General features: G+C 41.1%; 2 protein-coding genes across 2 annotated transcripts; one reads left to right on the top strand and one right to left on the bottom strand.

Annotated features, from left to right (window-relative positions):
• The first annotated feature begins 14,116 nt into the window (after positions 1-14,116).
• Positions 14,117-33,041, top strand: LOC128687930 (putative RNA polymerase II subunit B1 CTD phosphatase rpap2). The gene is made up of 11 exons (XM_053775549.2): positions 14,117-14,254; positions 15,337-15,414; positions 16,019-16,133; positions 16,595-16,756; positions 17,434-17,599; positions 19,274-19,728; positions 22,281-22,404; positions 27,465-27,649; positions 29,692-29,882; positions 30,361-30,510; positions 32,184-33,041. Exons 2-11 carry the CDS (start codon positions 15,344-15,346, stop codon positions 32,698-32,700), a joined length of 2,136 nt encoding a protein of 711 aa, XP_053631524.2. The 5' UTR covers positions 14,117-14,254; positions 15,337-15,343; the 3' UTR covers positions 32,701-33,041.
• Positions 33,042-34,345: 1,304 nt separating this feature from the next.
• On the bottom strand, positions 34,346-66,763 carry LOC128687929 (cystinosin homolog). The gene is made up of 8 exons (XM_070083578.1): positions 66,341-66,763; positions 58,403-58,543; positions 54,306-54,405; positions 43,297-43,416; positions 37,844-38,017; positions 37,281-37,398; positions 36,196-36,301; positions 34,346-34,734 (listed from the first exon to the last, which is right to left on the bottom strand). Exons 1-8 carry the CDS (start codon positions 66,649-66,651, stop codon positions 34,710-34,712), a joined length of 1,095 nt encoding a protein of 364 aa, XP_069939679.1. The 5' UTR covers positions 66,652-66,763; the 3' UTR covers positions 34,346-34,709.
• Positions 66,764-72,089: the final 5,326 nt, after the last annotated feature.

Below are 72,089 nucleotides of genomic sequence, written 5' to 3'. Positions count from 1 at the left end.
CAGGGTTCCCTCAGCAAACTTAAACCTGGGTTTTTATACTTGTCAGTTTTCTATTTTCTGAGGCATAAATTGCATAATTCTCAAAATCCATGTAAATTATATCGTGTTCCTTTATATATTATTATAAAAAAAACTGTTTCCTTTATGTAAAAAAACATATATTGAGCATATAATGCAGGTTTGATGCAATGCTCGTTACATAACAAAATACATATTTTAAAAGTTCAATTAATTGTTTAATTCTTATGTACAAAACAACCAAACAATTTGAGAAAACCTTCCTTTATACGTTGTTTAAGAGGAAGTCCTCTGGTATAATCTCTAACTACATCACTGTAAGAAACATGTCTCTCGGGAGAAATTTTATGCCGTTGTTTTGTAAAATTTATTACCTTCAGTTTCTTTAACACTGGGAGTCCAATGATTATAGGATGCATAAATTTTTTTACAACTTGAAAATCAACATTTATTATCTCTGAATCTATTTTTAATTTAACATTTAGAGCTAAATGTGTAACCGGTGCCACACCATATACAGTATTTATGGATAATGGACGTCGTAGTTTAGTTAATTTTAGGCCGAATTTCCGGGCCACTTCCTCTGTTATGATTGACATAGGACTTCCTGTGTCCAAATGGCATATTGCAGCTTGGCCCTCGATCTCCAGCTCTTGGAACATGTGCCGAGGAGTAAATGTCTTGAATAATAGTTTACGAGCTACAAGCTGTGGCTCATCATACATAAATTCCAGGGAACATTGATGGCCAACCAAGAAGTCCATGCCTAGAAGACCAAAATTCAAATTACCATCTATTATGGTAACAGGGAGGTCTATTCCATATCCTTGAAAACGTAAAACAATCCTACAGGTTTCAATTGTCCCGTAACTCTTTTTGTTCTTGATTTCACAACCATTCAGAAATGATCTTGAGACTAAAGAGTTTGGAGAACCGGTATCGATAATAAAATATACATCTTGGGTACCACTCCTTGCAGTGAAGCCAACATAATTTGCCCACTGGTAATCCAACTTTATGATCCGCATTTTGGTGGATGTCTTCGAAGATCCGATGAATACTTAAGTATTATCGCTGGAAGTACAACCTTTGCACATCCAAGACGAGAGATGTGAGGTTCTCACCAGAGACTGCTCACTTAAATATAGTTACCCTAGATCCGACGAATACTTAAGTATTATTGCTGGAAGTTCAACCTTTGTAAGTATATCCAAGACGAGAGATGTGAGGTTCTCGCCAGAGACTGCTCACTTAAAAATAGTTACCCTAGAATCCTATAAATTACTGAAGTAATATACTCTTCTTAGATCCGACGAATACTTAAGTATTATAGCTGGAAGTACAACCTTTGTATATCCAAGATGAGAGATGTGAGGTTCTCGCCAGAGACTGCTCACTTAAAAATAGTTACCCTAGAATCCTATAAATTACTGAAGTAATATAGTCTTCTTAGAAGCATATTAGTTGTGGTAGAATCCTGTAAATTACTGAATTAATAACGAGTATATAGACAGACTGGTTATAAATGACCATAATTTTTAAAGGGGTGGACCGGTAAGCCAGCGGAAGGCCTCGGTCAGATGACCAAAAGCTCCAAAGGCGGGTCATCATCTGACTAAGACCCGCGTCAGGAAACATTTGTCCTGTTTCCTGACGAACCTTACCTAACCTAACCTAATAACGAGTAGTCTTCTTAGGTATTAGTTATGTGTATTGTACAGCATTGTACGTATAGTGCAAAATAATGTCTAACATTGTAGTACTTGTGTAGTATATTATGTAATGTGTTGGATTATGTAGTGGTGTATTTGCTGTGTTGGATTATGTAGTGTATAGTGTAGTCTTGTTTAGTGTAGTGTAGTGTAGTGCTGTTTAGTGTAGTGTAGTGTTGTTTAGTGTAGTGTAGTGTTGTATAGTGTAGTGTAGTGTTGTTTAGTGTAGTGTAGTGTAGTGTTGTATAGTGTAGTGTAGTGTTGTTTAGTGTAGTGTAGTGTAGTGTTGTATAGTGTAGTGTAGTCTTGTTTAGTGTAGTGTAGTGTAGTGTTGTATAGTGTAGTGTAGTCTTGTTTAGTGTAGTGTAGTGTAGTGTTGTATAGCGTAGTGTAGTCTTGTTTAGTGTAGTGTAGTGTAGTGTTGTATAGTGTAGTGTAGTCTTGTTTAGTGTAGTGTAGTGTAGTGTTGTATAGTGTAGTGTAGTCTTGTTTAGTGTAGTGTAGTGTAGTGTTGTATAGTGTAGTGTAGTCTTGTTTAGTGTAGTGTAGTGTAGTGTTGTATAGTGTAGTGTAGTCTTGTTTAGTGTAGTGTAGTGTAGTGTTGTATAGTGTAGTGTAGTCTTGTTTAGTGTAGTGTAGTGTAGTGTTGTATAGTGTAGTGTAGTCTTGTTTAGTGTAGTGTAGTGTAGTGTTGTATAGTGTAGTGTAGTGTTGTTTAATGTAGTGTAGTGTTGTTTAGTGTAGTGTAGTGTTGTTTAGTGTAGTGATGCTTAGTGTAGTGTAGTGTAGTGTAGTGTAGTGTTGTATAGTGTAGTGTAATGTTGTTTAGTGTAGTGTAGTGTTGTTTAGTGTAGTGTAGTGTTGTTTAGTGTAGTGATGTTTAGTGTAGTGTAGTGTAGTGTTGTATAGTGTAGTGTAATGTTGTTTAGTGTAGTGTAGTGTAGTGTTGTATAGTGTAGTGTAATGTTGTTTAGTGTAGTGTAGTGTTGTTTAGTGTAGTGATGTTTAGTGTAGTGTAGTGTAGTGTAGTGTAGTGTTGTATAGTGTAGTGTAATGTTGTTTAGTGTAGTGTAGTGTTGTTTAGTGTAGTGATGTTTAGTGTAGTGTAGTGTAGTGTTGTATAGTGTAGTGTAGTGTTGTTTAGTGTAGTGTAGTGTAGTGTTGTATAGTGTAGTGTAGTCTTGTTTAGTGTAGTGTAGTGTAGTGTTGTTTAATGTAGTGTAATGTTGTATAGTGTAGTGTAGTGTAGTGTTGTTTAGTGTAGTGTAGTGTTGTATAGTGTAGTGTAGTGTTGTTTAGTGTAGTGTAGTGTAGTGTTGTATAGTGTAGTGTAATGTTGTATAGTGTAGTGTAGTCTTGTTTAGTGTAGTGTACTGTTGTTTAGTGTAGTGTAATGTTGTTTAGTGTAGTGTAGTCTTGTTTAGTGTAGTGTAATGTTGTTTAGTGTAGTGTAGTGTTGTATAGTGTAGTGTAGTGTTGTTTAGTGTAGTGTAGTGTAGTGTTGTATAGTGTAGTGTAATGTTGTATAGTGTAGTGTAGTCTTGTTTAGTGTAGTGTAGTGTTGTATAGTGTAGTGTAATGTTGTATAGTGTAGTGTAGTCTTGTTTAGTGTAGTGTAGTGTTGTATAGTGTAGTGTAATGTTGTATAGTGTAGTGTAGTCTTGTTTAGTGTAGTGTAGTGTAGTGTTGTTTAGTGTAGTGTAGTGTTGTATAGTGTAGTGTAATGTTGTATAGTGTAGTGTAGTCTTGTTTAGTGTAGTGTAGTGTTGTATAGTGTAGTGTAATGTTGTATAGTGTAGTGTAGTCTTGTTTAGTGTAGTGTAGTGTAGTGTTGTTTAGTGTAGTGTAGTGTTGTATAGTGTAGTGTAATGTTGTATAGTGTAGTGTAGTCTTGTTTAGTGTAGTGTAGTGTTGTATAGTGTAGTGTAATGTTGTATAGTGTAGTGTAGTCTTGTTTAGTGTAGTGTAGTGTTGTATAGTGTAGTGTAATGTTGTATAGTGTAGTGTAGTGTAGTCTTGTTTAGTGTAGTGTAGTGTAGTGTTGTTTAATGTAGTGTAATGTTGTTTAGTGTAGTGTAGTGTAGTCTTGTTTAGTGTAGTGTAGTGTAGTGTTGTTTAATGTAGTGTAATGTTGTTTAGTGTAGTGTAGTGTTGTTTAATGTAGTGTAATGTTGTTTAGTGTAGTGTAGTGTAGTCTTGTTTAGTGTAGTGTTGTTTAATGTAGTGTAATGTTGTTTAGTGTAGTGTAGTGTTGTTTAATGTAGTGTAATGTTGTTTAGTGTAGTGTAGTGTTGTTTAGTGTAGTGTAGTGTTGTTTAGTGTTGTTTAGTGTAGTGTAGTCTTGTTTAGTGTAGTGTAGTGTTGTATAGTGTAGTGTTGTTTAGTGTAGTGTAGTGTTGTATAGTGTAGTCTTGTTTAGTGTAGTGTAGTGTTGTTTAGTGTAGTGTAGTGTAGTGTTGTATAGTGTAGTGTAGTCTTGTTTAGTGTAGTGTAGTGTAGTGTTGTATAGTGTAGTGTAGTGTTGTTTAGTGTAGTGTAGTGTAGTGTTGTATAGTGTAGTGTAGTCTTGTTTAGTGTAGTGTAGTGTTGTATAGTGTAGTGTTGTTTAGTGTAGTTTAGTGTTGTTTAGTGTAGTGTAGTGTAGTGTTGTATAGTGTAGTGTAGTCTTGTTTAGTGTAGTGTAGTGTAGTGTTGTATAGTGTAGTGTAGTCTTGTTTAGTGTAGTGTAGTGTAGTGTTGTATAGTGTAGTGTAGTGTTGTTTAGTGTAGTGTAGTCTTGTTTAGTGTAGTGTAGTGTTGTATAGTGTAGTGTTGTTTAGTGTAGTGTAGTGTTGTTTAGTGTAGTGTAGTGTAGTGTTGTATAGTGTAGTGTAGTCTTGTTTAGTGTAGTGTAGTGTAGTGTTGTATAGTGTAGTGTAGTCTTGTTTAGTGTAGTGTAGTGTAGTGTTGTATAGTGTAGTGTAGTGTTGTTTAGTGTAGTGTAGTGTTGTTTAGTGTAGTGTAGTGTTGTTTAGTGTAGTGTAGTGTTGTTTAGTGTAGTGTAGTGTAGTGTTGTATAGTGTAGTGTAGTGTTGTTTAGTGTAGTGTAGTGTAGTGTTGTATAGTGTAGTGTAGTGTTGTTTAGTGTAGTGTAGTGTAGTGTTGTATAGTGTAGTGTAGTGTTGTTTAGTGTAGTGTAGTGTAGTGTTGTATAGTGTAGTGTTGTTTAGTGTAGTGTAGTGTAGTGTTGTATAGTGTAGTGTAGTGTAGTGTTGTTTAGTGTAGTGTAGTGTTGTATAGTGTAGTGTTGTTTAGTGTAGTGTAGTGTAGTGTTGTATAGTGTAGTGTTGTTTAGTGTAGTGTAGTGTTGTTTAGTGTAGTGTAGTGTAGTGTTGTATAGTGTAGTGTAGTGTTGTTTAGTGTAGTGTAGTGTAGTGTTGTATAGTGTAGTGTAGTGTTGTTTAGTGTAGTGTAGTGTAGTGTTGTATAGTGTAGTGTAGTGTTGTTTAGTGTAGTGTAGTGTAGTGTTGTATAGTGTAGTGTAGTGTTGTTTAGTGTAGTGTAGTGTTGTTTAGTGTAGTGTAGTGTTGTTTAGTGTAGTGTAGTGTAGTGTTGTATAGTGTAGTGTAGTCTTGTTTAGTGTAGTGTAGTGTTGTTTAGTGTAGTGTAGTGTAGTGTTGTATAGTGTAGTGTAGTGTTGTTTAGTGTAGTGTAGTGTTGTTTAGTGTAGTGTAGTGTAGTGTTGTATAGTGTAGTGTAGTGTTGTTTAGTGTAGTGTAGTGTTGTTTAGTGTAGTGTAGTGTAGTGTAGTATAGTGTTGTATAGTGTAGTGTAGTGTTGTTTAGTGTAGTGTAGTGTAGTGTTGTATAGTGTAGTGTAGTGTTGTATAGTGTAGTGTTGTATAGTGTAGTGTAGTGTTGTTTAGTGTAGTGTAGTGTTGTATAGTGTAGTGTAGTGTTGTTTAGTGTAGTGTTGTATAGTGTAGTGTAGTGTTGTTTAGTGTAGTGTAGTGTTGTTTAGTGTAGTGTTGTATAGTGTAGTGTAGTGTTGTATAGTGTAGTGTAGTGTTGTTTAGTGTAGTGTAGTGTTGTATAGTGTAGTGTAGTGTTGTTTAGTGTAGTGTAGTGTTGTTTAGTGTAGTATTGTTTAGTGTAGTGTAGTGTTGTTTAGTGTAGTGTTGTATAGTGTAGTGTAGTGTTGTTTAGTGTAGTGTTGTTTAGTGTAGTGTAGTGTTGTATAGTGTAGTGTAGTGTTGTTTAGTGTAGTGTTGTTTAGTGTAGTGTAGTGTTGTATAGTGTAGTGTAGTGTTGTTTAGTGTAGTGTTGTATAGTGTAGTGTAGTGTTGTTTAGTGTAGTGTAGTGTTGTTTAGTGTAGTGTTGTATAGTGTAGTGTAGTGTTGTATAGTGTAGTGTAGTGTTGTTTAGTGTAGTGTAGTGTTGTTTAGTGTAGTGTTGTATAGTGTAGTGTAGTGTTGTTTAGTGTAGTGTAGTGTTGTTTAGTGTAGTGTAGTGTTGTTTAGTGTAGTGTTGTTTAGTGTAGTGTAGTGTTGTTTAGTGTAGTGTAGTGTTGTTTAGTGTAGTGTAGTGTTGTTTAGTGTAGTGTAGTGTTGTTTAGTGTAGTGTAGTGTTGTTTAGTGTAGTGTAGTGTTGTTTAGTGTAGTGTAGTGTTGTTTAGTGTAGTGTAGTGTTGTTTAGTGTAGTGTAGTGTTGTTTAGTGTAGTGTAGTGTTGTTTAGTGTAGTGTAGTGTTGTTTAGTGTAGTGTAGTGTTGTTTAGTGTAGTGTAGTGTTGTTTAGTGTAGTGTTGTATAGTGTAGTGTAGTGTTGTTTAGTGTAGTGTAGTGTTGTTTAGTGTAGTGTAGTGTTGTATAGTGTAGTGTAGTGTTGTATAGTGTAGTGTAGTGTTGTATAGTGTAGTGTAGTGTTGTATAGTGTAGTGTAGTGTTGTTTAGTGTAGTGTAGTGTTGTTTAGTGTAGTGTAGTGTTGTTTAGTGTAGTGTAGTGTTGTTTAGTGTAGTGTAGTGTTGTTTAGTGTAGTGTTGTATAGTGTAGTGTAGTGTTGTTTAGTGTAGTGTAGTGTTGTTTAGTGTAGTGTAGTGTTGTATAGTGTAGTGTAGTGTTGTATAGTGTAGTGTAGTGTTGTATAGTGTAGTGTAGTGTTGTTTAGTGTAGTGTAGTGTTGTTTAGTGTAGTGTAGTGTTGTTTAGTGTAGTGTAGTGTTGTTTAGTGTAGTGTAGTGTTGTTTAGTGTAGTGTAGTGTTGTTTAGTGTAGTGTAGTGTTGTTTAGTGTAGTGTAGTGTTGTTTAGTGTAGTGTAGTGTTGTTTAGTGTAGTGTAGTGTTGTTTAGTGTAGTGTAGTGTTGTTTAGTGTAGTGTAGTGTTGTTTAGTGTAGTGTAGTGTTGTTTAGTGTAGTGTAGTGTTGTTTAGTGTAGTGTAGTGTTTACCTGGAGTTTACCTGGAGAGAGTTCCGGGGGTCAACGCCCCCGCGGCCCGGTCTGAGACCAGGCCTCCTGGTGGATCAGAGCCTGATCAACCAGGCTGTTGCTGCTGGCTGCACGCAAACCAACATACGAGCCACAGCCCGGCTGATCCGGAACTGACTTTAGGTGCTTGTCCAGTGCCAGCTTGAAGACTGCCAGGGGTCTGTTGGTAATCCCCCTTATGTGTGCTGGGAGGCAGTTGAACAGTCTCGGGCCCCTGACACTTATTGTATGGTCTCTTAACGTGCTAGTGACACCCCTGCTTTTCATTGGGGGGATGGTGCATCGTCTGCCAAGTCTTTTGCTTTCGTAGTGGGTGATTTTCGTGTGCAAGTTCGGTACTAGTCCCTCTAGGATTTTCCAGGTGTATATAATCATGTATCTCTCCCTCCTGCGTTCCAGGGAATACAGGTTTAGGAACCTCAAGCGCTCCCAATAATTGAGGTGTTTTATCTCCGTTATGCGCGCCGTGAAAGTTCTCTGTACATTTTCTAGGTCGGCAATTTCACCTGCCTTGAAAGGTGCTGTTAGTGTGCAGCAATATTCCAGCCTAGATAGAACAAGTGACCTGAAGAGTGTCATCATGGGCTTGGCCTCCCTAGTTTTGAAGGTTCTCATTATCCATCCTGTCATTTTTCTAGCAGATGCGATTGATACAATGTTATGGTCCTTGAAGGTGAGATCCTCCGACATGATCACTCCCAGGTCTTTGACGTTGGTGTTTCGCTCTATTTTGTGGCCAGAATTTGTTTTGTACTCTGATGAAGATTTAATTTCCTCATGTTTACCATATCTGAGTAATTGAAATTTCTCATCGTTGAACTTCATATTGTTTTCTGCAGTCCACTGAAAGATTTGGTTGATGTCTGCCTGGAGCTTTGCAGTGTCTGCAATGGAAGACACTGTCATGCAGATTCGGGTGTCATCTGCAAAGGAAGACACGGTGCTGTGGCTGACATCCTTGTCTATGTCGGATATAAGGATGAGGAACAAGATGGGAGCGAGTACTGTGCCTTGTGGAACAGAGCTTTTCACCGTAGCTGCCTCGGACTTTACTCTGTTGACGACTACTCTCTGTGTTCTGTTAGTGAGGAAATTATAGATCCATCGACCGACTTTTCCTGTTATTCCTTTAGCACGCATTTTGTGCGCTATTACTCCATGGTCACACTTGTCGAAGGCTTTTGCAAAGTCTGTATATATTACATCTGCATTCTTTTTGTCTTCTAGTGCATTTAGGACCTTGTCGTAGTGGTCCAATAGTTGAGACAGACAGGAGCGACCTGTTCTAAACCCATGTTGCCCTGGGTTGTGTAACTGATGGGTTTCTAGATGCGTGGTGATCTTGCTTCTTAGGACCCTTTCAAAGATTTTTATGATATGGGATGTTAGTGCTATTGGTCTGTAGTTCTTTGCTGTTGCTTTACTGCCCCCTTTGTGGAGTGGGGCTATGTCTGTTGTTTTTAGTAACTGTGGGACGACCCCCGTGTCCATGCTCCCTCTCCATAGGATGGAAAAGGCTCGTGATAGGGGCTTCTTGCAGTTCTTGATGAACACAGAGTTCCATGAGTCTGGCCCTGGGGCAGAGTGCATGGGCATGTCATTTATCGCCTGTTCGAAGTCATTTGGCGTCAGGATAACATCGGATAGGCTTGTGTTAATCAAATTTTGTGGCTCTCTCATAAAAAATTCATTTTGATCTTCGACTCTCAGTCTGGTTAGCGGCTTGCTAAAAACTGAGTCATATTGGGACTTGAGTAGCTCACTCATTTCCTTGTTGTCATCTGTGTAGGACCCATCTTGTTTAAGTAGGGGCCCAATACTGGACGTTGTTCTCGATTTTGATTTGGCATAGGAGAAGAAATACTTTGGGTTTCTTTCGATTTCATTTATGGCTTTTAGTTCTTCCCGCGATTCCTGACTCCTAAAGGATTCTTTTAGCTTAAGTTCGATGCTTGCTATTTCTCTGACCAGTGTCTCCCTACGCATTTCAGATATATTGACCTCTTTTAGCCGCTCTGTTATTCTTTTCCGTCGCCTGTAAAGGGAGCGCCTGTCTCTTTCTGTTTTACATCTACTCCTCCTTTTTCTTAGAGGAATAAGCCTTGTGCATACATCGAGTGCTACCGAGTTAATCTGTTCTAGGCATAAGTTGGGGTCTGTGTTGCTTAGTATATCTTCCCAGCTTATATCGGTTAGGACTTGGTTTACTTGGTCCCACTTTATGTTTTTGTTATTGAAGTTGAATTTGGTGAATGCTCCCTCGTGACTAATCTCATTATGTCGGTCTGGGGCTCCGCGCATACATGACTGAACCTCAATTATGTTGTGATCTGAGTATATTGTTTTTGATATGGTGATATTTCTTATCAGATCATCATTGTTAGTGAAGATGAGGTCTAGTGTATTCTCCAGTCTAGTAGGCTCTATTATTTGCTGGTTTAAATTGAATTTTGTGCAGAGATTTAAAAGCTCGCGTGAGTGTGAGTTTTCATCAGAGCTGCCTCCTGGTGTTATTACTGCAACAATATTATTTGCTATATTCCTCCATTTTAGGTGCCTTAAGTTGAAATCCCCCAGGAGCAAGATGTTGGGTGCAGGAGCTGGAAGGTTTTCCAGACAGTGGTCAATTTTTAACAGCTGTTCCTGGAATTGCTGGGATGTTGCATCCGGAGGCTTGTAGACTATCACAATGACTAGGTTTTGGTTCTCGACCTTTACTGCTAAAACTTCCACTACATCATTTGAGGCATTTAGCAGTTCTGTGCAAACAAGTGACTCTGCAATGTACAGGCCAACCCCCCCCTTTTGCCTGTTCACTCTGTCACATCTGTATAGGTTGTAACCTGGGATCCATATTTCGTTGTCTAAGTGATCCTTTATGTGGGTCTCAGTGAAAGCCGCGAACATTGCCTTTGCCTCTGCAAGCAGTCCACGGATGAAAGGTATTTTGTTGTTTGTTGCTGGCTTTAGACCCTGTATATTTGCAAAGAAGAATGTTATCGGACTGGTGGTATTGTTGGTACTGGGGGGGGATTTTTTTTCCGGCATTAGTATCTGTATCTGTTGGTTTGGAGTGGAGGCCATCGACTGTGGTTCCACTCCAGGAATGACTGGATTTGGTGTACGATTTCTGCCATTTCCTGCCAGTTTTTTTTCCTTCCTGGCACTAAAAAACCTCTCCCTCTTGAGTGGCTGTGGCTACCCAGGTTTTCCCATGGCCTGGATGTTTTGTATCTTTTTGTCCCCTTTAGATGGTATGCCTGGCAATTTAAGTTATAGCACAGTCTTTCCTGTACTGAAGAGGTACACAGTTCAGGGTGAAAAAGCTTACAGGAAGGGAGTTTGCATTTTCCTGTTGTCATATGGGCATGGCATTTCCTAGGGTGGTCATAGTTGCACGTCCCATCTGTTTTTCCAGATTTCCCATGCCAGCAGATACCGAGTGCATAGTATGTGCACAGGCTTGGTTTCCGTTTGCCTTGGGTTTCTGTGACTGTATTCCCTGTTGGTGCATGTTTCCCTGTCTTACTTCTATCCTCCCTAGCACCAACAATGGAGCTCCCACCATTTGTTTTTGGTAATATATCCTCACTATTGCTAGTGGAGTCCTCTTGTTTGCTATTTCCTGCGGTATTTCTAGTTTGCAATATTGGTTTTATCTTATCTTTGACTACACTTGTTTCCCTACTATGGCTCCTGTCCCCTATGCGGTCATTCATATGTATTCCTTCCTGCATATAGTTCCCGACTACCTGGACAAAATCTCCAGCTTCACCATTACTGTCTCCCAGGACAGCATCTCCAGCTTCCCCATTACTGTCTCCCAGGACAGCATCTCCAGCTTCACCATTACTGTCTCCCAGGACAGCACCTCCAGCTTCACCATTACTGTCTCCCAGGACAGCACCTCCAGCTTCCCCATTACTGTCTCCCAGGACAGCACTATCAGCCCCCCATTTACTGACTACCAGGACATCATCTCCAGCCTTACAGTTTCTGACTACATGGCCAGTATCAAGGGCAGTACCATTCAGCCCGGACTTTTTATGTTCCCATCTGTTGTAGAAAGCTTCCAGGTTTTCTATGAAAGCAGCTTTGATGTTGACCTCTTTTAATACCCTTGTGATTTTAGTCCACAGATTTATCTCATTTGGGCATACCCAAAAACACTTCCCTGTTTTAATACTGCTTGTAGCTAGTTCTTGGATATCTGCACAAGGGGCGTGACACCAATTTCCACAGAAATGACAATTTATGCATGTGGAAGCCCGTTTGTTTGACTGACCACAGACTACACACAGCTTCATAATGATTTGAATGGTTTATTTACTGCAATTCTACTAGCAACCTCTTGAATATTCTATTAATAACCTGCTAGGTGGTGCACAACGAAACCGTTTGAAACCAGTCCAGGGTTCGGACCAGTCAAGGGTTCGGACCAGTCTATCTGATCTGATCAGTGGGTCACTTATTTAAACCATACTGGTCGGTGATTTGAGCTAACACATGAAGGATCTACTGGAAATTATCTACCCGAGTAATATGTGATTTGATTGATACAAAAGTATAACTTGCGTGTTGAAGAGCCGGTGACTGCTGGCACTCCTACAATGACGAACGGTCGAGCCTCCACCTTTGTTTATCAATCGCTGTATCTAGCTTCTCTATTTTTTTTTTCCGTCTCCACCACAATAAATGCTATATTATCACTATAGTTGACTGGTGCAAATTTTGGAGGAAGGGCGCTTTTTCTGTAGTAATAATTGCTTCTCGTTGTGTATATTGCGACCGCTGGTAACTACAGGTTATATGAAATTCACAGTAACGTCTCGTATTTCAAGAAAAAGAAACTAATGAAAGTCACTCCACTTCACTAAGTACCATTATAATACTGGTTAGTTGCTACTACAACACTGTATTCTGCTATTCACTGGTATCACTAGATTATATGCGAGTACACTAGCAAGCCAGGAAGATTATTAAAAACAGCTGACCTGTGGTAAGTTTCTGGCGACTTCTGGCACCTGCCTCTATAGGCTTATCACTTCATTTACAAAATCACCTGTTTTCAAATGACACTTTAGCCTTTATCATCAATATACTAGGGAGCCACTGTAGTATACACTATACACTATGTATACTCAATGCTTTCAGGGAGACTTTCTTTCCTCTGACACAAAGTTCAATATTATTATTTTTCCACACGGGACAGGCCTATGATTCCCCTCTGGCAGTAAACTCTGCTAGGAAGTGCACACTAATTCTCCTTTTTTTACTCAGTATATAATGTTTTCCGCCCAAGATTGGTTCCAGGCGCTAGAGGGATGTATCGTATAGGATTGATGACACAAATTAAAGTTCTAGCACGTAAGAGCGACCGTGAAAACACCAGAAAAAACCGGGAGCACAACGAGCGTGAGCACGAGCGTGTTTATCGAGTTTATCAAGTGTTGTTTAGTGTAGTGTAGTGTTGTTTAGTGTAGTGTTGTATAGTGTAGTGTAGTGTTGTTTAGTGTAGTGTAGTGTTGTTTAGTGTAGTGTAGTGTTGTATAGTGTAGTGTAGTGTTGTATAGTGTAGTGTAGTGTTGTATAGTGTAGTGTAGTGTTGTTTAGTGTAGTGTAGTGTTGTTTAGTGTAGTGTAGTGTTGTATAGTGTAGTGTAGTGTTGTTTAGTGTAGTGTAGTGTTGTTTAGTGTAGTGTAGTGTTGTTTAGTGTAGTGTAGTGTTGTTTAGTGTAGTGTAGTGTTGTTTAGTGTAGTGTAGTGTTGTTTAGTGTAGTGTAGTGTTGTTTAGTGTAGTGTTGTGTAATGTAGTGTAGTTGTGTTTAGTGTAGTGTAGTGTTGTTTAGTGTAGTGTAATGTTGTTTAGTGTAGTGTTGTTTAGTGTAGTGTAGTGTTGTTTAGTGTAGTGTAGTGTTGTTTAGTGTAGTGTAATGTTGTTTAGTGTAGTGTTGTTTAAGATAAGATTTCGTTCGGATTTTTAACCCCGGAGGGTTAGCCACCCAGGATAACCCAAGAAAGTCAGTGCGTCATCAAGGACTATCTAACTTATTTCCATTGGGGTCCTTAATATGGAGAGTATAGAAGCAATGGAGAGGTAACGGTGATGTGATCGATCCATCAACCTTGAAGAAATATTGAAGGTGGTCAGTCTCTCTGGATGAGGGACTTAAAGCTTTGAGATCTGTACAGTTATATCTAATATACGGAGGGCTTAAAAAATTACATCATGAACCACTAATTTGGGTAGTTTATTTTTACGGATACCTGTGCATCTGTTAAACAAAAATTATAGGGCTTGTATTGTCACAGGTTCTTTGTCTATGATATAGAATGGTTGGCAGTTTAAAGAAAAGTTTAGTAAGTATTGGAATGGCATCAGCATAGATAACTGTGATATTTCTGTGAATATCTGGTATTAATTTTAGTGTGGCACTGAATATTAACACAATGCAGATCTTAATATACCGCTTTATAAAGTCCTGGGTCAGGTACCCGTCAGTATTCCTCACAGTGATTCTTTGAGGACTACTGAGGGTAGCTGAAGCACGGCATAGCCAGTGAGTGATTTGAAAGATGCAATTAACAAAAGATTTTTATTAGTACAAATTTCACCTATTCGAGGCTTTAGTAAGTCTTGATAAAGCCTCCTGTAAGTGAAACACGGTACTACTCAAGGATGTCTGCTGATGAACGTGTCTCTCTAACCAATTATCGGCCACCCCATAATTCATGTAGATGTTTCACTTACGTCAGGCTTCATCAAGACTTAATATTTTCACGTACGTGAAGCAAACGTACTAATAAAAGTCCCTCTTCTGTCTTTTTAACCCCTAATGTCGACAAGCAGTGGTCGGGGTGGTGGTCTGGGTCCGGTACCGAGAGTCGGGTTCATACGGCCCTAGTGCCGTCGCTGCCCTTTAATCCAATAACAACAACTCTCACGTAGAGTCCATCCGTTGCAACATACATTAACAGAGAATATCTCTTAATCACCGCAGTGCTGTACGAGCCATTCGGCTTTAGCGCTTACTTTGATTGTAGTAATAATAATCATACTAACCAGTAAGTTATCATCTACACCTAGTAATTACATTTGATTACATGACTCATGTAATTTATTTATTTTTTATTAGGACATGATACATAGGTGTACAAAGAAATATAGTGATTGGGTGTACATGCCAAAAGCCCCTTGTATGCAGAGCATTATGGGCAGGAGGAGAGTGATTTCTTGTATAGCTAGCATACATCTACTTAATATTGTCCCCTCAAGGAAGGTTCCTTGATGTTGGTGAGAGGCTCTTGATTTAGGGAATTGGATCTGTGCTCCAGTTCCTCGAATTAAGCCTGAATGCCTTCCACATCCCCCCCCCCCTCAGGCGCTGTATAATCCTCCGGGTTTAGCGCTTCCCCCTTGATTATAATAATAATAATACTTAATATTGTGATCTGATCCTATCTTTAATGTTAATGTAAATAATTCAAGTTTATCTTATTCCCTTATTCCTAGTTCATCTCCTTTTATTGTAACTGCTTTCCACATAGTTAAGTTACTTACTTGTTTTAACTTTTAAGGTTTAAATAATAAGTTATTACAAGGACCCCAATGAAAATAATTCACTTTGACTGTTTTGGGTTATCCTGGGTAATCTGCACATATGCTGCTATGTATAATATTTTATGTAACAGCATTTATGTGTACCTCTACCTGAATAAATTTAATATGTCTCTCTAATACAAGGACCCCAGTGGAAATAAGTCACCGTGATTTTTTTTTTGTGGGGGGAGAGGCAGGTTATCCTAGGTAATTTACACATATGTTACAGTGTATGATAATTTGTATAACACTTTATGTGTACCTATACCTAAGTAAACTTACAAATACAATTTTTATTTCTTTATGCGGTACACAGCTCTGTATGACCCTTGTGGGTTTAATGCTTACTTGTGATTGTAATAATAATTTAGGCGATACAAAATAATGTAGTTTACATGTAACGAAACATTGGTAGGCACAAGAATTAAGCCACTAGTATGCAGTGCATTGTGGGTTGCTTAATACAGGTGTTGCACTATACTAATGCTGATGCACCGTTTTTTTTTTTTTTTTTTTTAATTTTATTACCTAACTTTTGTTGTTTCAGGTGAAATATGTTGAGACAGGAGGAATTTTTGAAACCTCCAGACAATGTTGGATCCGGGACAAAAAAGACATCCAGAAGGTAAGTCATTATGTGGACATGATCTGATTAATGTTACTTACATGTATAGTAATTAATTTTTACAGTTTTGTGTGAAGTAGTGTATGTTTTTCTTTCAGTGTTAAAATTTTGGCAGTCCTAAACCAAAAGTGTACATTTATCCATAGGATGATTTTTAATTCAAAATAAAAACCAATATACTTGTATAAAATTATTTCTTTAAGAGTTCTTGTGTACTTACACAGTTTAAAAGATAAATACTGTATATAAAATATGTTTATCCCACTTTCTTCACCCTCCGTCCCCCACAGCTCCTCCTCTGAGGCAGATAATGGTCACATGTTAATCTGAAAAATTTGACTTCATTATATATATATATAGGTTCATCAGACATTTGACTCATGTATGAAGTGAGACCTTTGTCAGGCTATACAAATGACTGAGCCATGTATGCACTTCATTCACTTAGTATATTATTAGAGAGAGAATAGTAATGCTCTTCCCTTCTCTGATTTAGTAAATGTTAAATATCATATGAGAAAGGGAGTGCAGGTACTGTAATAGGTATACATCCATAATTTAAAGCTCTTTCCTTCTAATTTAGCAAATATTAAATATCTTATAGACAGGAAAGCATCATTGGCACTGCTGAGCTGATGAAGTTAAGCAAGGCCCGTGCCCAGAATATATTCCTCAGCATGATAGAAAAAGCTGTCACTCCTATCTATTTTGTTCAACAGGTATGTTTAATATATTTTTAACTTTAAGTTTTAATTAAATAATAAATATATTAACATATATTAGTAGTAGTATAGTATCTCTCAGTGCATGAAAGACAATTTGACTCAGCTCACTGAGGCAGAGACTGTAAAGTATTAAATGTGTGTTGCATTGGTGAACCAGTTAATGGAATACGATAATGATATTATAAGACTGTTAGAGAAGTGGGGAATCAAAGAATTACTATTGCATAATATATTTTTAAGTCTTCCGGAGCTGAAAAAATCATATAACAATATGTATATGCATGCACTGTATGTAGAAATATGTGACTTTTTACAGTTTAGACAGTGTGAAAATAAGCGATTTATAACCTGTCATAGTCTCACAGGTATCAGTCTAATGCTGTCAACAAAGACTAATATTTTCCATAGAAACCTATAGTGGGCATAATAAGTTTAATTACTGCATATCTCCTTAGGCTCGGTACATTGATCCAGCTATTTATGATGACATAGTCACTGAGAGAGCCTTAACTGGCTTGTGTGGTTATCCACTCTGCTCTAGACAATTCACAGACCAGTTCGGGAAGAGGACTTACATTATCCGCAACAACAAGGTCTATGATATCTCCGAAAGAAGAGTACGTACCATAATTTAAATTATTTTTACATTTGAATTAAATAAATGATCTTTTAGGAACAGGATTTAACATTTCTGGTTTCAGCCTACAGAAGAGGATATCCTCTGTAATGAAACTAGTCAAACTTGGTCTATAATACAAGTTTCTTTTCACGTTATGTGGGTTTTGGGGTTGGTAGTAGTAATGGTGGAAATGGTGGTGTTTGTTGATGGTGGTGTATAGTGGAGTGGAGCGGGTTGAGTGGGATGGAAAGGGCCTTGGGATAATGGTGGTGGAAGAAGAGAAGCTCATGGCTTCATGCTCACATACAGTGCAATCCCCAAAATTGTGGGAGTTATGTTTCCAGAGGTAGCATACCACCAAGTTCCTTTTAATTTTATTATGAAAGTAAAGGTATGGTACTTATTATATGTTGTGGACTTACTGTGCATCCTTCATAGACACATCACTGTAGAAGGCTTGTAAAGAATAACTACTCAGCATATGATAAAATGCACTAAGGTAGTTTTTCTATAAAAAATAGAGTAGGGTATCTGATGTGCCAGTCTCTTATTTGATTTAAAATATGGTAGATACTACATTTATTAAAAAAAAAAGCCAACATACTATTTGTATTCAAATTATTTACTCTTAATATTATTTTAAAATTTCTAATTGATTGTGGATTTTCATTACAGAACTTTTGCAGTGCTGTGTGCTATGAAGCTTCAGAAATTGTACGGAAACAGCTGGCGAGAGACCCTCTTTATCTGCGATATGATGAAAACAAGTTTATTACTGATGTTAAAATTCCTAAAATGAAACGGCTGCAAGGTCTCTCTGGAAAATTTATTGATGTTACAGGTAAGCTATTTTCTTAAAAAAAAAAAAAAAAAATCTTTACACTTGTACAGTATACAGTGGCCCCCTATAAAACAACCCTGAGAAAAAATTCTTAAGTGTGAAGAATATCTTAAATGAATTACATTTTCCCATAATATTCCATAACTAAATCCTATCACTTTTTTTCAATGAAATTTGGAAAGATAAGTACTGTATTCACCAGAGATGGATCCCTTGGTTAATAGAATCATAGTAGTGTTTTACTCTGTGTAAAACACTAAAAATGCAAAAAAAAAAAAAAAAAATAATCAAAATATTTTGTTCAGTCTAATGGATGTACGTATATTACATTCCAGACCTAACAGTTCTCACCCCTTGCACCCATTTTGTTTGATGAAATACATGTAATGTATACATTCTCAATCATACAGCAGCAAAATTAATACCATTGTGCAAGGCAGAGTTGCCAGACAGACAGCTAACTGTCAGATGACTCACAGCCTCGACATAGTGACACCACATTAATTCTGCTAGAGAGACATTATTACTATATTAAAATTTTTTCCCAGATATTTCAGTGTTAGACTAAACTTTCTGAAAAGGAAAGCAGTGGGTTGAATGAATACCATACAGTATCTTCCATTTTTTTTTTTTAATGGAAGTCATGGGATGCAGTTGATTTAGTTGGGTGACCAAAATACAACATGAACATCCCAGTGTAGTACATTTTTTTTTATTCCTTCAATATGAGTGCCTTCATGCTGGTGAAAGGCTCTTTATTTGAGCTATCTTCTCCTTACTCAGATGAAACCTGATTAACTTTCATTTTCCCAGTGCTGTGTAGCCCTTACAGGTTTAATGCTTATTCCATGATGATGATAATAATAATAATATTTACACCCAAGGTACAACACTTAAACACTTTATTTAGTGTTTACATCTTTTCTTTCTACCATCCCATCAAGTGGGGAGGGTGGGGGAACCTTGATGCTGGTGAAGATCTTTTGATCCAAGGAATTTAAACTACCCTCCACTTCTTCAGATCAAACCTGATTACCTCCCATTTCCGTAGGTGCTGTATGACTCTCCAGAGTTTATCACTCCCCCCTGAATAAACGATAATCATTCCTATCATTTGCTCTTACCACCTTGGTGAACCAATCAGGACTTTGACATTTATGCCTGTACAAGTGTCCATCTCTTCTTTAATTTATATTTTCATAGCTCATTTCATTAAACTCTCACAAACCTTTGATGAGGTCCAAAAGTCTACTCCCGGAGCCCAGCCATGGACCAGGCTCATCTGGTGCTAATCTGCTTAACCAGGCTGTTGCTGTTCAGAGCTGTCTATTCAGCTCATACAAATCTGTTCATATCCTAGTCTATCCATCTCGTAGAAATCTGTTCACATCCCAGCATATCCAACTCACAAATTTATTTGTATTCCAGTGTAACATAAATCTGCTCATACAACAGTCTATCCAGTTCACACAAATATGTTGTGACTGCTTTACTACAATGGTATTTACTGTATAAATTATTTTATTTATTAACACATCGGCCGATTCCCACCAAGGCAGGGTGGCCCGAAAAAGAGAAATTTCATCATCATTCACTCCATCACTGTCTTGCCAGAGGGGTGCTTTACACTACAGTTATAAAACTGTATAAATAATTTACTGTAATTTATTCTAGGAGGATTGCAAACCCTGGAGGAGGAAATGAAATCATTTACATCAGTTTCTCAGCTTGCTGAAGAGACCTTAGTCACATGTTCAGAAAATACAGTGATTGATGATGAAAGCAAGTTGGAGGGCAAGTCAGAAAACCAGTCAGAAAGCAAGCTAGAAAGCAACCCAGAAAGCAAATCAGAAAGAAAACTACAAAGCAAATCAGAAAGCAAGCCAGGAAGCAAACTAGAAAGCAACCCAGAAAGCAAACCGGAAAGCAGGCAAGAAAGCAAGCCAGAAAACAAATCAGAAAGCAGGCAAGAAAGCAAGCCAGAAAGCAGATCAGAATGCAAACCAGGAAGGAAGCCACAAAGTCATAAAAATGAAAAAGGGCACATAAATAAAGATCAACAAGAAGCTGGTATTGACATAAATGGAAATATGGAAGCCAAATTAGAGCCTCTTTCTTCTGTCCATGAAGTAAGTCACTTCAGTACATGTCTGTTCATCTCTTTTTGCTCTCATAGATCTTAATTTTTTAACCAAGAGAAAGTGATCCCAAGAAGTCAGCACATTTACGATCATTCATTCAATAGCTGTCTTTACAGAAATTCACAGAATCAGAAATCAAATGACCTTTTACTGTGTAGTAAATGCAACATCTGTGACTTGCAGGGAAGCAGCATAAATTACATAAATGCTGCAGTTATGGATTTATTATTAAAGATTATGCTTATGGCACATGAGTAAAGTAATGCTAAAGGGTAAAGATTAAAGTGTTCTTATAACTGTGTTAAGAAATGTAAAATATAAGACTGCAAATGAAGTATAATGCAGTCCTTTATTGATAACATTTTGCCCACTGTGTGGGTGAAACATTGTCAGCATAGGATTGCATTATACAGCATATATTTTTAGTGGTATTTGATGCCATTTCCCTCCATTGAGTGGAAAGAAAACAGTATTTGCTAGTTAAATAGACCAAATTTTAATGGCAGGTTGTTATTCTAGTAGCATTTCAGTGAACCCGAACATTGAAAGTAAGTTGTCATGCTTTAAGATGTAATTTTGGAACATGCCAGGAGTGTTTGTATTTTCAAGTCTTCCCACTGAATGTGTCCCACAGCTCTTATATTGCATTTCTTCTTTATACATTAAATCTTAATGAAATCCCATCCCTTATAATTACAGTGGTACCTCGGTATACGTCCGCTTTTGAATAAGTCCAACTTGGTATACGTCCTGTTTGGACGTGAAAATTTTTGCTTGGTGTATGATCTTTGTTTGGAATACGACATGCGTGCTATAACTTGTATGGGTCAGTAGGAGTCACAACACCACGCGCTACACTGCGGCCCAGAGCCATATTATTACCATCAACATATCTTGTTCACTGAATTTAATCGTTTCTAACAACTACCTTTAGATGCCATCATAAACGAAGGGAGAAGTAATGAATAATTCATGTTGAGAATTGTAAACAAAAACGGAGTGACTAGGCCAAACACAGATTCATGCACGTTTTCTTTGGTGCTGGACCAGAGACAACGTAATGTTTTCCCTCCGCCTGGCATATAAACATAGCGTGTTTATATGCTATGTAACGTGTTTCTTTATAATTTTGAAGAAAATATCATAGATGGATTAATGAAAATGTCTATATTAACGTAAAAGAAGACATTTAATGTGCCCAAGAGTGACTGTTATTATGTACTATTAGCAAAGTAAAGTCAGGTTAAATTTGCATTTATTTCATCTAATTCTTTTGTATTTATATAAGTATTTTAATATTAAGCAGTGTTTAAATTACATATTTTAGTATTAAGCAGTGTTTAAATTACATATTTTAGTATTAAGCAGTGTTTAAATTATTTTATACAACCCCATCAATGTATAATATGCCAGTAACAATAGGATTTTTTTCATGGGAACAGATTAATCATTTTCCCTATACAGTGGTCCCTCGCTTTTCGTAGTTCTCGGCAATCGTAAATATCGCCAATCATAGGGGTATTTTCGTATAAACATGGACTCGCTTTTCATAGGTTGACTCGCGAATAGTAGTTTGTCCAGGACACTTACGCACAGTGTGAGCCCGGGAGACCTCCCTACCCAGCCAGTGTGGCATTGTTTACCAGTGAGTGAAGGTCCCCTCAAGTGCTCCTACGAAATATTTCATAATATTCCACTCATTTTAGTGCTTGCAAGTACTAAATAAGCTACCATGGCTCCAAAGAAAGCTCCTAGTGCCAAGCCTGTGGTAAAGAAGGTGAGAAATATGTACAGTGACAAAGTCTTGTACCATTTTAGGGAAGTGTTAAAGAGACGCCAGAAACAGAGCTCTCTCCACAGTTACTTTGCAAGACAGGACTAGAGTGACTCTCAAGGTGGTCCTAGTGGCATTAAGAAACAGAGAAGAGAAGCAACCCCAGAGAAGCAATTGATACCTGAGGTGTTGCTGGAAGGGGATTCCCCTTCCAAACTGTTAACAATCCAATCTCTCTCCTCCTCCAGTCTCCCATACACTAAGAAGAATCTCCAATAAAGGTAAGTGTTATGCTGTTAATGTTTCATTCATCATTTGCCATTGTATTGTTTATGTACTACATGTATATTTCATGTAAAAAATTTTTTTGTTTTAATACTTCTGAGTGTCAGAAACGGATTAATTGTATTTACATTATTTCTTATGGGGAAAATTGATTCGCAAATCGTAAATTTCGTTTATAGTAGCTCCTCCAGGAACGGATTAATTACGAGAAATGAGGGACCACTGTATTTCTAATGGGAAAATTTGTTTGGTATATGTCCTGTTTGGTATAAGTCCAAGGTCCTGGAACGGATTAAGGACATATACCGAGGTACCACTGTACCTGATATGTAAAATGTAATTTTTATGAGTTTACAGTGTTTGTAAAGATTCCAATAATCACCATATACCATAATCACAGAAGTGATTATGGTATTTTCTCATGTTTACGTGCTGTATATTTATGATATTGTCTGATACTGACTGTTTTATGTTCACTCAGGTAGAGATGGCATTAAGAGAGTGGATGTCTTTCGACTCATTACGTGAGGTGTTAGGAGACCAGTATGTGCGAGGGATGTTGGAGCACATTGGTCGTAATTGGGAAAATTATGACACAACTTTAGGTTAGTAGCAATATTATATTATATTATCACACTGGCCAATTCCCACCAAGGCAGGGTGGCCCGAAAAAGAAAAACTTTCACCATCATTCACTCTATCACTGTCTTGCCAGAAGGGTGCTTTACACTACAGTTTTTAAACTGCAACATTAACACCCCTCCTTCAGAGTGCAGGCACTGTACTTCCCATCTCCAGGACTCAAGTCCGGCCTGCTGGTTTCCCTGAACCCCTTCATAAATGTTACTTTGTTCGTACTCCAACAGCACGTCAATGTATTTATTTATCAGTGTTAGTGCAATTTAAAGGAGGGGTCTGGGATAGTGGCTGTTTGGAGTGACATCTGAACTGTCGTATCTAGGCGCCTATGCAAAGACATTGATCATGTGTGAATGATGTAAAAGTGTTCTTTCTTTTTTTGGGCCACCCTGCCTTGGTGAGAGATGGCCAAAGTGTTGAAAAAATCAATATGCGTTGGTAACATATAAATCCTCTGGAGAGAGAGAGAGAGATATCTGAATGTAGATATAGAGGTCTCTATGTATAAATATATACACCTATCATCCGACTTACGACCAAGCTTGGTTCCGACCAACCGGTCATAAGTCGAACCTTTGAAAATTGCCGACATACAGTGGACCCCCGCATAACGATGGCATCGCATAGCGATTTTTCCGCATAACGATTACTTTTATCGCAAAATTTTTGCCCCGCATACCGATTAAAAACCCGCATACCGATTTTCGTCCGAGACGCGTCCAATGTGCCCTCAGCCAGCCTCACATGTGCCGCTCCGTCCCATTGTTTACCAGCCAGCCTCCGCGGTAACATCCAAGCATACACTCGGAATATTTCGTATTATTACAGTATTTTCGGTGCTGTTTCTGGAAAATAAGTGACCATGGGCCCCAAGAAAGCTTCTAGTGCCAACCCTGTGGTAAAAAGGGTGAGAATTAGTATGGAAATTAAGAAAGATTTTGAAGGGTTTGGGGCTAACCCTGAGAAGCCTATGCCAGTTGTGGAATCCATTGTGCCTACTTCAAAGATTAAGGAAATGTGTGCACAGTGGGTTGAACTGCAAACCTTTATAGATGAAAATCACCCTGACACAGCTGTTGCAAGCCGTGCTGGTGACTATTTCAATGACAATGTTGTGGCCCATTTTAGACAAATCGTAAAGGAACGGGAGGTACAGAGCTCTATGGACAGATTTGTTGTGCGACAGAGGTCCAGTGACTCTCAAGCTGGTCCTAGTGGCATTAAAAGAAGAAGGGAAGTAACCCCGGAAAAGGACTTGCTACCTCAAGTCCTAATGGAAGGGGATTCCCCTTCTAAACAGTAAGAAGATAATGCTCTCCCCTCCTCCCATCCCATCAATCATCACCAGATCTTCAATAAAAGTAAGTGTCATTTAATTGTGCATGCCTTTTTCAGTTTGTGTGTATTAAAATTAACATTTCATGTGGTAAAAAAAATTTTTTTTCATACTTTTGGGCGTCTTGCACGGATTAATTTGATTTCCATTATTTCTTATGGGGAAAATTCATTCGCATAACGATTATTTCGCATAACGATGAGCCCTCTTGCACGGATTAAAATCGTTAACCGGGGGTCCACTGTATTGGGTAGGGCATAATGTCAAAACTTTCCTATATAAACTACCTACATAATACTATAATGTAATGTACAATCATTATTTCATTCTTTTTACCATAATTTACTTCTATTGTTGTATTTTAATTATTTATGTACTGTATATAATGTATACATGATAGTGATATGTATTGTAAATTTTACATCGCATACAGTATCATATGTTACTATTATCTTTATGTATTGTCGACACAGTGGAATGGGAGAATACCACTGGTAGTGTCATCCTGCCGGAATGTTGTGTAACCTATACCCTAAGTAAAGAGAAACAACTCTGGAACATGTGTAATACGTATCCAGCTGGCTGGCTGGGTGGCCGGGTCTGTGGTTGGCCGGGTGGGTGGCTGGCTGGCTGGCTGGATGGGTGGGTGGCTGGATGATGGGTGGGTGGCTGGGTGGGTGGCTGGATGGGTGGGTGGGTGGCTGGATGGGTGGGTAGTTGGCTGACTGGCTGACAGAATGTGGCTGTCTCTGTATCTCTGTATCTCTCTCTCTCTCTCTCTCTCTCTCAGGTACACGTAAGTCAAGTTATCATACATATTATAAATTACCTAGGATAACCCAAAAAATCCAGACAAAGTGCTATACAGTGGATCTGTGCTCCAGTGCCCTAAATTAATAATAATATTAATAATCATTATTATTACAATAATACATATGTACTATTATTATTATTGTTATTATTAAGCTATAATAATCGTGTCCACTCATTACCTATCTTAAAATATCTGTAGTTTTAATGTAGAGAGAGAGGTGAGTAAACAAGATTAAATGAATAAATGAGAGAGAGAATGAGAATGTAGAATGTTCACGAGTTACGTAAACAAACATTGTTGTTGTTGTTACCAGCCCCGACACGAATGGTTCCTGTTCACTGTCAAGCCGACCAGAAAAACATCTCATATTTGTTAATTTATATGTTATGTAGCATGTTTATTATATAATTTTGAAAAAAATCATAGATGGATTAAGCAAAATGTCTATATTAACGTTTTATACACATTTAATGCTCCTCAGTGATTATTATTGTTATTATCATTATTAATATGGCATCTTTAAGACCAAGTACACTCTTAATGAGTGGCTCTGAGACAGACAAGCAGACAAAGACAGACACACAGGTAGACAGAAAGACAGACACACAGGTAGACAGACAGAAAGACAGACACAGGTAGACAAAGACACACAGGTAGACAAAGACAGACACAGGTAGACAGAAAGACACACAGGTAGACAGACAGAAAGACAGACACACAGGTAGACAGACAGAAAGACAGACACACAGGTAGACAGACAGAAAGACAGACACACAGGTAGACACAGACAGACACAGGTAGACATAAAGACAGACACAGGTAGACAAAGACACAGGCAGACAAAGACACACAGGTAGACAGAAAGACAGACACACAGGTAGACAGAAAGACAGACACACTAGTAGACAGACAGATAAACAGGCAGACAGATACAGACAGGTTTATGTGCAACAGTGAAAACGAATGGAGAGTTTGAGAGTAAGAGCCTTTCTTGCCACAATCTCCAGTGCAAAATTCAGACTTCATCTTAGGGGCCATGGTGAAATTTACTGTCCAGTTAGTACAGTTAATACAGTATGATGCTGCTGATAGGACAGGGTTACTCAAATTGATGCTGCCTGCATGACGCATTGCCGCCGCAAGTGTTGTCAAATATTGTACAGTGGTGTGCATCAGCCAGCCCAGCCCAGCTGCCAGATGCACGGTCGTAAGTCGAGTGGACGTATGTCGAGCAGGTCGTAAGTCTGATGGTAGGTGTATATGTACGGTGGACCCTCAGTTATCGGCCGTTCCAGATATTGGCCAATTCAGTTTTCTCCCACCTTTTTGGCCAAAATTGTATCCTGGTTATAGGCCATTATTTCGGAGATCGGCCATATTGGAGGCGTCTACCCGCGCTCCACCGCATTCATGAGTCAATCTGGGTGTCTCTGGGTGAGTGAGGAAGCCCCCACGCATTCATCCAAACATTTTGCTATAATCCATTGTTTTTTGTGGTTATTGATTGAGTGCAACTGCAAAATAAGCAACCATGGGCCCAAAGAAAGTTCCTAGTAAAGTTCCTTTGGTAAAAAAAAGTGAGAAACATGATAGAATTCAAGGCAGGCAGGCATAGAGGCAAGGAGTGTAGCAGGCATGCAGGGAGTGTAGCAGGCATGCAGGGAGTGTAGCAGGCATGCAGGGAGTGTAGCAGGCATGCAGGGAGTGTAGCAGGCATGCAGGGAGTGTAGCAGGCATGCAGGGAGTGTAGCAGGCATGCAGGGAGTGTATAAGGCATATAGGGAGTGTAGCAGTCAGGCAGGGAGTGTAGCAGGCATGCAGGGAGTGTAGCAGGCAGGGAGGGAGTGTAGCAAGGAGGCAGGGAGTGTAGCAGGGAGGCAGGAAATGTAGTAGGGAGGCAGGGTGTAGCAGGGAGTGTAGGAGGAAGGCAGGGAGTGTAGCAGGCAGGCAGTGTATGTAGAGGGGAGGCAGGAAGTATAGCATGGAGGAAGGGAGTGTAGCAGGGAAACAGGGAGTGTGGAAGGGAGTGTAGCAGGCAGGGAGGGAGTGTAGCAGGTAGTGGACAGTTTTTTGTGCTACAGGGGTGCAGTGACGCAAGCTGGTCCTAGTGGCAGTAAAAGACAGAAGGGAAGTAACCCCTCTTCGCCTTCTTCCATATGCCAACAAGAGTCTTCAATAAAGGTATGTAATGTAGTAAAATTAGTGCTTTATATTTCTTTCTCATTGTTTTGTGTATGTAAAACTATAGTTAATCTTTGAAAAATGTATTTTTTGTTAATATTTTTGGGTGTCTGGAATGGATTAATTTTTTTTTATTATTATTATTATCACACTGGCCGATTCCCACCAAGGCAGGGTGGCCCGAAAAAAAAAAAACTTTCACCATCATTCACTCCATCACTGTCTTGTCAGAAGGGTGTTTTACACTACAGTTTTTAAACTGCAACATTTACACCCCTCCTTCAGAGTGCAGGCACTGTACTTCCCATCTCCAGGACTCATGTCCGGCCTGCCGGTTTCCCTGAACCCCTTCATAAATGTTACTTTGCTCACACTCCAACAGCACGTCAAGTATTAAAAACCATTTGTGTCCATTCACTCCTATCAAACATGCTCACGCATGGATTAATTGTATTACATTAATTCTTATGGGAAATATTATTTCGGATTTAGGCCGACCTTCTGGAACGGATTGCGGCCAATAACCGAGGGTCCACTGTACTGTGTTTCCTCTACCTTGATAATCTTAGGCTCATTTTATGCCATTTTATCTTTAGTATTTCTCTCTCCAATCCCAAGGCAAGTTGAAAACTTGCTTTGGGATTGGAGAGAGAAAATTAATGATACAGCTATTATGCCAATATTTATATTTTTAGGTCTGAGTTTGGGAGTGGAAGCCAAAGCCAAATATATCACTATCTGCCGCAAGCTGGATTACGAGGAGAGGATGTGCGAAGCAGAGCTACTGAGGACTGAATGTGTTGTTGCAGACTACAAACCCAAATGTCCATTACCTGATTACCAGCAGCTGCAGAAGGATGCAAAGCAACTACAAATGAAGGTACAATCTTGTGTGTCAATGAGTTTTGGTCTTTTAAAACATATAGGTGTCCCCTTGCTTTATGAGATTGAAACATTCCAGTCCCATCAGTGGCTCCAGTAATTTTGATCAGGTCTTTCTTTCTTTCTGTCAACACACTGGCCATATCCCACTGAGGCGGGGTGGCCCATAAGGAAAAACGAAAATTTCTCCTTTTACATTTAGTAATATATACAGGAGAAGGGGTTACTAGCCCCTTGCTCCTGGCATTTTAGTTGCCTCTTACAACACGCATGGCTTACGGAGGAAGAATTCTGATCCACTTCCCCATGGAGATAAGAGGAAATAGACAAGAACAAGAACTAGAAAGAAAATAGAAGAAAACCCAGAGAGGTATGTATTTACAGTGGAACCTCAAAATCGAACTGCTCCCAACACAACCAATTATGTAAGTGTATTTTTGTAAGTGCTTTTATAAGTGTATTTTTAAGGGTCTGAAATGGACTAATCTAATTTACATTATTCCTGATGGGAATAAATTCATTCGGTAAAGGCATTCGAACAGACTTCTGGACCGAAGAAAGTTCGATATTTGAGGTTCCACTGTATATGCTTGTACATGTATGTGCAGTGTGACCTAAGTGTAAGTAGAAGTAGCAAGACGTACCTGAAATCTTGCATGTTTATGAAACAGAAAAAAAAGACACCAGCAATCCTACCATCATGTACAACAATTACAGGCTTTCGTTTTACTCTCACTTGGCAGGAAGGTAGTACCTCCCTGGGCAGTTGCTGTCTACCAACCTACTACCTAGGTTTTGATCAGGTCATCAACACATTTCTTCATCACTGTAATTTTCCTTACTTTTTTTGTGAACCACACTGATCGCATCAGAGTGAATTTGTCATGTGGTAGGAAGCAAGGGTAAGGCTGTCCAGGTAAGGGTTAAAGGGAAGATATAATGGAGGTTTTGAGTGCCAGGAGCTTGAGCATCCAGCAGGCTTGTGTGTGTTAAGTCAGAGTGAATGGAGACAAGTGGTTTTTAATACACAAATAATCCCCACTTAGGACAGGGAAAGTACTCTAATGATGTTTTGGTCCAACTTGGACCATTGGAAAGTCACAATGAAGTGAGAAGGGAAGAAGACAAGAATATATATGAAAGGAGGTGAGGACGAAGAGAGAGAGAGAATGGTGCAAGTTGAACTGAAACATCGTCATCATTTTCCTTCTCCTAAGTATGGGCTATTTGCGTATTGTTCCAGCCAACGTACTGTGATTAATTTATTCTCCAAGTGGTTTTAATGGTTACACATGCTGGTGGAATGTGAGCCAGGTAACATTTATGAAGGGATTAGGAGTAACTGGTTAGCTGGTTTTGAGTCCAGGCAGTGGGAAATACAGTGACTGCACTCCGGAGGAGGAGGGACATGGGAAATGTTACAGTTTCGAGGATTATTTGAATTGTGATATCTCTACACTTCTGGAAAGACAGCTGTTGAATGAATGATGGTGACTCCTTTTTTAGGGGACACCCTACCTATTACCAGTAATACGTACTATAATGGGAAAGTGCTAAACCCGTAGAGATTATAAGGTGCCTGTGGAAGGGGGGTGGAGATGGAAGGCATTCAGGCTTAATTCAGGGAATTGGAGCACAGAGCAAAAGCCCCTCACCAGCATCGAGGAACCTCCCTTGAGGGAATTACCAATAATAGAAGTACAGTAGCCACACATATAAATATATAATTAACATCTAAGTCTATTACTGTAGTATCAAATTTTAGATTGACTCAGGCCACCAAGTTAAAGAAAAATAATTAATGAGAAATGTTAATGAAGAGTTAGTCAGCCTTATTTTTATTATAGATCTATTTGTGACATGATAAAGTCCACTGTTTGAGTGAAACATTGTCAATAAAGGATTGCACTATAATGCATTTGTCTCCTTGTCCACTGTATGACCTATACTGACATGTTGTATTTAATACAAGGGTAATAATTTCATGGAGAAAAGCACCTACTCAAAATGTATGATTGTATAAAATGACTTTCTGTTTAGGTTGTATCATTTCTTGGAGGAAGTGATCAGTACGAGCAAGAGGAGGAGGCGGCAGCACACAAGAAAAACAAGAAAGGAAAAGTCAAGAAAACAGATGAACAAGATGACTCACATGTAGTACTTCCTTTCATTGATAATTACTCTCAGCTTTCTTGGCGTCAATACATTGTGGAAGAAAAAATTAAAGCATAGTAAGTAACTCAAAATAGCACTGGTTCCCAGTGTTTGAAATCATAACACCAGTGGGGGGGTTACTGAAGATTTTATTTTCAGATTTTGCAGTAGTTAAAATATTTTCAGTGGTGACAGAAATACATCATTTTTAGTACCTGCCAAGACAGGGTTATCCAGAGAAGGCACATTCATCATCATCTGTTCAATCCTTGTCTTTCCAGAAATGTGCTGACATCACAATCAGATTACCCTCTGACTGCAACATCCTCATCCCTACTTCAGGGTGTAGGCACTGCTTGAAGGGTCTTTGAATTGTGATATATGTGCACTGCTGGGAAGGCAGCTATTAAGTGAATGATTGTGGATTTGTTACCTGTTTTTGTGGGATCACTCTACCATGGTGGGAGATAGCTGGTGTATTATTGACAATGGTGAGATTGACTTTGCTCTCCACAATGCAAGTGTATCTTTACTAAAATTCTTTTTATATGTCAGCTTACAACAGATTATCAGTGTGACATATCTAAATGGTCTGGAAGTTCACCGCCTGCTGAAGGCCCTTATTGCAACATTTGATTTGACTCCAAAAAACATCTCCTTTAAACCTAAACAGTGGCGACTCATCACCATTATCCTGCTTAAAATGTAAGCACCCAGTTGAGTTTTTATTAGCATAAATACTTGAGAGTTGAAGGAAGAAATAGAGAGATTATTGTACCTCAGATTTTGCCCCAAGAAAGCAGTTAAGTTTTGATATGTCAGATATTGATTTATTTTGCAGCAAAACTAACCTAAAAGTTTATCCTAACCTTACAAATATTTAGAAAAAGTGGATTTAAGAATTTAGTACTAGCATTGCACAGCAGAGGTTTGTGGCCATAGATGAGTATAGATGGAACGAGGAATGACGGGGGTTAAGAGTTGAGAGGGAGGAAGGGTTAGTGTATGAAAGGTTTCTAACAATGTAAAAATTATATAAAGAAGGTAGACTATATGAATAGAAGGGAGAGGTTAAACGAGTAGTGACAGAGTGCAAAAGGAGAGCATACAAGAGAATGGGTGAGTCTTTATCAGTAATTAATGTTAAGAGAACACTTTGGCAGATAAATTAGTGGAGAATGTCCAAGAAGCCATTGGAAATAGCAGTTATGAAAGGTAAAATGTTAAGTGGAGAGGCAAAGGTACTGGTAAGACAGAGTGAATATTTTATGTTGTAGCTAATTGTTGCTGATGAAATGAAGGCTATTATTTCATGTAAAGGGCAGGGAGGACTAATATCAATTAGGAATAGGGAAGAACCAGAACTGAGGATAGAGGGTGACAGTACAAAAAGAGGGTAAATCAGCTGAGATTGATGGAATTAAGTTTGAGATGCTGAAAACGGATGAGGGTAGTCTTTTAGTGGCTGGTGCATTTGTTTAACGTTTTCACAAATAAGCTGTACTTGGGAGAGGAACCTTATGCCAAAATTTTGGTTTGTCCTGGACATTTGTTGTCATAAGGTTCCTTTCTTAAGTGTGGGTATTGTGACTGGCATTTTAGTCTTTAGTGTATGTTTGTATGAAAGAAAGAAAAAAAAGGTACCCGAAGAGTAGCAGAAAAGCATGCATACTAGTTCCCTTATTCATGGACAGGAGTGATGGACAATTGATTTGATATTTTATCTAACCAAGCCTGTGTGGTATTGGGATCTCCTTTATGAAGTAAGCTGAGCAATATTTGCAGCTACCCCCCATAGAAATCTTGTGTATACTCTGGGGCTGTCAGTCTAATTGTAGATTTGCATTTGCCAAGAGATCAGTTCAATCCCAAGTACACTGGTACAATATGTGGAGTTTGCATAATTACTGTCAAAAGAGTTGCATATTTGGAAGTACTATATGATGTCTTATTTTTGGAAGTACTGTTATATATATGATAGTAAACCAATAACAGTATCTGAGCTGGCAAAAAGAGTTGGTTAATCCTTTTGTTGTGTGCTCAAGTTTTTTAGGCTTGTTTCCCATAAGTATGTTCTGCTTATGTAGCCTAAATCTCCAGCTAAATGGCTTAGATTTAGTGAAAACAAAATGTTACTGAGGGAAAGTTTCAGAATCAGAATGCTTTTGACAGCATTGATCTGCATCCTCTTTACATGTATTGATTTTTAAGAGTAAGCACTGCATTCCTTGGTACTTAGTGAAAAACATTATTTGCATAGCCATGAATTAAGTAGTTGTCTCTTAACAGGTTTTTCTTATGTATTTATCTTAGGTTTGGCACTTGGCCTGATTATATTATTATTATTTATATGTACTTATCACATATTTCTTCAACAGGTTAACAGTAAGATATCCTGTAATCTTAGAGGCATTGAAGAGCACAGATGCAGTCAACATTCAAAAGATGGTCCTCTCCACTTTTGGTCTCGACTTGGATTACTGCGACCGTATTCTATCTTATTTAACAGAAATAAACTATATTATGTGCAAAAATTTAAAAAAAGAAGGGAGCATCCAGATCCAACAAGATGAATTGTACCCAAACAATGGAATAATAATCCAAGGGGAGTGTAATGTGGACAAAGCTGATAGTCATGACACCAGCACAAGCAATGCACCAAGCCAGGGTAAGCATAGCTTGGACCAAGTTCCAATCACTACAGCAAACCAAGCAGTATGCAGTTTGAACCAAGTTAGTACTCTTGAAACAAACACTGACTTCGAAAGTGCAGCTCAGCAAGACCATGAAGATGTTAGTAGCAGTAAGCAAGAGAACCTATCAAATAATCATCAGGTGACATTGGAAAGTTTTAATTTTAAAGAAAATTGCACAGATGCTGAGGAACTTGACTGAAAAGAAATTTTTTAGCATGTTGCCTCTGACTAACAACAATGTATTGTTTTCCACCCTGCATTTGCTTTCTTCAGCTGCTATGTCAGTTTGCCTTGAGACATCATGGCAAGACTAGGTAAGGGGTAATGTCTAGTCTAAATAGGGAAATATTTTGTTATACAGTAAGACAATGTTGGATTAATTCATGGTATGTAGACATTATTGCTTTGCATACAATAATTTTGTGCATTAAATTCAATGGGGTTGCAGTACTGCAAGTAGTGGGGTGTGAAAAGTAGGGTTAGTGAGAATACACAATTGAAATCATGGTGCAATAGGTTATTTTTTATTACAGTACTGTACCACCAGCACACACATCACATAAATGCAGAATTAAGTTACTGTAATGAACATCTGCATGCCTAATGCAAACCCTTGAAATTTACATTCAGGTAAGACTGTACACATTCTAGCAACCTTAACAGTCTAACAGCTTAACTGAGTGAAATTACTGATGCTGTAGGTTATTCTCAAATGCTTTCATTTCTACTTTTAGTGGGCATATTCCTCTAACAGCTACACATATATAAGGTTTCTTGATCAAAAGGTACTTGGCCAACAGCATTACTGTATAACAGTATATGGCACTGTTCAGTAGCATGCAGATAACTGCTATTCTTCATTGGCATTAGCTGAGTATCCTTACTTGTGTGGTACCTTAAAAAAAAAAAAGAAAAAAAAAACTTGCTTTGACATTGGCTGTCTCCCTCCGAGGTAGGGAGGAAAAAAGAGGAAACACGTTCACCATCATTTATTCAAGCCCTGTCTTGCCAGAAGCATCCTGACATCACAGTTTAGATAACCTGAATTAAAACTTGGACCTGCCTCACATGGGCCAGTAGGCCTGTTGCAGCGTTTCTTGTTTCTTACGTTCTTAAAACATACCCACACATTTCCTTTCGAGTGCAGGCACTGTGCTTACCACCTTCAGGACTCAAGTCTGACTAACCAGTTTCCCTGAATTCCTTTGTGTTAATACTTAGCTCATGCGTCAATGGCACGTCAGTTCATAAAAACTGCTTGTATCATCTCTTTCCTTTCCAACATGCTCAAGCCCTTGTGGTTTAGCGCTTCTTTTTTATTATAATAATAATAATAATAATAATAAACTGTTGTCCAGAGGGCTGAGGAAGGGTTGTTGAGGTGGTTCGGACATGTAGAGAGAATGGAGCGAAACAGAATGACTTCAAGAGTGTATCAGTCTGTAGTGGAAGGAAGGCGGGGTAGGGGTCGGCCTAGGAAGGGTTGGAGGGAGGGGGTAAAGGAGGTTTTGTGTGTGAGGGGCTTGGACTTCCAGCAGGCATGCGTGAGCGTGTTTGATAGGAGTGAATGGAGACAAATGGTTTTTAATACTTGACGTGCTGTTGGAGTGTGAGCAAAGTAACATTTATGAAGGGATTCAGGGAAACCGGCAGGCCGGACTTGAGTCCTGGAGATGGGAAGTACAGTGCCTGCACTCTGAAGGAGGGGTGTTAATGTTGCAGTTTAAAAACTGTAGTGTAAAGCACCCTTCTGGCAAGACAGTGATGGAGTGAATGATGGTGAAAGTTTTTCTTTTTCGGGCCACCCTGCCTTGGTGGGAATCGGCCGGTGTGATAATAAAAAAAAAAAAATAAATAATAATAATAATCCAACATGCTCACACAAGCCTATCTGATGTCCAACCCAAGCAAGGGAAATATCTCTGCTAAAGAAAGTAGTCATGAAAGCACTGGAGGAAAAAATAGTTATCAGTAGTACAGTTACTTGGAGAAAAAAAAAAATTATCTACCAGTGAAGCAACAAACAAGGTGTAATCATCAGTGTTCCAAATGTCACAAGAAATTTTAAAGAAATACATTTCTTTGGTATACTGTATATACATAATTGATAATGTGACTGATTATGCCATCATCTGCAGCATAAGTGATGATCTGGTATGTGTAGAACTTCTCAAGCCTTATGACTTCTGCATGTTACCCTCGGAAGATTCAGTATCTTTTGCATAATTTGCCACTGAAAATATTTTATTTTGTTAAAAGTCACATAGGTAATAGCATAATTACAACTGATTATTTGTTAATTTTATTGATTTAAATATTTTTTATTTTTATTTAGCCATATTACTTAAAAACTTAACATGTATTTCAGCAAAGGAACACTATATTTTTGGGTTACCCTTAGTAATCTGAGAATCTGTATCAGTGTCATTTCCTCTAAAGTTTGATTACACAGATAAAGAAAACTGCGTATTGAAACAGAGTATATTGGCTGCCTGAAGTTCTATGTAAAAGCAAAAGTGGTACATCATTTACCACTTCTGACTAGGGAAATACATATGAAGCTGTCAGTTATAAAACTAGGGGCCTGGAAGTTTAATTGTCATCAGTATTTTAGTTTATTAATGTTTTGAGGAAACCAGGATTCTTAGGGTTAAAAATCTCAGGATTGCTTTATTCTGAAAATCCATAACCAATGGATTTTGTTGGATATAAACTTACCGTGTGATGTATAATTTATATTTTTCTGGCAACCCAAATGGATATTTTTTAATAAACTTAAGAGAGAGTTTAAAGGTGTTTACATATTAGATAACCGATAACCTTTTTACTATGCAGTGTAAAAAACAGTATTTGGGTCTGCATGCTTCATACAGTAGTTAAGAAACATGACCCTACTTTTGGTTTAACTATAATTGTTTTTAAAATAGTTCCAATTATTATTATAATCAAGGGAGAAGTGCTAAACCTATAGGATTTTACAGTGCCTTTGGGGGTAGGGGGGGGGTGGAAGGTATTCAGGCTTAATTCAAGGAACAGATTCAGTTCCCTAGATCACGAGCCCCTCACCAGCGTCAAGGAACCCTCCTTGAGGGGTTAAAATATTTCCAATAATTCTCGCACTTTACAGTTACGTATGTCCAATAGAGCATCTAGAATATGATTTATCTATACAAGTGAAGCTCCTTACAAATACTTTGCAAATCTGTAGACTGGACTACACAACTGTTGCTTTCTGATTGTGTGATCCAAGGCTGACTTGTATTCTCTCACCCTTGCTGTGTATCAGTGACAGGCCCATATCAGGTCTAGCACTTTTTATATACAGTATGCCGTGTAATAACAAGTCTCAGTAAGAGTGTTTGCAAAGAGCTACACAAGTGCTGACCTGAAATTTAACCTGTAAACGGTCCATGCAGATCTACGTTCACATGTGTAGTGCTACAAAAGTAGATCTACGTTTTTTTTACGTATTTTCAAATGTAACAACAAAAAAAGTAGATGAAAGTTTTTTTACACATTTTCAAATGTAAAAAACAAAAAGATCTACTTTTTTTACATACTTTCAAATGTTGAAAAAAGTATATATACTTTTGGACCGTTTACGGGTTAATTAAAAATTTCTTTAACAAAAACTGATGTTTCTGGAATTACAGGACAGTATAAACATCTTATGTGATTTTTAGAACAAACTTACTGTAAGTGATAGTAGTAGTGCTGGCCAAAGTAGAGGACATCAAACAAGATTGTTATTATTCCAAGGCCAAACTTGCTAAAGTCAGTAAATGTGGAGATCCAGTCATCTGTAATGCCAGTTTATTTATTAGCAGGATTTTTTTTTAAATAGCCTACAATGTACCATCTTTTCTCAGCCTTTTAAATGTTTATGATAAGATCTATATTCATATGGGAACCTGTTTATGATGCACCTAAGGAATGCCAGGGGCATTCCTTAGGTGCTGGGGAATCCAAGGAAGGGGAGAGCAAGTCCAATTCCTTGGATCAAATGCCCCTCACCAGCATCAAGGAATCTCCCTTGAGGGATTATTATGTGGATCTACAGTCACTCTTGACATGAACTTCCTCTCAGCTCCTTTTTTGCATCCTGGTCTGGAACAAGGCCATGGCAACTCCCAAAATCTTCAAGTAACCTTCTCCATCAAGATCCCACATGCTACTACTAATACTGTCCCATAACTCACCCAGTGGAAGCCACTAGTAACTTCTCTCACACTGTTATTGTGTCCTGGCTTATGTGCCTGCATAGCCTTCACTCTACTTTTTCATTTTTGTTCTGCTTATCAAAAAAACAAACTATTTCTGATCTCTCCAATGCCCTGATGCCCTCACCCTGGCTGCCCTCCTGTCAGAAAGTCCTGCTTTTAATGCATACTCTCTGACTTCTTAACTGAATGACTTCCAGCATCAGCTATGACTTATATTTCAAGGGAGGTTACTTGAGGTGGTGAGGGGTTCTTGATCTAAGAAATTGTATCTGACCTCCCCTTGAATCAGACTTGACTGCCTCTCCATTCCCTTGACACTATATGAGTTCTATGAGTTTAGCACTTTATTATTATTACCAGCCATGGAATGTAATGTGAATTAATGTTGAAGAAACTGAAGCTACCCTTCCCATCCTTAAATCAAACCTAAATATTTTACCTAATCTCCCAGGTGCTGCATGACCTCTACGGATTTAGCACTTCCCCATGATGATAATCAAATAAAGTATTTTTTCTCATTTTAAGAAGTTGTAGACAAATATTGTACTGTACTTACTACAGTTGTCAGCGAGAATAAACATCTGTGCTAGGGACATTACACCACCGAGGAAGTCCAGTGCTATACCTGTCATGCTGTAGCCCTTGGTGCTCTGATTCTTGTAGTTCACATACAGCTGTCAACACGAGGAAAATAGTAGTGTATAAGGAAGCCAAAATTCTGAAGTTTACTGTTTAGGCTCCAATAAAAAAAAATTGTAGAAAATAAATACTGTATGATTATAATGAGGTTCAAATTTAGGAACACAACTCACATTTAAAATTAATAAAAATATCAGAGTGATGCTGCACAATAGTAATAGACATAGCACTAAAGGTGGTGGAAATTAGCACAATACTCAGATGAATGCATGAAATGCCAGAGGGCAGCAACACAACACTGTTGCTAGTGAAGGGTTCTTGATTCAAGTAAATGGAGCTACCCCTCACCTTCCTTGGATGAGACCTGATTGCCTCTCATTTCCCAGACATTGTTTACTGGTTTAATGCTCCTCCATAAATGAAGTTATAATTTTGGACTTATATATTACTCCAACAGAAAATGCTTATGTTTGGACCCACCTGAGGAATGTAGTCTAGTAGGGAGAAGATAAGCTTGAAGTAGGACAAGAGGTAGACAACATCAAGCCACCAGATAGTGTGTACAGCGGCCATCAAGCAATTTACCGCCAGAGCCACCATTGCTGTAGTCATCAGTGTCAAACACTGCCATGACACCATCTGCCCTGCTGCACGCTACACCACATCAAATAACTATGGTTAAGTTGCAGCTTACTGGTAACCTGGTGTCTGTCTCAATACACAAATAACCCGCACATAGAAGAGAGGAGCTTACGAAGACGTTTCGGTCGGACTTTGACCATTTACAAAGTCACACTAATCAGAAGTGGAGCAGGACGGCTATGTATAGGCAGGGAGGAGGGGGAGGAGGAGGAGCAGGAGCAGGAGCAGGAGGAGCAGGAGCAGGAGGAGGAGGAGCAGCAGCAGCAGCAGCCGCCACCGCCACAGCCACCGCCGCAGCCGCCACCGCAGCCACCACCGCAGCCGCAGCAGCTGCCGCCACCGCAGCAGCAGCAGCAGCAGCCGCAGCAGCAGCCGCAGCAGCCGCAGCCGCAGCCGTCGCCGCCGGTCAAATATAAAGAAAGGGGAGCACTGCAAGGGAGCTAGGTGCCCACAGAGGGAGAGCAAGTGCACAGAGGTGGGGGGAAGGGGAAGTGATGAAATAAATAATGAAGGAACAGAAACACGCGACAGAAGAAAGACAAAAAAAAAAAGGGGGAAGAGGGAGAAGAAAAAATGAGGAATCAGGTTAAGTCACGGGTGTTCTGAAGTTTGGAGCATTTTACAATGTAGTGGGAGAGGAAGGCATCTACAGAGACAAAGCCAGGACTAAGATTCATACAAGGAAAGTTGTGTATTAGAGAGGATTCAACAAGACGGCGACTGTTAAAGTTGGAAGTAGGGAAGACAGTTTTAGCAGAAGACCAGTCTATAGGATGACTGTGATCTCTGACGTGACAGAAAAGAGCATTGTTAGTGTCGGCAAGCCTAACATTATTTTTGTGCTCCCTAAGTCTGTCAGAAAGAGATCGCCAGTTTCTCCAAAGTATTGAAGAGGACAGGAGCAAGAAATAGAGTAGACACCAGGAACATCTGTAGAGGGAGGAGAGGTATGAACGAGATTAGTGTGAAGAGTGTTAGTCTGGCGGAAAGTAAGCTTGATGTCTAAGGGACAGAGAGAATTGGTGTGATTAGAAAGACCGGAAATGTAGGGAAGGCAGAGGACAGAAGAGTTCCCAGGAGTAGAGAGTTTGGGAGAGAAGAAATTACGTTTAGTCCTGCTCCACTTCTGGTTAGTGTGACTTTGTAAATGGTCCAAGTCGGACCGAAACGTCATCGTAAGCTCCTCTCTTCTATGTGCGGGTTATTTGTGTATCGTTCCGGTCACGGTATTGTGCCTTTTTTGTTATTTATGGACCCCACACTTAAGCGTCATATTCTCTCCAACTTTTTTAATGTTCTTCCCTCTTTTAAACCTCTCTTTCGATCTTATGAGGCTGCTCTTATTGCTACCAGGCGTCGTAAGAATCAGCTTCGCATCCTACGTGACTGTTTTGCTGAACAAGTTCTGCCACCTTCTCCCATTTCCTGAAACCCAACCCTCTGGGCACTCCCTTTCCTGATCATGCCCGTCTCCTACTTCAATAGCTCATTCTTTCTACTAAGTCACAGGTTGAAGATGCCTTCTTTACTTTCCGTCAGCGTCAGCATGCTCTCTTTGCGGCTCTACCACAAGATCTCTGTAACCTTCTCTCTACCATTGCGTTTGACACTGCTCGCCTGAATACACAAATTCATTCTTCTAAACTACAGAATAAACTTCAACGTCTCATCTCAGCTAGCCCTTGGTCTAAATTCTCCCTCACTGACTGTGTTACTAACTTGTCTTCTGTCTCACTCTCTCAGTATGAGTTTGAACTTCTTGGTTTTGGCCTTTCCTTTGCCACTTCGCCTACCCCTCACACTGGTATTTCCCTGATTAGCTCTTTTGATTCCTTTCGTCAATATCGCTCCCGCAATCTTCCTGACTTGTCCACTTTTCATGGCGCTCTCCTTCCTGCTCTTGTTAGTCTGTTTTCTAAGAATCACCACCTTCCACGCCATTACCAACTTGCCCTTTCTTCTCTTAAATCTAACACTTACATTGTCATACTATCTTCTGACAAAGGTAATTCGGTAGTTATCCTTGATCGCGAGGATTACCTCCGTAAAGCTGATGTCTTGCTCTCTGACTCACATACCTACACTCCTCTCGTTTCCAACCCTCTTGATCGCATCAAGAGAACTTTCAACAAGAAACGAAGGACTCTCTCCGACCTCTGTCCTCCTGACTTTGACCTTGTTCAATAGTTTCGTGTCATCTGTCCCTCTCTTCCCTATTTCTAAGGCCTTCCCAAAACTCATAAACCTGATATTCCTCTTCGTCCTATCATATCCTCTAGAGGTTCTGTCTCTTATTCTCTTGCTTCTTGGTTGGCCAAAACCCTCACTCCCTTTCTTGGTACTTTTTCTCCTGCCCACCTCCGTCACTCTCAAGACTTCATTGAACGGGTTCGCTCTCTCCCAACCTGTAAGATGCTTAGTCTTGACGTTGAGTCCCTCTTCACAAATGTCCCTCTTGATGATGTCCTTGATTTCCTTAGAGAGAAGGCCCCTGAAGGGTTTCTACATCTCCCTATACCTATTGAAGTCTTTCTTGATCTTATCTGCCTCTGTGTGGACTCTAATTCCTTTTCCTTCCAAGGGAAATATTTTTCTCAAACCTTCGGTGTAGCTATGGGCTCTCCTCTCTCTCCTGTCCTTGCTAATCTTTACATGGAATACTTCGAGACTGTTCTTCTTCCTACCATCGATGTGCAACCTTCACTCTGGCTCCGCTATGTGGATGACATCTTTGCTCTGTGGCCTCATGACTCCAATCTCTTCCAACCTTTTCTTGAAGCTCTTAATAATCTTGCCCCTTCCATTAAGTTTAAAGCTGAATGGGAATCTAATTCCTTGCTTCCTTTCCTTGATGTCCATGTCCACTGCTCAGATACAGGTTTTTCCTTTTCCGTTTACCGAAAACCTATGCACAGTGGCATGTACATTCACTACTTTTCCTATCTTGCTTTCCCTGTCAAGAAAAATGTTCTTATCTCCCTCTTTCTCTGTTCCCTCCGCATCTGTGATCCTCAGTTCCTTCCAGCAGAAATTTCCACTCTTCATAATTCGTTTTCCCGTCTTGGCTACCCTTCCCATTTCATAGACTCTGCCTTCTCACGAGCTAAACGCAATTTCTTCTCTCCCAAACTCTCTACTCCTGGGAACTCTTCTGTCCTCTGCCTTCCCTACATTTCTGGTCTTTCTAACCTCACCAATTCTCTCCATCCCTTAGACATCAAGCTTACTTTCCGCCAGACTAACACTTCGCACTAATCTCGTTCATACCTCTCCTCCCTCTACAGATGTTCCTGGTGTCTACTCTATTTCTTGCTCCTGTCCTCTTCAATACTTTGGAGAAACTGGCCGATCTCTTTCTGACAGACTTAGGGAGCACAAAAATAGTGTTAGGCTTGCCGACACTAACAATGCTCTTTTCTGTCACGTCAGAGATCACAGCCATCCTATTGACTGGTCTTCTGCTAAAACTGTCTTCCCTACTTCCAACTTTAACAGTTGCTGTTTTGTTGAATCCTCTCTAATACACAACTTTCCTTGTATGAATCTTAGTCCTGGCTTTGTCTCTGTAGATGCCTTCCTCTCCTACTACATTGTAAAATGCTCCAAACTTCAGAACACCCGTGACTTATTCTGATTCCTCATTTTTTCTTCTCCCTCTTCCCCCCTTTTTTTTTTTTTTTGTCCTTCTTCTGTTGCGTGTTTCTGTTCCTTCATTATTTATTTCATCACTTCCCCTTCCCCCCACCTCTGTGCACTTGCTCTCCCTCTGTGGGCACCTAGCTCCCTTGCAGTGCTCCCCTTTCTTTATATTTGACTGGCTCCTCCTCCTTAGTTCCCCACTACTACCACTACCACTACTACTACTACTACTACTACTACTACTACTACTACTACTAGTACTACTAGTACTACAAGTACTAGTACTAGTACTACTAGTACTAGTACTACTAGTACTAGTAGTACTACTCTTCTATGTGTGGGTTATTTGTGTATCGTTCAAGTCATGGTATTGTGCCTTTTTTTGTTATTTGTGTCTGTCTCAAGCTTACCAAGAACTTCACACCACCCTTACTAACTACCTCTTGTTATACTCTCCACCCTCGCTGGTCTTTGATCAAGCATATTATTAAACCCTTAGCATACCCTACCCTGCAGCACTGTATGACCCGTGTGGGTTTAGTGCTTAGCTATGAATACAACAGTTGTCAAGCTTATCGAGTGGAGGAACAAACCTTAGCTGAAGAAACACAAAGCCCCAAGTTTACACTATACCCAGGCAAATGCACAAACAACTAATAATAATAATAATAATAATAATAATAATAATAATAATAATAATAATAATAATAATAATAATAATAATAATAATATCTTTATTTACTACAAGTACATGTACAAAGTATACAGTCCTAGCTGACAACAATGACATACTACTATATAGAAAGTCCCTTGTTATGCTCCGCATTTCGGTACATTTCGGGCAAATTAGGTCAGTGTCCCAGGATGCGACCCACACCAGTCAACTAACACCCAGGTACCCATTTTACTGATGGGGAACATAGACAACAGGTGGAAAGAAACACGTCCAATGTTTCTACTCTGGCTGGGAAGGAGAGGCAGCAAGGACTGGTTAATTGTTTAAAGCTTAATGACTACATGAAGGTCATGAACACTGCATGTCACCACCAATAAAGAATACTTTAATCCTGAAAATAAGAGTTAAAGTAAACTCTCAGTGAATATACACTGAGAAACATATGCTTCTGTGTAGGACTAGGAGCTGCCACACCCTTGGGTGAAACCTGATAACCTCTTACTCTCCAGACACTATGACTTATCTGTATGACCCTTGTGGGTTTAGCACTTAGTTCTGATTGAAATAATTATGTATGACTTACAGGTTAATGCTTCACTGCGAGGATGATGATCATAACTACTATATCACATCTATGAAATTTGGCCTGTGTAACAAGGTTAGGAGTAATAAAGGCTGCTATCTGCATATTTCCACATGTCAACTCTTGCCACTGTCTACCTACCAAGTCAAAGATGTTGTGCTTATTGTATGATTAAGAGCTCGTGAAGGCCTCTCGATTTAAAAAAAAATAGAGCTACTCATTACTTAGATCAAACCTGATTACCTCCCATTCCCCAGGTGCTAAATGACCCTAATGGGTTTAGTATTTCTCCATGAATACTCTGTAGTACTAACAATCAATACAACATCACCATGTTATTAAAACACCTCCACCACTCATCACTACACTACAGCAAAACTCATCATTACGTACCTTATATATAAAACACTGTATAATTACTACCAGTTGAGCACATAGAGAGTAGGCAGCAAAACACACATCATTAAGTCTGACATGGTTCACCTGCCTGGGGTACCGCTTCATGAACTCTTCCTGGAACCACGTACAACATACCATATAGTTTCTGCATAGTCCTACCATTTTAAATTAAATTCCAATTTAATATATAAACATCTTTGAGTCATTTACTAATTAACAGCTAAATGGATCATCATGGGACAAATACCCATGTCAGGACACAGTTGTTTCTTTAACAAAACACAACAGTCATAGACAGACCTTCCTAATCAGTGTCAGTTTACCACTTTGGTTAGTTATTATTATTATAATCAAAAAGAAGTGCTAAGCCACAAGGGCTATACAGCGCTGCAGGGTAGGGAAGGAAGCGAGGGTATTGGGCGGTAGAAGGGGGTAGGGATGATCAGTAGGTTACAGAAAACAGCAGGGCAGGGGATAGTGTGGGGGTAGAGGGCAGCAAGAGATTGAGGTAGAAAGGGCTGAAGGTATCATCAGAGTTTGTGAAGTAAGTCAGTTGTTACTTCACAAACTCTGAAGTAAGTCAGTTGTTGTCAAAAAGTCAATGAGAGAGTCCGGATGAAAAGTGGGTCCATCAGCGAGAAGGGAAGGTAAAGAGAGAGCAGCGGAGCGAAGACGACGTTGGAGGTATATTCTGCGTGCTCGTTGATAAAGTGGGCAGTCTAATAGAATGTGGCTAACCGATAATGGAACCTGACAATTCTCACAGAGAGGAGCAGGGCGCCTCTCCATGAGATAACCATGAGTAAGACGAGTATGGCCTATGCGAAGACGGGAGAGAGTAGTCTCCCAACCTCGACACTAGTGACAAGAAGAAGGCCAGTAATGTACGTATACTCGGTTTAATAGATTGAAGTTTGTTACTGAGCAGAGTAGATCAACGTTGTTGCCAACGGGTGTGAAGGTGGGTAGCTAATGCAGCAAAATAGTCCGTAAATGGAACACCTCTATATGAAACTGGTAGGTCATGTACTGCTGACCGCGCAGCAGTGTCTGCCTGTTCATTGCCCTGTACGTCAACATGACCAGGGACCCAACAAAAAACAATATCTTTATGCTTGGAAGAGATGCGGCATAGCCAAAGTTGGATACGGAGGACTAAGGGGTGAGGTGTATCAAATTTCTGTATAGCCTGTAAAGCACTAAGGGAGTCTGAGACAACCACAAATGATGACATAGACATAGATGCAATACGGATAAGTGCTGCAAGAATGGCATACAATTCAGCAGTCAAGATACTAGCCGAAGATAGTAAATGCCCTCGTACGACGCTGTCCGGAAACACTGCTGCGAATCCTACTCCGTCAGAAGACTTAGAGCCATCTGTGTACACTGCAATGGCATGAGAGCGAGAGTGGAAGTGGTCAAAAAAAGAGAGCGGGAAGCTACCGTAGACAGTTGGGCTTTCGAGCAAGGGAGTGAGAAAGAACAGACTCGAACAGCTGGACCTTCCCAGGGGGGTAGGGAAAAGTGAGATGCTACATGAACATAGAAAGGTGGTAACTGAAGAGAAGACAAGAGCAAATGTAGGCGAAGGGAGAAGGGACGGAGCAAACAGGGGCGCCAAACAAATAATGTCTACTAATATCGGTGACCATTCTATAAATGGAAGGATTGCAGAGATCATGAGAGCGTACATAGTAGCGAAGGTAATGGGCATCATGGCGATCGGATAAGGATGGAACGTTTGCTTCTGCATAGATGCTCTCAACAGGGGAAGAGCGAAAAGCACCAAGGCATAAACGTAATCCTTGGTGATGAATGGGGTTAAGGCTAGAGAGAGTAGCAGGAGAGGCCGCTGAATAGATCTGGTCATCATAATCAAGTTTCGATAAAATGAGGGCAGAATGTAGGTGAAGGAGAGTTCGACAATCAGCTCCCCATGAAAGATGAGCAAGGGTTTTAAGAAGGTTCAACCAGCTGTGACAAGTTGCCTTCAGAGAGGTAATGTGAGGTTTCCAGGATAACCTACAGTCAAAGAGGAGGCCTAGAAACTTGACTGTATCACGTTCAGGGATACGGGAGCCATAGAGGTACAAAGGATGATCGGAGATGACAGAGCGTCTAGTGAAAGTAATTTGGTGAGTTTTGGTACTGGAAAATTTAAACCAATGTGTGGTGGCCCAATTGGAAACACAGTCGACCACATGTTGGAGAGAAACTGTAATGAGGTGACAGTCAGCGCCTGCACATGCAATAGCAAAGTCATCAACATAGAGTGATGACCAAATATTTGATGGAAGACTAGAGGCCAAATCATTTATAGCAAGGAGAAAAATTCTTGTGCTTAGAACACATTCCTGGGGGACACCTTCAGCTTGGATAAAGTCCAGAAAAGCCTCTAACTGAATGCCACGGGAATCACAGTGAGACCCTCCCCCAGAGGAAATGATGGGCATTAAAATCGCCAAGTAACAGAAGTGGTGGCGGTAATGACGAAACAAGAAAGGCAATATCTGGGATAGATAATGCCCGAGAAGGAGAGAGATACAAAGAACAGAGTGTATACCACCTATGCAAGTGGATACAGGCTGCTGTGTAATGCAGCGAAGTACGAACAAATAGCTGATGGTATGGAATATCAGTGCGTAGAAGAAAGGCACTTTCATTAAAGGTCCCATCAGGAAAAGGATCTGAAGAATACAATAAATTATAGCCTGAGATAGGATAGATAACGGCAGAGTGTAATTTTGGCTCCTGTAGGCAAACACCAACAGGGGAAAACTGGGAAAGCAACATCTGAAGCTCACCCCGATTACCCCTGAGGCCGTGAATATTCCACTGTAAATAGGTCATGATTGGCAACGATAAAGATACCTGAAATCCACAGGTAAGGGTACCTACGGACTAGAGGGGTTAGAAAAGTCCACATGCGGTGGCAAAGGAAAATGTTCAAGTAGCGAAGGAGCGGTGCATTGTGAAGAAAGGAGTTGCGCAGATGGAGAAGAGGAAAGAGAAAGAACAGAGGGTGGATCAGTGTCCGTTGATGGTTTGGTCTCTGCAATATATTCAGAGATTGCTTCAAGTGTTTCGGAGTTCAGAGACGTCGTATGGGAGACAATATTGGAGATGGAAGGAGGAGGAGTTTGAGTAAAGATCAGAGCTGTAATGGACTGTACCAAGGTAGGGGGGGGGAGAAGGGTGGAGGGAACTGGAGAAGCGTGGGAGGGGACAGAAGAGGCAGAAACCTGGGAGGTGGCAGAAGAGGAAGAAACTTGGGAGAGGACAGGGGAGGACGGCACAGTACGAGGAGGAGGATGAACCTCCACACTTGTAACAGAGCCAGTGAAAGGGGAAGACCCAGGTACAGAGACCGGGAAGGTAAAATGTGGAGGTAGATGAAGGGAAGGAGGGGTTAAAGGAGATTTTTTGGGCCTCTGAGAAGTAGAGGGACGATTGGGAGGAGGTGTCATACGAGGCCTTGTCGATACCGGGGTTTGTGAGGGAGGACATGAAGAAGTGAGGACAGACTGAGGAGTTGAAGTAGGGATGTCTGAGCCCAGGACAGCAAAAGAATTAGATACAGGAGTGACTATGGGACTGGCAACCGCAGAGGAGGCTGCAGAAGATGTGACCCCAGAAGTGGAGGGATGCTTTGAAACACGAGAATAAGAAACACGGGGCAGTCTTCCTTGGAGGCGGAGATGAGAAACCGCCATAGTATAAGGGAGACCTTGTGCCTCTTTGAGGCAACGAATTTCCCGCTCATTTAAGTAGACTTGGCAACGGCGAGAGTACGAAGGGTGAGCCTCATGACAATTAAGCAAGAGGGAGTTCGACTGCAAGACGTATTAGAATGGTCATCGGCACCACAGACTGGGCATTCGGCTATAGATCTGCAATATTTTGCTGGGTGGCCAAATCGCCAGCAATTCCTACACTGTTGTGGTGTAGGGATCACCTTCCGAACTTGTAACCGATGTCCTGCTACATAAACAGAGGATGGGAGTTCACGGCTGTCAAAAGTTAAACGAGCCACATTGCAGGGGTATCGTCTTCACCCGCGGGCAGGAAGAACGTAAGTGTCTACCTTGATAATTAGGAGATCTTGGAGTTCCAGCTGTTCGAGAATGTCAGTGCCACATGTCTGGAAATTCTGTTGGACTATGGCATGGGGCAGAATAACAGTACCACTATAAGAATTGAGGGAATGATGTTTTTCGATAGTGATAGGAATAGTATCGATATGTGAAAGAAGAGAAAGATCATGAGCTTGGGTAGAATTCTGGACTGTGATGATGCGCGAACCACTCTTAAGAGCATGAAAGGAAATATCTCTACCAACGTGGTGAGAAGCGCTTTGCCAATACTATGGTCGGAAAAATAGGCAGTAGAAGAAGTCGGTTTTAATGTAAAGAATTTAGTCCATTGTGTGGTCTGAAACTGAGTGTGGAGAGGGAGTGCATGACGTGTTGGTCTTTTCTGAGTAGAATGGGAAGGTAACGAAGTAACATCATTAGGAGATTGTCGTTGATGTTTAGAAGTGGGACCAGAGTCGGTCCGACGTGGGACGGGCTGGCGATTCGAAAATTGCCACACCGTAGAGGGAGAAGCTGGAAGCATAATCAAAGGAGAGCGGAGGTCAGACAAATCGAAGGAGTCAGTGGAAGCCCCAGTACCTGAAGCGGGTGAGGAAACAGCACCAGCAAGAGGTACAGGAGCCTTAGGAATGTTCGAAGAGTGGCCAAAAGACGAGGCGAGGTCAGAACGGGGTGTGGTAACAATAAGAGGCCAGGGGGTAGTGGGGTCATGGATTGGGTACTCCATGGTTAGGTTACTTCTTTCTTTTTGTTTTTAAGAAAAAAAAAGAAAGAGGAAAAGAAAGTAAAAATAAAAAAAGAATAAAAAAAGGGGGAACCTGGGAGGGATAGTTCCTAGGAGGAATGAAAGGGCCAGAAATCTCCCTCCGCGCCCAAGAGGACCTCAGCACCGCAAGTAGCGCAGATGCAGCATGGAACCCGTGCCATACCCTACCCATCATGCCAGTAAACCAGCAATCCGGGATAGCAATCTCACATCTGCCGAGCTACCTCGGTGGACAAAAGAGAGGGCGGCCGGATATCTGCCACAAAGCATACCTCCTTCGGCCACCACCCCCGGAATTCAAAAGGTGGCTTCCAGAGATATACCCGTCGCCCGAAAGACACCCAAAGCCACCCTCCGGGATACCGGAGAGGGATCGAGACATCCCCAGGCAATCCAGATTCCACGGCAAACTATGCCACCGCCAAGAACCTCAACAGAATGGGATGGACCCCGGTACCCTTTCTCCTACCTAGAAACTAGCGCGCCTGTGGGAAAAACCCCAAAGGTCAAAGAGAGGAAGGGAAAAAGGGAGGGGTGGGGAGGAGGAGGAAAGAAAAGAAAAGGGAGGATAGGGATGATGGGATAGGGAAGGGGGAATTGGGAGGTAATTAGGTTCGGTCTGAGGAAGGAGACCGACAGGTCTAATTCCTCAGACCAAGAGCCTCTTCACCACGCCAAGGAGCCCCCCTTGAAGAGGCACTTTGGTTAAGAATGTCAAATGTATGACTGACACTGGATTAAATACTACATGATTATATGACTGTTTTACAATCAGCAGGGTGGGTCTCATTTTTGTCCGCATTTCGAAAGTTCTATTGCCTTCATTATTGCATATTTTGCCATTGTAATTATGAATGGTTACATATTGTTTGCAAACAACAATTCACCTTGCTTTATTAAACTAAAAAAACTTTCTCTCTCTCTCTCTCTCTCTTTCTCGCTCTCCTAGTTTTTTGTGAATGAGACTGTAAAAGTACATCCATAAGTAAAGAGCTTTTTCTATGAAGGCTCCTACAAGCTTTTAAATTTTGGATGCATTTTTCAGTCACATCTACAAAAAACTGCACTAGATAGGAGGAGCTTAAGTGCTGTCTGTAATATGCAACAAAAAATTATCCTGAAATCACTTGTAAGAAATCAATGTTTTTTTTTATGTTTCAAGGCAACAGTTTTAGAAAAAAGTACGTGGTTGCCATTGAGGGGAAAGTGAGGCTTTTGATGCAAGGAAATGGACCAGTCCTCCCCTTCCTTGGACTGGACCCAATTGCCTCCCATTCCCCAGATACTATAACCCCTACAGGTTTAGTGCTTCCCCATGACAATCACACAGGGAAGAAAGTCATCACAGAATCCGACTAAGTGTCCTGGAGTAGGTTAGTGGGTGCTTGACCACTGAATGTTTCATTATCTGATAAGCAAAACACTCAACCGTCAATTTTTTTTATGTGACTGAACTTGACGTGCCTAGTGCATGATTAGGGGTTCACTGCCTCTAGGGCAAGGGGTGGGGGGATGGGGGTAAAGCACTCTAGATGCAAATGTGTATGTGAGGGAAAAGTTCAATAGATAGGAGTAGAGATATAGTAACGATAGTTTCATTACCGACTACTAGTTAAGGTAGGGTGAGTCACGCTCCCGTTTTTCCCGCCTTTTCTCCCTCACCCCTAAAGTGATAGTTTGATTGCCGGCTGCTTGTTAACGTAGGGTCAGTCTAGCTCCCGCTATCCCTTCCCCTCCCTTCCCCCCCCCCTCGAAAGGTGACGTGTGGGGCTCTGGTCAAACAGTAAATCACTCGACTCACAGCTCCCAACACTACTGTAAGTACATGCCTGCCTTGTATTCTAGTGGATTTATTGGTTAAAAGCTTCACTTTTGACCAATAATAAACTTAGTCCTTTCAGCCTTGCTCTATGTTGGGTGTTGTAATAATCACCACATCTTTTGAGTAATATACACTGCCATGGAGAGTGATTATTTAAGCAGTGGGTAACCTGTCTATCTTTCTAGCTTGGATGTCAGAGAGGGTCACCTGGCAATCAACGAGCAGAAAAGGACTAATGTCCAGGGACTTCTCCATTTTGTATTTAAGTACCTGTGCACCTGTATGAAAGTGCAAGACATAACCCACATCATTGCTGTGGTAAAGAACCTGCTTTCCTGTCATCGGGATATTATACTCACGGCAATAGTCTGTGAAGATCTAGCCAATAGTGGTCAACTCCTGCGACCCCCCCCCCATAAGCAACGGCTACGATTTCAACAACAGTGTCACCAACACCAGACACCCACATTTTATATACATTTAAATTAGCGTTGAATTCGATTATTTATATTTTTCATTTTCTTTAAAAATAGGATCAATATTTCATAGTGTTTTACACTTTATATTTTCTATATAATAAAGTGTTTGTTTTTCTATTCACTAATTTTCCTGAGGAGGAGCCAGCCTGAGTAATACTGACTGAAGTTGTTAAAAGGCTGAAGAAGCCTTCAGCGGCAAACCGACTGGGAAAAAATTGTCAACGGTCTTAATGCTCACACCCCACTTGTCCGGGCATGGAGGGACATAAGTAGAATTAAGGGTAACCGAACTGGGCAGATCGCGCACCCTCATCCCTTGCATAGGGCGAATGAGTTAGTCAGTGCTTGGGCTGCTACATCTAGCTATGACAGTCTCCCCAGTACCACACAGGCAAAATTAAATGACAAATATGATGCAAGGGAGAGACTTGTTTGCTTTAATCTCAGTAAGGCAGATTGCAACATTCCTTTCACTAATTATGAACTTGATGCAGCGCTAACTAAGGGCAACTCCACGTCGCCTGGTGAGGATGGTATTACTTGCAACATACTCAGATTGCTGTGTCGAGTACCAGGTAATCCATTACTTGAATTATATAACATGAGCTATGTAACTAGGGAGCTCCCTTAATCTTGGACCAACAGCCTCATCATTCCAATTCCTAAGCCCAATCAACAAAATGCATTTCGCCCAATATCTCTTACTAGCTGCTTGTGTAAAACATTTGAGAGAATGATTCTTAATCTTATGTACAGAATCAAACAATTTGTCTCCCCGGTTACATGGTTTCATGCATGGAAGGAGCGTGCATCATTGCATAGCCACCTTTCTCACCCTGCACACCGACAGCTCCTACACTACCTTCCTTGACCTTAAATCCGCTTTAGATGTAGCCAACCGACATGTAATAATTAGTGAACTTGCCAGAATGGATGTTGGAGGATGGCTTCTCCGCTGGATTAAAGGCTACCTGTCCAACAGAAAATCGTCTGTTGTTCCAGGGACATAGTGTAACTAAAGACTTTGAATTAGGAACCCCACAGGGAGGTGTGCTCAGTCCCACACTGTTCAATATTCTAATTAATGCATTACTTAATGCTATGCCTAGTCAGCCCCATAATTATGTGATTAGTTTTGCTGATATAATGATTCACACCACCGGATTCTCCAACACCCAAAACATTCTTAATCATGTACTAGCCTCGTGTCAGGACCTGGGGTTGATAATCTCTACTGATAAAACAGATACTCGATAGGCGTCCTCCTCGACAGAGGCACAGTTCGTCAGTTCCAATTGCATGATGGGTCTCTTCTAGAATATGTAAGCAGATACAGGTATCTAGGCTTTGAGGTTCCACTACTTGGACCTGTTGTAACAAGACTTTGTCGCCAATACAAAGAACGACTAAGAGCACTTAGAGTTGTGGCAGGGCTTCGCCCCAGGTATGGTGCTAATGTTAAAATTGTGAAAATGTATCTTGCTTATATTAGATCATTGGTTGATTATGCTGCGCCACTACTTGCTCTTGTGTCTGACTGGAAGCTTGGAGGGCTGGAAAAACTGCAGAACGAAGCAATGAGGATCATCCTAGGATGCCCTCGTACTGCCAAAATTTTAAATATGCAAAAAGAACTTGATATTCCAAGCATCAGAGATCGTGTTACTGAAAGAAATATCCTAATTGGGGTTAATATGCTCAGGCAAGCTCATTCAAACCCCTGCACAGAAGCCCTCCAAACTTTCCTCAGCACTGGTGAACACTCCTCCAGATGGATCGAAAAGACTGGAACCGACCTCCGCATGAATCAGATACATGATCTGTCAAGTAAGGCAACAGCGGCACTTCTCCGCTCCATGGAATATTACCCCATTCCAAACTACCATTCCTCCATTTCCCCCCAAACTACTTCTTAAATCACAACCAAAACTTCGCCTTGAAGCCAAACATGAGGCCTTAAGCTGTATTGATAACTTAGTCACACAGCACACACACTCGCAAATTATTTACGTTGATGGTTCTGTTCACCAATCCACTGGTGCAGCTGGTAGTGCTGCTGTTGTCGTACAGAGTGATGGCTCTCTTAAAGAAATTGGAGCACGCATCAATAATTGGGCCTCTACCCTTCAGACAGAACTGTTTGCCATACTCCTTGCACTGAAATGCATCTATGTATCAAAGATTGACAGTTTTTAATTGTAACTGATTGTCATCCATAAATGCTCTCAACTCATTAAGCATAAATTGTGGCATGCTTGTCAGAAGCCAGACACAGGTATGGTAGGATTGTGGACAGTGGAGTCAGAGTGCACGTGCTGTGGATTCCATCTCACATTGGTCTTCAGATGCATGATAGCCAATTTATCAGTTCTAAGCTGTATGCTTTCAAAGAGGGAGTAGATTACAATCTTGGCTTGTCAGGTAGTAGTTTGAGAACAATAATACGAAAAGAACTTCAGCTGAATTTTATGGACTTAAGGCTCAGGGAGATTGACACCAGTGAGTCCATCTATCATCATTCTATCATGCAGGAGGAGCCACATGTCTATGGTGCATCCAACAAAATAAGCAGACTCTTGGATGTCACTACCGCCCGGCTCCGGCTGGGTTACAAGTATCTTTGGCAGGTTAAATCACCACCACGAGATGTAGACCAAACGAAATGTAAACTTTGCCAGATGGATTATTGTCACACCCTGCCTCATTATGTACTGGAGTACGATAAAATTAATGAATTTAGAAAACTCACTCAGTGTTCAAGAAATGGCTAAGTATTTTATCCACAGTGGTATATTACAGACCATTCTGGAGAAATACCCTGACTTTGCTAGCTGTAAATAAAGCATTACCACATATGTGTATGAGTGTGTGTGTGTGAGTATGAGTGTGCGTGTGTATGTGCGTGTGTGTGTGTGTGTGTGTGTGTGTGTGTGTGTGTGTGAAGAGAGAGAGAGAGAGAGACTCGGCAATCAACATTTGCACCAATAACTCACTACAGTTGTGACCGGGTGTGGAAGTGTGAATTGCTCATTACTCTAAAATTTGTTCATGATTGCAGCCATGTATAAACGTAAGTAACCATTCTTACAGTATTCATTACCTTTGTAACTTGTGAGTTCATTACCTTGTACCTAGTTCAGCCATCAAAACTTTGGAGCCCGGTCCCTGGACCCATTGTGTACCTCTGTAATCTGTAAATACCTTTGTAACTTGTCATGATTGTGACTAGACCTACCTGGAGTTCATTACCTTTGTAAATTGTGAGTTCATTACCTCTGTAACTTGCTCAGCTATCAAAACTTTGAGGCCCAGTCCCTAGAACCATTATGTACCTCTGTAATCTTTTGACTACCGCCCACAGGATGGGTATGGGGTGCATAATAAACATATTAAACTAACCTTCAGTCTACTCTATTTTTTTTAAGTAATGGCTAATTTTCACCGCATTACATTGACCAGTGACCGTGATATATACCGAGAATCGTATGCTTTTAATAATTTGATTTTTTTAAGCCTCCACTCAAACTGAAATCATGGCTTAAGCCCCAATATTGAAATCCTGGCTTAAAAGCCCCCTCGAGATTGCTATCCTGGGTATGCCATAGCATTTAGTCTGGCACGCATGATAATTACTTCTATATCAACTGTATACTATACGTGTAGAAATATTTTATTTTTTTATTACCCATGGCCTAACTTATCAGATCCATCGCCATAATTAGTGGACAGTGGATTAAGCTTTGGTCATGCGTTGAATGATCCAGACGGGTTTAGTATTTCATGATATACAATCTACAATACAAGCTGAGTGTATGAGGCAGGTGGGTTGACAACTGTACCTGGAGGAAGGGCACGGCATACAGACCAACACTGAAGAACAAGTAGCAGATACAAGCGAAGATGCTGAGGGTAATCTGATCCATACTCAGGCCAACCACACTGCACCCAGGGAATACGAGGCAGAAATGAAGAATCTTGTACATACATGCAAAGCAACAGTACTGAATGATTCATTGGAGTTTTTCTTTTAAATAAATATAACAAATATAACAAATATCAGCAATATTATTTCTGATAGTAAACTATCATAACATTGGGGTTATGTTCTTGGAAATAGGTAGCTTGTGAAAAATAGCTTTATGTGAATTTAAGAGCATGGGGAAAAAACACAATTACATTCCAAAGGTCTCCAAATTTGTCACAGTTAAATCCTAGGTACAAATTAATTAATTTATCGCCTTCTGTTCTAGTTGTCCTTGCTTGTTGACATAAGTGTCTGTGGAAGGAGGGTTGATGTGGCCTTATTCAAACCAAATCAAGTAAAGTTTATTCTCTGTAAGGGTTACAATGTGGGGTTTACAGGATTTGGATATTGAGAGATAAGATAAGAGAGATAAGATTTCGTTCGGATTTTTAACCCCGGAGGGTTAGCCACCCAGGATAACCCAAGAAAGTCAGTGCGTCATCGAGGACTGTCTAACTTATTTCCATTGGGGTCCTTAATCTTGTCCCCCAGGATGCGACCCACACCAGTCGACTAACACCCAGGTACCTATTTGCTGCTAGGTGAACAGGACAACAGGTGTAAGGAAACATGTCGAATGTATCCACCCGCCGGGAATCGAACCCGGGCCCTCCGTGTGTGAAGCGGGAGCTTTACTAATTACAGAGGGGGCCACTAGGACACCTAGCATGGCTAGGCATTTCGGGCAGACTTAGATTAATTCTTAACATTAATTCCTTACAGATTATGATATTAAGGCTAGGTGACTACATTATAATTTGTGAGTTTAGCAATGTGAATGCTTTTGTTTTGGCACAATACAAAGTGTCTATATTGGAGTATCACAGGCAAACTTATGACTAGTTAGGATTCATTATTTTAAGATTAAGATTAGTATTTCTGTGTTCATAGTCAGTGGGTGAGTGAGTGTAATTGTGAACCACCAGGTGGTTATCATGTAGTTAGTTGTCGGGGTGGATCAGGGAGATAAGATGTTTTCTAACTGTAGTTTTGAAAGTGATGAGTGTGTCTGCAGTTCTAGAGTTTTCAGGTAGGGTGTTCCAGATTTTAGGTCCTTTGAAATACAGTGAATTTTTGTAAAGGTTTAGTCGAACACGGGGAATGTCATAAAGATGTTTGTGTCTGGTGTTATGCCTGTGGATCCTGTCGCAACTATTGGATTTCGGTAGACGACCGTAGTTCTTGTGTTGACGTGGCTGCAGATTTGTCAGTAGTTTATAATTATACTATGTACTTCCTGTTTAACTTACAACTAGATACATCAGCAGTGTGCTGCTATCATATTTTATATGATAATTAAACAGTGGGAACAAAAGTGAATTATTTTCCTGGGACATTCCATCAAGTATGATGGGGCTCTTACAAGGTGTTGAAATCTGTCAGTCAGCCTGAGTGCAAGTATTATGTTATGCATCTCTGTTCTGTTATAATCTGCAGCACTTTATAAAGTAATGATGAAGCATCACTGCTTCCTGAAAAATCCTCTTCAGCTCTTTGCTTTGAGACTTATCAATATCCTCGTCATTGATGCAGCACTGTATAACTCCTATCCCCTCAAGGAAGGTTCCTTGATGTTGGTGAGGGGCTCTTGATTTAGGGAATTGGATCTGTGCTCCAGTTCCCCGAATTAAGCCTGAATGCCTTCCACATCCCCCCCCAGGCGCTGTATAATCCTCCGGGTTTAGCGCTTCCCCCTTGATTATAATAATAATAATGTATAACTCCTATGGGTTTAATGCTTAATATGATTATAATAACCTTTTCTGTGAAAAAAAATCTACAAATTTACTAATTTTGTGTATTGCTCCTACAGTGTTAACTTTTTATCAAGTTTTCATAATCTTTTCTTTTATCTGACTCTCCTAACTGAAAATTTTGCTGCTGCAGCACTTCTTTTGAAGTTGGTTCATCTTCCTCTTCTAAGAGTTTATTTACATCTTACTAATTCGTGTTTTCAAAGACTTCATGTCTCCAAGTTCATGCCAGAGCCACAGTTTCCTGGATCTGATTCCTTAATGAAGGTAATCAGAGAACATATTCACTAGGAAAGGTCTTAAGTGACCCTCAGCTTGCATTTAGCTGATTAAGAGCACCTCATGACACTTAATTGTAAGGTCATCAGCGGAAATTTCCAACTGCATTGTGATTAACTAATGCAGTCTGGCAACTAAATCTTCACAACACACTTGTGAAGACTGTCCTTCCTTCTTATACACAGTTATAAAGCACAATAGAATTTTGTGCCTTATTTTAGTAATAACCAGGGACCCTGTCCTTGTTTTCACTTCACTTTACGCATTCAATAACATTTCTGTTTTTTTTTTAGCTATATTAACCTCTGACATTATTTTCACATCACAATCTACATTGCTCACTGCTTAGTCTCTAATTCTGAAACCTTTCACACAAAGTGTATGTAGTCTACACCACACATAACCTTATAGCATATTGTACATGCATGGTATCTTTACCGTATCTTTAATATAGACGTTTCGCCATCCAGTGGCTGTATTAATACCAATTCTAGGACAATTTGAAGACAGAACAATATGAGGGACTGATTATCTCATCTTTGTATACTGTCTTCAAATTATGTCCTAGAATTTGTACTGATACAGCCACTGGATGGCAAAATGTATACATTATATATACCCAGATGCTGCACATGTGTCTTAATTTTCATCTTACAGCATATCCAAAATTTCCACTTCAGTACTGTCTGAGCTTCACAGTCATTCCTCTCAGCACTTCCAGTGGTGCCAGAGACGAGGTGGAGTGACGAAAAATTAAAAAAAAAATTGAAAACAAAGTAAGGCACACACCCTCAGGTCCAACTTGGATCAGAGAAAAAGGAAAATACACGGCGTGAACTAGTAAGACTTTGCACATAGCTTGATACTTCTATGCTTATGAAGCATGGTATCAATTTCTTCCCTCCCCCCCCCCCAAGAAAAAGAATACGAGTGTGAGGAAGTTTACGTTTATGAAGAAATTCAGGAAAGCTGGTTAGTCAGACTCGAGTTCTAGAGATGGAATGGCACAGTGGCTACATCCTAGATGGCTGGAGGAATGCTGCAGTTAGAGGGTAATCTGAGGTGTGATGTCAGCACATTTTTGGAAAACAACGATTGAATGAGTGATGGTAAATGTATTTCCTTCTTCGGGTCACCCTCTCTTGGTGGGAGACGGTCGATGAGGTAGAATAAATAAAAAAAATAATAAAAGGAAAAAAAAGCTATATAAATAAAACAATAATAAAGTCCCCTTCGAGTTCGAGGTTCAGGTCACATGGGCCTCCCGGCACCTGAGTGCCACTCTGTATAATCCTGGCACCTGAGTGCCACTCTGTATAATCATGGGTTGTGGTAATATCATACAAGGCAGTGCTAATATTTGCCTAGGTTTCATTAACAAAAAAAAAAAATTCTAACCAAAATATATGTAAAATAAAATACACTGAAGGTTATAAAAATCTAAATCCCGGGGAGAGATGGATGATGTACTGAATACAGTGTTCTAGAGTGTGTATATAATGGCTTTAAATGAAACGAGTTATTTTCTCATCCCTGGCGAATTAGATGGTAAATACTGAAAAAAAAACCCAGATCAGGTAAAGAGACTACGAGTGAGTATTAACAAGGGAGTGAGACCAGAGGAGACATCACCCTAGGTACACATGCACAGATTATGGAGGAAGATATACAGAACAGCAACAATTATGTAAATCATTTTCAAGATATCGTTCATGAAAAGTATGATGATAAATTCGTGGAAAATGGTAAACAATCTTCGACTGAAAGAAAAATGAGTACAGGAGGGTCAGTGTCTCTGGTGGGGCCCCACATGCATAAGTTCCTGTTCCGGTAAGACCTTAGTAAGTGACTTAGTGAGCTATGAGTGTTGACAACGCACCTCTTCCTTCTCCAGTTGAGCCACACCTGGGGAAGGTAGGAGATGTTCCAGGCGATGGTGTAAGTCCATCCCAGGACGTCACTGAGTACCTGCAGTGTTGCGTCACGAATCACAGTTATCTGCACAAAAGCGTCGGTAACACTGGGAAGTAAAATTAACTTCATTATTTATTCAGCAAAACCATGTGGGAATGTACAAATAACAAAAACTGCAAAATGCATTTTCTAACTTATAGCAAGCAGTAGTCTGACAGTAAACAAGGTACCACAGTGTCGCCCTTTCAGTCTGAAACGAAAGCCCGTTGTATTTTTGCACTGGAAAGATTGTTAGTCAAAATTGTAGGACAAAAAACAGTTGTATCGTGTCTACACCAGAACGCTAGTTGACTGTACACGCCTAAGTCCTCTCACAGACTGAAGTTCTTAAATAATTGCACAACGAAGCGATCATCCTAGAATGTTCGGGTACCACCAACATACATAATATGCGGGAAGAGCTGGACATTCTAAGCATTAGACAGAGGCGTCGCTGCGGTTGGTGTCACCCGGGGCGGAATCTTTGGTGTCACCCCCATGAAATCCAAGGGCGGGGGGATAGGGGTAGTAAACTATAGTTACATCACTGCTGCATGACCAGTTACATCACTGCTGCATGACCAGTTACATCACTGCTGCATGACCAGTTACATCACTGCTGCATGACCAGTTACATCACTGCTGCATGACCAGTTACATCACTACTGCATGACCAGTTACATCACTGCTGCATGACCAGTGACATCACTGCTGCATGACCAGTTACATCACTGCTGCATGACCAGTTACGTCACTGCTACATGACCAGTTACATCACTGCTGCATGACCAGTTACGTCACTGCTGCATGACCAGTTACATCACTGCTGCATGACCAGTTACATCACTGCTGCATGACCAGTTACATCACTGCTGCATGACCAGTTACATCACTGCTGCATGACCAGTTACGTCACTGCTACATGACCAGTTACATCACTGCTGCATGACCAGTTACATCACTGCTGCATGGCCAGTTACATCACTGCTGCATAACCAGTTACATCACTGCTGCATGACCAGTTACATCACTGCTGCATGACCAGTTACATCACTGCTGCATGACCAGTTACATCACTGCTGCATGACCAGTTACATCACTGCTGAATGACCAGTTACATCACTGCTGCATGACCAGTTACATCACTGCTACATGACTAGTTACATCACTGCTGCATGACCAGTTACATCACTGCTGCATGACCAGTTACATCACTGCTGCATGACCAGTTACATCACTGCTGCATGACCAGTTACATCACTGCTGCATGACCAGTTACATCACTGCTGCATGACCAGTTACATCACTGCTGCATGACCAGTTACATCACTGCTGCATAACCAGTTACATCACTGCTACATGACCAGTTACATCACTGCTGCATGACCAGTTACATCACTGCTGCATGACCAGTTACATCACTGCTGCATGACCAGTTACATCACTGCTGCATGACCAGTTACATCACTGCTGCATGACCAGTTACATCACTGCTGCATGACCAGTTTCATCACTGCTGCATGACCAGTTACATCACTGCTGCATGACCAGTTACATCACTGCTGCATGACCAGTTTCATCACTGCTGCATGACCAGTTACATCACTGCTGCATGACCAGTTACATCACTACTGCATGACCAGTTTCATCACTGCTGCATGACCAGTTACATCACTGCTGCATGACCAGTTACATCACTGCTGCATGACCAGTTACGTCACTGCTACATGACCAGTTACATCACTGCTGCATGACCAGTTACATCACTGCTGCATGACCAGTTACATCACTGCTGCATGACCAGTTACATCACTGCTGCATGGCCAGTTACATCACTGCTGCATGACCAGTTACATCACTGCTGCATGGCCAGTTACATCACTGCTGCATGACCACTTCCATCACTGCTGCATGACCAGTTACATCACTGCTGCATGACCAGTTACATCACTGCTGCATGACCAGGTACATCACTGCTGCATGACCAGTTACGTCACTGCTGCATGACCAGTTACATCACTGCTGCATGACCAGTTACATCACTGCTGCATGGCCAGTTACATCACTGCTGCATGACCAGTTACATCACTGCTGCATGACCAGTTACATCACTGCTACATGACCAGTTACATCACTGCTGCATGACCAGTTACATCACTGCTACATGACCAGTTACATCACTGCTACATGACCAGTTACATCACTGCTGCATGACCAGTTACATCACTGCTGCATGACCAGTTACATCACTGCTGCATGACCAGTTACATCACTGCTACATGACCAGTTACATCACTGCTACATGACCAGTTACATCACTGCTGCATGACCAGTTACATCACTGCTGCATGGCCAGTTACACCACTGCTGCATGACCAGTTACATCACTGCTGCATGGCCAGTTACATCACTGCTGCATGACCAGTTACATCACTGCTGCATGGCCAGTTACATCACTGCTGCATGACCAGTTACATCACTGCTGCATGATCAGTTACATCACTGCTGCATGACCAGTTACATCACTGCTGCATGACCAGTTACATCACTGCTACATGACCAGTTACATCACTGCTACATGACCAGTTACATCACTGCTGCATGACCAGTTACATCACTGCTACATGACCAGTTACATCACTGCTGCATGACCAGTTACATCACTGTGCATGAACAGTTACATCACTGCTGCATGACCAGTTACATCACTGCTGCATGGCCAGTTACATCACTGCTGCATGACCAGTTACATCACTGCTGCATGACCAGTTACATCACTGCTACATGACCAGTTACATCACTGCTGCATGACCAGTTACATCACCAGTTACATCACTGCTACATGACCAGTTACATCACTGCTGCATGACCAGTTACATCACTGCTGCATGACCAGTTACATCACTGCTGCATGACCAGTTACATCACTGCTACATGACCAGTTACATCACTGCTGCATGGCCAGTTACATCACTGCTGCATGACAAGTTACATCACTGCTGCATGACCAGTTACATCACTGCTGCATGACCAGTTACATCACTGCTGCATGACCAGTTTCATCACTGCTACATGACCAGTTACATCACTGCTACATGACCAGTTACATCACTGCTGCATGACCAGTTACATCACTGCTGCATGACCAGTTACATCACTGCTGCATGACCAGTTACATCACTGCTGCATGACCAGTTACATCACTGCTGCATAACCAGTTACATCACTGCTGCATGACCAGTTACATCACTGCTACATGACCAGTTACATCACTGCTGCATGACCAGTTACATCACTGCTGCATGACCAGTTACATCACTGCTGCATGACCAGTTACATCACTCCTGCATGACCAGTTACATCACTGCTGTATGACCAGTTACATCACTGCTGCATGACCAGTTACATCACTGCTGCATGACCAGTTACATCACTGCTACATGACCAGTTACATCACTGCTGCATGACCAGTTACATCACTGCTACATGACCAGTTACATCACTGCTGCATGACCAGTTACATCACTGCTGCATGACCAGTTACATCACTGGTGCATGACCAGTTACATCACTGCTACATGACCAGTTACATCACTGCTACATGACCAGTTACATCACTGCTGCATGACCAGTTACATCACTGCTGCATGACCAGTTACATCACTGCTGCATGACCAGTTACATCACTGCTGCATGACCAGTTACATCACTGCTACAGGACCAGTTACATCACTGCTACATGACCAGTTACATCACTGCTGCATGACCAGTTACATCACTGCTGCATGACCAGTTACATCACTGCTGCATGACCAGTTACATCACTGCTGCATGACCTGTTACATCACTGCTGCATGACCAGTTAGATCACTGCTGCATGACCAGTTAGATCACTGCTGCATGACCAGTTACATCACTGCTGCATGACCAGTTACATCACTGCTGCATGACCAGTTACATCACTGCTGCATGACCAGTTACATCACTGCTGCATGACCAGTTACATCACTGCTGCATGACCAGTTACATCACTGCTGCATGACCAGTTACATCACTGCTGCATGACCAGTTACATCACTGCTGCATGACCAGTTACATCACTGCTGCATGACCAGTTACATCACTGCTGCATGACCAGTTACATCACTGCTGCATGACCAGTTACATCACTGCTGCATGACCAGTTACATCACTGCTGCATGACTAGTTACATCACTGCTGCATGACCAGTTACATCACTGCTGCATGACCAGTTACATCACTGCTGCATGACCAGTTACATCACTGCTGCATGACCAGTTACATCACTGCTGCACGACCAGTTACATCACTACTGCATGACCAGTTACATCACTGCTGCATGACCAATTACGTCACTGCTGCATGACCAGTTACATCACTGCTGCATGACCAGTTACATCACTGCTGCATGACCAGTTACATCACTGCTGCATGACCAGATACATCACTGCTGCATGACCAGTTACATCACTGCTGCATGACCAGTTACATCACTACTGCATGACCAGTTACATCACTGCTGCATGACCAGTTACATCACTGCTGCATGACCAGTTACATCACTGCTGCATGACCAGTTACATCACTGCTGCATGACCAGTTACATCACTACTGCATGACCAGTTACATCACTACTGCATGACCAGTTACATCACTGCTGCATGACCAGTTACATCACTACTGCATGACCAGTTACATCACTACTGCATGACCAGTTACATCACTGCTGCATGACCAGTTACATCACTGCTGCATGACCAGTGACATCACTGCTGCATGACCAGTTACATCACTGCTGCATGACCAGTTACATCACTGCTGCATGACCAGTTACATCACTGCTGCATGACCAGTTACATCACTGCTGCATGACCAGTTACATCACTGCTGCATGACCAGTTACATCACTGCTGCATGACCAGTTACATCACTACTGCATGACCAGTGACATCACTGCTGCATGACCAGTTACATCACTGCTGCATGACCAGTTACATCACTGCTGCATGACCAGTTACATCACTACTGCATGACCAGTGACATCACTGCTGCATGACCAGTTACATCACTACTGCATGACCAGTTACATCACTGCTGCATGACCAGTGACATCACTGCTGCATGACCAGTTACATCACTGCTGCATGACCAGTTACATCACTACTGCATGACCAGTGACATCACTGCTGCATGACCAGTTACATCACTACTGCATGACCAGTTACATCACTGCTGCATGACCAGTTACATCACTGCTGCATGACCAGTTACATCACTGCTGCATGACCAGTTACATCACTGCTGCATGACCAGTTACATCACTACTGCATGACCAGTGACATCACTGCTGCATGACCAGTGACATCACTGCTGCATGACCAGTTACATCACTGCTGCATGACCAGTTACATCACTACTGCATGACCAGTGACATCACTGCTGCATGACCAGTGACATCACTGCTGCATGACCAGTTACATCACTGCTGCATGACCAGTTACATCACTGCTGCATGACCAGTTACATCACTGCTGCATGACCAGTTACATCACTGCTGCATGACCAGTTACATCACTGCTGCATGACCAGTTACATCACTACTGCATGACCAGTGACATCACTGCTGCATGACCAGTGACATCACTGCTGCATGACCAGTTACATCACTGCTGCATGACCAGTGACATCACTGCTGCATGACCAGTGACATCACTGCTGCATGACCAGTGACATCACTGCTGCATGACCAGTGACATCACTGCTGCATGACCAGTTACATCACTGCTGCATGACCAGTGACGTCACTACTGCATGACCAGTGACATCACTGCTGCATGACCAGTGACATCACTGCTGCATGACCAGTGACATCACTGCTGCATGACCAGTGACATCACTGCTGCATGACCAGTGACATCACTGCTGCATGACCAGTGACATCACTGCTGCATGACCAGTGACTAATGTTTAACAATGAGAACATTTAAAGGCCATAAACCGAACTTTATTAATGATAAAATAAATTATCGTAGTAATGTTGAGGGAACAGATTCAAATATCACTTTGAGTACACCAACAGATCCTACATTTATTCATCTTCAACAATGAAAAAAAAGCTTGAAAAGTAAAGAGAAACATTAGTTCCGATTTAACCTTGAGTACATGTAACATCTCAAAGAATCGGATATATAATTTCCTTGCCTCAATCCTGCAAAATCATCTATCACATCATCAGAATCAATGATTTTCCCTATATAGGCCTATTTGTACTCTGTAATCCTATAATAGACTATATACAAACGAAGAATTTTCTCTTAGGTTGCTGCAGCATGGTTTTGGTCACTAGTGTCACCTTCTTTAGAGGCTCAATGGTGTCACCCCCTAAATGGTGTTACGCGGGGCGGCCCGCCCCCCGACCCCGCCTTACGACGCCTCTGCATTAGAGGTCGTGTTACTGAAAGTAACACCGTCAGTGGCCTTCATATGCTCAAGTAAACAACTAAACCTTGGCAGAGAACTCCTCCAAACTATCTTTTGAATAGGTAGACACGCTTAAATGGATTAAAAAATGGAAACAACCTTAGTATAGATCGTGAGGCTGATTTATTCTAACAATGACACTTGCTCACACCATGGAAAATCCCCTTTTTCCTAACCGTTATCCCACACTTTCCCTCAATCTTATTAGATCACATCATTAACATACTACTATATAGAAAGTCGCTTGTTATGCTGAACATTGCGTGCAAATTAGGTTAGTTTTGTCCCATGATGAGACTTAAACCAGTCTACTAACACCCATGTACCCATTTTACTGATGGGAATCATACATAACCGGTATAAAGAAACACTCCTAATGTTTCTACCCTCTCCGGGAATCGAACCCAGACATTCGCTGTGTGAAGCGAGAACTTTAGCCACCAGGCCACGGGTTATGGCTCGGTGTATTTTAAGTTAATACCACTGGTATGTACTACTTGGTATGGCCCCTTGTGTACCTACCCTTGGTTTCTCCACTACTGTTTGTGCCTGTTTTATATTTGACCCTGTTGAGTACATAATTGCCTTGAATTGTCCCACTGTTGCGCCGCTGTTCCATCCCTGGTATTTCCCTTTGTTTGGCCTCTTGGGTCCGACCATTTCTCGCTATATCTAAAAAAAAAGGATTCTTTGTTTCTTTTTTCTTTGCTTTATCTGAAGTGTCGTGTTTCTTTCACGTGATAGTCTTTATAAAACCAGCTATCAGTGACGCTGTGCACATCACCTGATGGAAGTACCAGCAGTACCAGCTGAAGCGGATGTACCGAAATGTAAACTTAGGTCCTGCATCATAAGCTTAAATGTGAAAAAGAATAGAGCAACTTTGAGACGACTAATGTACAATTGTTCAAGAAAAGCCTAAACATTTTATTCAAGAGGACATACTGCCATTTCAGACAAAAAAAAATCTTAACTCTGCCTTTTGTAAATAAACACGTAAGAATTGTAACTTATATTCGCGGTGTGATAAACTGCAGCAAAAACCACCACAAGCCAAAATTATGATTTATTTATAGTGTTATCGTGATGGTATATCCTATAAATATATATATTATATAAACTGGCTCTTTTGAACCTGAGGAACATTTTTGTAAAATTATATGCGTTATGAAAAGTTGAAATCATTTACATATAAAAGAATACCTTTCACCAGCATTGATGATGATCAAAACTTTTCGATCCGAAGAATCCATCTTCGGATCAAAATTGATTACGTCCCATACCCCCAGAGGTTTACCGCTTAAGTCATGAATATAATACTAATACACACAAAAAAAAGAAAATCAGGAAGAATTTCACTCACTCGAGGGCGGGTGTGTCAGCCTCAGCAACAAGGGTGGTTTTGCCTACCCACCGACTCACGATATTCACCGTCAGATTCACCATCCAAATATCTGGACTTGACTCAGCCCTGCGACTCACCAGCTGCCAACTCTTTTTTCTCGGGGACTCTCTGGCCAACATCCACAGACGTCTTGTGCTTGGACGGATGCTGGGTGCATCCTGCATCTTGATGTGATAGGTTAAGTCGTTTATCTGGGGCTGCCTAGTCTGCCTGTCGGGCCCAGTTGCAGGACTTTCCTTGAAAGTATAGACAAAGTCTAGTTGGTCCATCGGACAAACTGGAAAGCCTTTAATAGGCTCGATACTAGAGTCCTCCGGATCATACGTGAAACTGATGTTAAAACAGTCACTCAGGTCACCTCTGGAATAAAGATATAATTAATATAAATCAATATTAGATATTAGTCAGTCATTGAGTGATCGAAAGTGTCTCCTTTTCCCCTTTACGAATCAAATATAATATTTAGCAGTTTATTCGTTCAAAATTTGACTACGTTACTGATCACACTGGCACGATCATCTCTTGGAAAAGGCCCTGGCAGGGCGATTATACTGGCGAATGTACTACCTATATCACACTCTTAGAAGATCTTGTCGGTACTGTATACAAGACTAATGATGCCCATTATGACTGTAACCAGATCATAAACATATATAGTTTACTACTACTGTAACTTGCTTAGCTGTCAAAACTTTGACGGTCATTCCGTGGATATAAACCTTGGTAACTGACACCATGTCACAAAAAGGAGAAGTTATGTGTCTCGCTGAGTATATTATAGAAGAGAGGAGAAATCCGAGGAGTTTGGGATACATCTTACATATGTAGCCTGAAAGTCTTCCCTTCTTGTAACAATGTGTTGGATTATATATATTATTGACAGCTCTGACTTGTTTTAGTATATAAGAGCATTTTAATAGGCTCCTTGTAAGTAATAATCAAGAGAAAATAATCCGACAAAATTTAATATCTTTTATATTAAATTGTCTTAAAAGAAATAAAAAGAATACTTATTTGTTTACAATGCAGAAAGGCTCTTTAGAGTAATAATGACCATTAGTTTATAATACAATTTTGGAACTTTTAGTTAAAGTGACTTTCCATGGCCAGGAGACATAATTAACCATATCTGCAACATCTGGGTATCTTTATTATAGACGTTTCGCCATCCAGTGGCTTTATCAATACAAGTTCTAGGACATAACTTGAAGACAGTAGGACTATGTACAGAAGATGAGGTAATCAGTCCCTCAACCTTGGAGTAAGTGCGAAGAGCACCGTAGTCGTGGAGATTCTGAAGCAGAAGCAAGACGCCTGAGGCTTATATACTAACGTCAGGTGGAAATGGGACGGGTAGCAGACGAGGGCATAGTCACTGGTAGGCGGGATTCCCCAGTGGAAGTAGGTCTTACCCAAAGAGATGGGCTAGTTGTAGTAGTAGTCGTGAAGGTTATGTACATGTCCTCAGAATCAAGATTCCATGATGTTGCAGTGTCTGACAAGTTGTACAAGAATGTCGGTATTGTATACCATTCTTGTACAACTTGTCAGACACTGCAACATCATGGAATCTTGATTCTGAGGACATGTACATAACCTTCACAACTACTACTACAACTAACCCATCTCTTTGGGTAAGACCTACTTCCACTGGGGAATCCCGCCTACCAGTGACTATGTCCTCGTCTGCTACCCGTCCCATTTCCACCTGACGTTAGTAGTTCCCTGACAGCAGTAGTGTGAGGTGGTGCTTGTCGCGCCTCTGTCGTCAGACCAGGAGAACTACTATTAGTCAACATGGCGTGCAGTTACAGACGCAGGATTAACACTGTCGGTATTGAACTTCTCAGTGGGGCAATAACGCCAGCCTCAGCCCAGGTATTACTACCTAAAATCATCAGAGACACGTATGGCATTCAGGATGAAGAGTTGTACGGCGTAGCATTGAACGGAGCACGTAGATTTTTTGTGAAACTGCTCTCAGCAACGGTTTACGAGTCGTTGGTCAACCGTTTTCAGGACGTAAGTCTTGATGCAACACCAGCTGTGTGTGTGAGGATGATCGATGTATCCAGACATTATACATGGATTAAATTGCGTAATGTCCCCTTTGAGGCGGATGAGACAGATATCAGAAAAGTATTTGAGGAATACGGAACTGTTCATGTGGCCCAGCATGGTAAGTGGGTGTCGGGTGCCTACACAGGTATGCCGGAGGGCACTTTTAACCTAAAAATGTCATTGCGACACCCCATACCGTCTTACGTGTACCTAAAGGAATTCAGGACACAGGTCATGGTGTCATACGCGGGGCAAAGGCGTACCTGCCGACTATGTGGGGAATACGATCACATAGCGGCGGAGTGTGGGAAGCGGCAACGAGCTCCTGGCCCAGAGGCGGAGACATCCGCTTCTACACCAGGGGAAGCAGGTGTTGATCAACGACGTGAAGGAGGGCGTGGTCGTCTATGGAGCGAGATAGTGGATGAGGCGTATAAAGCTGGGGGAGAGGGTGAGGCCCTTGACCAGTTACCTGGTCCAGACACACTTCCAGTGGATCGGGTTGAGCAAAAAGTACAGGAGGAAGTGTTGGAACTTGAGGAGGAATTAGCCGAGGTTCTGAAGTCCTTGTCACCGCCTGAGGAGGTGGATGCTCCTGGCAGGGTAGTAGAAGATGAGGTGAAGGCTGTGGGGCATCAACAACAGAATTATTCAGACGAAGGGAGTGATAGCGTGACTGAGGTGTCACCGAGATCTTTGTCACTGTGTACAGTGGAGGTAGAGGTACATTGTGAGGCATCCCCAGACCAAGCCATGGAGGATGCGCCTGTCACAAGAAAGAGAGCCGCGGCATCGGATTCAGATGATGTCCTAACGCCAGCGCAGAGGACTGGGAAGCAAATATGGGCAGAAAGTGAAGGTAGTGGTGGCCAGGACAGGAGGCACCGAAAGAAGGGGGGGGGGGAGAGAGGGAAGTGTGCAGGTGACAAGTGGTCCCACGCGTTCTGGTGGCCATAGGAAGAGTGAAGAGAGGAGGCAGGGGTGGAAACTTTAAAAGGCCTCCGGTGTATGACAGTAAACGTTAATGGTTTGTGTAATAGTGTAAAGAGAGAATGGTTTCGAAAGTTTCTGAATAAATTTAGAGTGGATGTTGTGTTCCTACAGGAGCACAATTTTAAGGAGGGTAGGGTGTTGGAGATGGAGGGGTTTCAGGTGGTAACCCTGCCATCTGCCCGTTTAAAAGGGGGGGTGGGTATCTTAATTAGGGAGGCGAGCCCGTTTGTTTTGCAGAGAAGTGAGGGGGGGGGGGGAGGGGGAAGGGTGTTGCGCGTAGATGGTTTGTGGATGGGAAAACGTGTGGCTTTTATTAGTGTATATGCGCCTGCAGAGAATAACGTACAGGTGAAGCAGGAGTTTGTGTGCGAGGACCTTGTGTTTTTTTTCCGTGCATTACCGGAGGTGGCAATAGTAGGAGGTGATTGGAACTGCGTCATTAGGAGGGCTGATGTGGAACCGAAAGGGGCAGGTTATGTGTCGGTGGCCCTACGAGATTTATTGAGAGATATTAGGTTAAGAGACGCATTCGAGGGGGGGGGCGTGGGAGACAGAGCATACATTTGTTAGGAGAGGGTATGCAGCGAGGTTAGATAGAGTGTATCTTTCTCACGGGGTTGTAGTGAGAGCTTTCAAAACTGTTGAAGTAGCATGGTCAGATCATAGAGCAGTGTTGGTGGAGGTTGGGTGGGAGGCGCTTGCAGAAATACACAGGAGTTACTGGAAATTAAATATAAGTGCATTGAGTGATGAGGAGGGGTTAGAGGGATTTTCTGTCCTATGGAAGGAGCTTAGTGAGGAGGCACAGGGAGTGGAAGATGTCGTACAATGGTGGGATTGTGTTGCCAAGGAAAGGATTAGGAAATATTATGTGGGGGTGGGCAAACGTATAAATGATTTTAAATATGGGCTTTCAAATTATCTGGAGGACAGGTTAAGGGGCTGTTATGAGAAGGGGGCTGTGGGGGGCAACTATCCTATGGATGAAATTGTCGAGGTCAAGGGGAGACTGAGGGAGTTACAAAATGAGAGGTTTCAAGCGGTAAGGGTGCAGGCAGGGGTAGAGGAGGTGCTATGGGGTGACAAACCATCGGCGTGTGTGTTGAGACGTCAAAAACAAAGACAGCAGGTTACAGCTATTCCGAGGTTAGAGGTACACGAGATGGCGGGGGGTTATAGAATGGGTCAGGAGATACTAACTACAAAAGGAATGTGTGTGTATGCGGATAAATGGTATGAAGGGTATTGGACAAGTGGGAAGGTGGGAAATGTGGATTTAGAGAAGGTGTGTGAGTATGTGACGTGTAATTTAGGGAATAGTGATAGAAAGGCTTTAGGGGGGGTAATAACAGAGGAGGAAATAGAGTTGGCTTTAAGGGGAATGAGGAAAGGCAAAGCACCAGGAATAGACGGTCTCCCGGCTGAATTTTATCTCCAACATTGGGAGGTGATAAGGGGTTTCATGGGTAGGTTATTTAATCAGATGAAGGAGAAGGGTGTGATGGGGGACAAGCAAGCAACAGCAGTTGTAGTGTTGGTCCAGAAGGGTAAGGGGCAGCACACCCTCAAGGAGTACCGTGCCATATCCCTGTTATGTGCTGATTATAAGTTGTTCGCTAAAGTCTTGGGTAATAGGTTCAAATGTGTGGTAGGGAGAGTGGTTTCGAAAACGCAGTATGGTTTGCCTGGAAGGTCGATGATTGAGGGTCATGGAATACTGCGAAGTTTTGTGGAGTCAAAAGGGGGGGGAGGGAGGGCGGCGTTGTTGGCTTTAGACTGGCAGGGGGCCTATGACAGGGTGGAACGCGGAGCATTGGGAGCTATACTTAGGAGGCAGGGTTATGGGGATGAAATAGTTAATTGGGTATCCACGTTGTACAATGGTGCCAAGATGAGGGTACAGATTAATGGATGCTTGGGGGAGGGGATTGTAATGGGTAGGGGACTTAGGCAGGGGTGTCCCATGTCACAAATGTTGTTTGCGTGCATTCAGGACCCCTTCTATAGAATGGTTGAACGTTGTGTATGTGACACGAGTGGAGGTAGGGGGGGTGGGGTAGGGAAAGTGTGGCCGGGAATCATAGGATACGTAGACGATACAACAGTCCTGGTTCGGGAGGGGATGACGTTGGGTGTTTTGGATGATCTTGTGCAACAGTTCGGAAATGCAACAGGGATGCAGGTAAATAGAGAGAAGTCAATGATCATGGGGTTGGGTGATTGGGTGGAGGGGGGGGGGAGATGTAACGTTGTGAGAAAACAAACGGTGTCTGTAAAAATTTGTGGTATCACCTATATGGGTGATTTGGAAGCTGCTCGGGAGGAAAACTCGAATAGATTAATGGAAAGGATTCAGGGACGTCTGGGTGCATTGAGACCTCATCATCTGACTCTCGTGCAACGTGTGATTGTTATAAATGTATTATTGTATAGTAAGGTTTGGCACGTAGCAGCCGTGTTCCCATTAACAGGGACGGCGATTGTGGGAATTCTGAGACGAGTGTTTAACTTTTTGTGGGGTTCAAGGTGCGATTGGCTGAGGAGAGAGGTTGTAATGTTACCTGTGCGCCAGGGTGGGTTGGGGTTGTTGGATCTGAGGAGGAGGATTAAATGTGTGTTTCTTAAATGGGAGGTTTTGCGCGAAGGTGTGAGT

The sequence above is a fragment of the Cherax quadricarinatus genome, chromosome 10, assembly GCF_038502225.1.
Source record: "Cherax quadricarinatus isolate ZL_2023a chromosome 10, ASM3850222v1, whole genome shotgun sequence".
Classification (NCBI taxonomy): domain Eukaryota; kingdom Metazoa; phylum Arthropoda; class Malacostraca; order Decapoda; family Parastacidae; genus Cherax; species Cherax quadricarinatus.
The sequence above is the reverse complement of the archived record's forward strand: the minus strand, read 5'-3'. Positions and strand labels throughout refer to the sequence as shown.

Excerpts from the sequence above, each read along its gene's own strand:
- LOC128687930 (XM_053775549.2), top strand. The coding sequence starts at position 15,344 with ATGTTGAGACAGGAGGAATTTTTGAAACCTCCAGACAATGTTGGATCC. Across the intron at positions 19,729-22,280 it reads CTCTTTCTTCTGTCCATGAA|GTAGAGATGGCATTAAGAGA; the intron begins GTAAGTCACTTC and ends ATGTTCACTCAG. Across the intron at positions 22,405-27,464 it reads AAATTATGACACAACTTTAG|GTCTGAGTTTGGGAGTGGAA; the intron begins GTTAGTAGCAAT and ends TTATATTTTTAG.
- LOC128687929 (XM_070083578.1), bottom strand. The coding sequence starts at position 66,651 with ATGGACCAACTAGACTTTGTCTATACTTTCAAGGAAAGTCCTGCAACT. Across the intron at positions 58,544-66,340 it reads GCTGACACACCCGCCCTCGA|TGTTACCGACGCTTTTGTGC; the intron begins GTGAGTGAAATT and ends TTTACTTCCCAG. Across the intron at positions 38,018-43,296 it reads TACAGTGTTTTATATATAAG|CGTGCAGCAGGGCAGATGGT; the intron begins GTACGTAATGAT and ends GATGTGGTGTAG.